General features: G+C 36.1%; 1 protein-coding gene across 3 annotated transcripts; it reads left to right on the top strand.

Moving 5' to 3' along the window:
* The first annotated feature begins 32,158 nt into the window (after nucleotides 1–32,158).
* On the top strand, nucleotides 32,159–60,127 carry LOC142351098 (uncharacterized). Of its 3 annotated transcripts, none has more exons than XM_075403185.1 (7): nucleotides 32,159–32,242; nucleotides 42,726–42,950; nucleotides 43,387–43,519; nucleotides 43,833–44,003; nucleotides 50,871–51,047; nucleotides 54,726–54,903; nucleotides 59,372–60,127. In XM_075403185.1, exons 2-7 carry the CDS (start codon nucleotides 42,837–42,839, stop codon nucleotides 59,925–59,927), a joined length of 1,329 nt encoding a protein of 442 aa, XP_075259300.1. In that variant the 5' UTR covers nucleotides 32,159–32,242; nucleotides 42,726–42,836; the 3' UTR covers nucleotides 59,928–60,127. The 3 variants fall into 3 exon arrangements, with proteins under 3 accessions (XP_075259300.1, XP_075259301.1, XP_075259298.1); XM_075403186.1 differs by lacking the exon at nucleotides 32,159–32,242 and adding an exon at nucleotides 32,250–32,319; XM_075403183.1 differs by lacking the exon at nucleotides 32,159–32,242 and adding an exon at nucleotides 33,763–34,049.
* The last annotated feature ends 11,962 nt before the right edge of the window (nucleotides 60,128–72,089 follow it).

Raw genomic sequence — 72,089 nt, 5'->3', positions numbered from 1 at the left:
AACTGTTTTTCAACCTAGTCAAGGACTTATTCAAATGAATTGAGGTTCTAGGTTGGATTGTCACTGTCCGAGTACGGTCTGAGAGGGAAAGAATTTTTGATCTAGGCTGTATACGAAAAAAGTACTCGATACGTTGTCAAATTTCGCTCTCAAAAACTCGCTATATAGTGTTTCAACATAAATTGCTTTTCAACCTAGTCAAGGACTTATTCAAATGAATTGAGGGTCTAGGTTGGATTGTCACTGTCCGAGTACGGTCTGGGAGAGAAAGAATTTTTGATCTAGGTTGTATACGAAAAAAGTACTCGATACGTTGTCAAATTTCGCTCTCAAAAACTCGCTATAGTGTTTCAACATCAATTGCTTTTCAACCTAGTCAAGGACTTATTCAAACGAATTGAGGGTCTAGGTTGGATTGTCACTGTCCGAGTACGGTCTGAGAGGGAACGAATTTTTGATCTAGGTTGTATACGAAAAAAGTACTCGATACGTTGTCAAATTTCGCTCTCAAAAACTCGCTATATAGTGTTTCAACATCAATTGCTTTTCAACCTAGTCAAGGACTTATTCAAATGAATTGAGGGTCTAGGGAGGGTGTCACTGTCCGAATACGGTCTGAGAGGGAAAGAATTTTTGATCTAGGTTGTATACGAAAAAAAAACTCGATATGTTGTCAAATTTCGCTCTCAAAAACTCGCTATATAGTGTTTCAACATCAATTGCTTTTCAACCTAGTCAAGGACTTATTCAAATGAATTGAGGGTCTAGGGAGGAGTGTCACCGTCCAAATACGGTCTGAGAGGGAAAGAATTTTTGATCTAGGTTGTATACGAAAAAAGTACTCGATACGTTGTCAAATTTCGCTCTCAAAAACTCGCTATATAGTGTTTCAACATCAATTGCTTTTCAACCTAGTCAAGGACTTATTCAAATGAATTGAGGGTCTAGGGAGGAGTGTCACTGTCCGAGTACGGTCTGAGAGGGAAAGAATTTTTGATCTAGGGTGTATACTAAAAAAGTACTCGATACGTTGTCAGATTTCGCGCTCAAAAACTCGCTATATAGTGTTTCAACATAAATTGCTTTTCAACCTAGTCAAGGGCTTATTCATATGAATTGAGGGTCTAGGTTGGATTGTCACTGTACAAGTAAAGTCTGATAGGGAAAGAATTTTTGATCTAGGGTGTATACGAAAAAAGTACTCGACACGTTGTCAAATTTCGCGCTCAAAAACTCGCTATAGTGTTTCAACATAAACTGCTTTTCAACCTAGTCAAGGACTTATTCAAATGAATTGAGGGTCTAGGGAGGAGTGTCACTGTCCGAGTACGGTCTGAGAGGGACAGAATTTTTGATCTAGGGTGTAACTAAAAAAGTACTCGATACGTTGTCAAATTTCGCGCTCAAAAACTCGCTATATAGTGTTTCAACATCAATTGCTTTTCAACCTAGTCCAGGACTTATTCAAATGAACTGAGGGTCTAGGTTGGATTGTCACTGTCCGAGTACAGTCTGATAGGGAAAGAATTTTTGATCTAGGGTGTATACGAAAAAAGTACTCGATACGTTGTCAAATTTCGCGCTCAAAAACTCTCTATATAGTGTTTCAACATAAATTGCTTTTCAACCTAGTCAAGGACTTATTCAAATGAATTGAGAGCCAAGGGAGGAGTGTCACTGCCCGAGTCTCTCAATTCATTTGAATAAGTCCTTGACTAGGTTGAAAAGCAATTTATGTTGAAACACTATATAGCGAGTTTATGAGAGCGAAATTTGACAACGTATCGAGTACTTTTTTCGTATACAACCTAGATCAAAAATTCTTTCCCTATTAGACTGTACTCGGACAGTGACACTCCTACCTAGACCCTCAATTCATTTGAATAAGTCCTTGACTAGGTTGAAAAGCAATTTATGTTGAAACACGATATAGCGAGTTTTTGAGAGCGAAATTTGACAACGTATCGAGTACTTTTTTCGTATACAACCTAGATCGAAAATTCTTTCCCTATCAGACTGTACTCGGACAGTGACACTCCTACCTAGACCCTCAATTCATTTGAATAAGTCCTTGACTAGGTTGAAAAGCAATTTATGTTGAAACACTATATAGCGAGTTTTTGAGCGCGAAATCCGACAACGTATCGAGTACTTTTTTCGTATAAACCCTAGATCAAAAATTCTTTCCCTCTCAGACCGTACTCGGACAGTGACACTCCTCCCTAGACCCTCAATTCATTTGAATAAGTCCTTGACTAGGTTGAAAAGCAATTTATGTTGAAACACTATAGCGAGTTTTTGAGCGCAAAATTTGACAACGTATCGAGTACTTTTTTTCGTATACACCCTAGATTAAAAATTCTTTCCCTATCAGACTGTATTCGGGCAGTGACACTCCTACCTAGACCCTCAAATCATTTGAATAAGTCCTTGACTAGGTTGAAAAGCAATTTATGTTGAAACACTATATAGCGAGTTTTTGAGCGAGAAATTTGACAACGTATCGAGTACTTTTTTCGTATACAACCTAGATCGAAAATTCTTTCCCTATCAGACTGTACTCGGACAGTGACACTCCTACCTAGACCCTCAATTCATTTGAATAAGTCCTTGACTAGGTTGAAAAGCAATTTATGTTGAAACACTATATAGCGAATTTTTGAGCGCGAAATTTGACAACGTATCGAGTACTTTTTTCGTATACACCCTAGATCAAAAATTCTTTCCTTATCAGACTGTACTCGGACAGTGACACTCCTACCTATACCTTCAATTCATTTGAATAAGTCCTTGACTAGGTTGAAAACCAATTTTGTTGAAACACTATATAGCGAGTTTTTGAGCGCAAAATTTGACAACGTATCGAGTACTTTTTTCGTATACACCCTAGATCAAAAATTCTTTCCTTATCAGACTGTACTCGGACAGTGACACTCCTACCTATACCTTCAATTCATTTGAATAAGTCCTTGACTAGGTTGAAAACCAATTTTGTTGAAACACTATATAGCGAGTTTTTGAGCGCAAAATTTGACAACGTATCGAGTACTTTTTTCGTATACACCCTAGATCGAAAATTCTTTCCCTATCAGACTGTACTCTGACAGTGACACTCCTCCCTAGACCCTCAATTCATTTGAATAAGTCCTTGACTGGGTTGAAAAGCATTTTATGTTGAAACACTATAAAGCGAGTTTTTGAGCGCGAAATTTGACAACGTATCGAGTACTTTTTTCGTATACACCCTAGATCAAAAATTCTTTCCCTCTCAGACCGTACTTGGACAGTGACAGTCCTCCCTAGACCCTCAATTCATTTGAATAAGTCCTTGACTAGGTTGAAAAGCAATTTATGTTGAAACACTATAGCGAGTTTTTGAGCGCAAAATTTGACAACGTATCGAGTACTTTTTTCGTATACAACCTAGATCGAAAATTTTTTCCCTATCAGACTGTAATCGGACAGTGACACTCCTACCTAGACCCTCAATTCATTTGAATAAGTCCTTGACTAGGTTGAAAAGCAATTTATGTTGAAACACTATAGCGAGTTTTTGAGCGCAAAATTTGACAACGTATCGAGTACTTTTTTCGTATACACCCTAGATTAAAAATTCTTTCCCTATCAGACTGTATTCGGGCAGTGACACTCCTACCTAGACCCTCAAATCATTTGAATAAGTCCTTGACTAGGTTGAAAAGCAATTTATGTTGAAACACTATATAGCGAGTTTTTGAGCGAGAAATTTGACAACGTATCGAGTACTTTTTTCGTATACAACCTAGATCGAAAATTCTTTCCCTATCAGACTGTACTCGGACAGTGACACTCCTACCTAGACCCTCAATTCATTTGAATAAGTCCTTGACTAGGTTGAAAAGCAATTTATGTTGAACCACTATATAGCGAATTTTTGAGCGCGAAATTTGACAACGTATCGAGTACTTTTTTCGTATACACCCTAGATCAAAAACTCTTTCCCTATCAGACTGTACTCGGACAGTGACACTCCTACCTATACCTTCAATTCAATTGAATAAGTCCTTGACTAGGTTGAAAAGCAATTTATGTTGAACCACTATATAGCGAATTTTTGAGCGCGAAATTTGACAACGTATCGAGTACTTTTTTCGTATACACCCTAGATCAAAAACTCTTTCCCTTTCAGACTGTTCTCGGGCAATGGCACTCCTCCCTAGACCCTCAACTCATTCGAATAAGTCCTTGACTAGGTTGAAAAGCAATTTTTGTTGAAACACTATATAGCGAGTTTTTGAGCGCGAAATCTGACAACGTATCGAGTAATTTTTTCGTATACACCCTAGAACAAAAATTCTTTCCCTCTCAGACCGTACTTGGACAGTGACACTCCTCCCTAGACCCTCAATTCATTTGAATAAGTCATTGACTAGGTTGAAAAGCAATTTATGTTGAATTACTTTAGCGAGTTTTTGAGCGCAAAATCTGACAACGTATCGAGTAATTTTTTCGTATACACCCTAGATCAAAAACTCTTTCCCTATCAGACTGTACTTGGACAGTGACACTCCTACCTATACCTTCAATTCATTTGAATAAGTCCTTGACTAGGTTGAAAAGCATTTTATGTTGAAACACTATATAGCGAACTTTTGAGCGCAAAATTTGACAACGTATCGAGTACTTTTTTCGTATACACCCTAGATCAAAAACTCTTTCCCTTTCAGACTGTTCTCGGGCAATGGCACTCCTCCCTAGACCCTCAACTCATTCGAATAAGTCCTTGACTAGGTTGAAAAGCAATTTTTGTTGAAACACTATATAGCGAGTTTTTGAGCGCGAAATCTGACAACGTATCGAGTAATTTTTTCGTATACACCCTAGAACAAAAATTCTTTCCCTCTCAGACCGTACTTGGACAGTGACACTCCTCCCTAGACCCTCAATTCATTTAAATAAGTCCTTGACTAGGTTGAAAAGCATTTTATGTTGAAACACTATATAGCGAACTTTTGAGCGCAAAATTTGACAACGTATCGAGTACTTTTTTCGTATACACCCTAGATCAAAAACTCTTTCCCTTTCAGACTGTTCTCGGGCAATGGCACTCCTCCCTAGACCCTCAACTCATTCGAATAAGTCCTTGACTAGGTTGAAAAGCAATTTTTGTTGAAACACTATATAGCGAGTTTTTGAGCGCGAAATCTGACAACGTATCGAGTAATTTTTTCGTATACACCCTAGAACAAAAATTCTTTCCCTCTCAGACCGTACTTGGACAGTGACACTCCTCCCTAGACCCTCAATTCATTTGAAAAGGTCATTGACTAGGTTGAAAAGCAATTTATGTTGAATTACTTTAGCGAGTTTTTGAGCGCAAAATCTGACAACGTATCGAGTAATTTTTTCGTATACACCCTAGATCAAAAACTCTTTCCCTATCAGACTGTACTTGGACAGTGACACTCCTACCTATACCTTCAATTCATTTGAATAAGTCCTTGACTAGGTTGAAAAGCATTTTATGTTGAAACACTATATAGCGAACTTTTGAGCGCAAAATTTGACAACGTATCGAGTACTTTTTTCGTATACACCCTAGATCGAAAATTCTTTCCCTATCAGACTGTACTCGGACAGTGACACTCCTCCCTAGACCCTCAATTCATTTGAATAAGTCCTTGACTAGGTTGAAAAGCATTTTATGTTGAAACACTATATAGCGAGTTTTTGAGCGCGAAATTTGACAACGTATCGAGTACTTTTTTCGTATACACCCTAGATCAAAAATTTTTTCCCTCTCAGACCGTACTTGGACAGTGACACTCCTCCCTAGACCCTCAATTCATTTAAATAAGTCATTGACTAGGTTGAAAAGCAATTTATGTTGAAACACTATATAGCGAGTTTTTGAGCGAGAAATTTGACAACGTATCGAGTACTTTTTTCGTATACAACCTAGATCGAAAATTTTTTCCCTATCAGACTGTACTCGGACAGTGACACTCCTCCCTAGACCCTCAATTCATTTGAATAAGTCCTTGACTAGGTTGAAAAGCAATTTATGTTGAAACACTATATAGCGAGTTTTTGAGCGCGAAATTTGACAACGTATCGATTACTTTTTTCGTATACACCCTAGATCAAAAATTTTTTCCCTCTCAGACCGTACTTGGACAGTGACACTCCTCCCTAGACCCTCAATTCATTTGAATAAGTCATTGACTAGGTTGAAAAGCAATTTATGTTGAATTACTATAGCGAGGTTTTGAGCGCAAAATCTGACAACGTATCGAGTACTTTTTTCGTATAAACCCTAGATCAAAAATTCTTTCCCTCTCAGACCGTACTCGGACAGTGACACTCCTCCCTAGACCCTCAATTCATTTGAATAAGTCCTTGACTAGGTTGAAAAGCAATTTATGTTGAAACACTATAGCGAGTTTTTGAGCGCAAAATTTGACAACGTATCGAGTACTTTTTTCGTATACACCCTAGATTAAAAATTCTTTCCCTATCAGAATGTACTCGGACAGTGACACTCCTACATATACCTTCAATTCATTTGAATAAGTCCTTGACTAGGTTGAAAAGCAATTTATGTTGAAACACTATAGCGAGTTTTTGAGCAAAAAATTTGACAACGTATCGAGTACTTTTTTCGTATAAAACCTAGATCAAAAATTTTTTCCCTCTCAGGCCGTACTCGGACAGTGACACTCCTCCCTAGACCCTCAATTCATTTGAATAAGTCCTTGACTAGGTTGAAAAGCAATTTATGTTGAAACACTATAGCGAGTTTTTGAGCGCAAAATTTAACAACGTATCGAGTATTTTTTTTGTATACACCCTAGATCAAAAATTTTTTCCCTATCAGACTGTACTCGGACAGTGACACTCCTACCTAGACCGTCAAATCATTTGAATAAGTTCTTGACTAGGTTGAAAAGCAATTTATGTTGAAACACTATATAGCGAGTTTTTGAGCGAGAAGTTTGACAACGTATCGAGTACCTTTTTCGTATACAACCTAGATCGAAAATTCTTTCCCTATCAGACTGTACTCGGACAGTGACACTCCTCCCTAGACCCTCAATTCATTTGAATAAGTCCTTGACTAGGTTGAAAAGCAATTTATGTTGAAACAGTATATAGCGAGTTTTTGAGCGCGAAATTTGACAACGTATCGAGTACTTTTTTCGTATACACCCTAGATCAAAAATTTTTTCCCTATCAGACTGTACTCGGACAGTGACACTCCTACCTATACCTTCAATTCATTTGAATAAGTCCTTGACTAGGTTGAAAAGCAATTTTTGTTGAAACACTATAGCGAGTTTTTGAGCAAAAAATTTGACAACGTATCGAGTACTTTTTTTGTATAAACCCTAGATCAAAAATTCTTCACCTCTCAGACCGTACTCGGACAGTGACACTCCTCCCTAGATCCTCAATTCATTTGAATAAGTCCTTGACTAGGTTGAAAAGCAATTTATGTTGAAACACTATAGCGATTTTTTGAGCGCAAAAATTGACAACGTATCGAGTACTTTTTTCGTATACACCCTAGATTAAAAATTCTTTTCCTATCAGACTGTACTCGGACAGTGACACTCCTACCTAGACCGTCAAATCATTTGAATAGGTCCTTGACTAGGTTGAAAAGCAATTTATGTTGAAATACTATATTGAGTTTTTGAGCGAGAAATTTGACAACGTATCGAGTACTTTTTTCGTATACAACCTAGATCGAAAATTCTCTGCCTATCAGACTGTACTCGGACATTGACACTCCTACCTAGACCCTCAATTCATTTGAATAAGTCCTTGACTAGGTTGAAAAGCAATTTATGTTGAAACACTATATAGCGAGTTTTTGAGCGCGAAATTTGACAACGTATCGAGTACTTTTTTCGTATACACCCTAGATCAAAAATTCTTTCCCTCTCAGACCGTACTCGGACAGTGACACTCCTCCCTGACCCTCAATTCATTTGAATAAGTCCTTGACTAGGTTGAAAAGCAATTTTTGTTGAAACACTAAAGCGAGTTTTTGAGCGCAAAATTTAACAACGTATCGAGTAATTTTTTCGTATACACCCTAGATCAAAAATTCTTTCCCTCTCAGACCGTACTCGGACAGTGACACTCCTCCCTAGAGCCTCAATTCATTTGAATAAGTCCTTGACTAGGTTGAAAAGCAATTTATGTTGAAACACTATAGCGAGTTTTTGAGCGCAAAATTTAACAACGTATCGAGTACTTTTTTCGTATACACCCTAGATCAAAAATTCTTTCCCTATCAGACTGTACTCGGACAGTGACACTCCTCCCTAGACCCTCAATTCATTTGAATAAGTCCTTGACTAGGTTGAAAAGCAATTTATGTTGAAACACTATATAGCGAGTTTTTGAGCGCGAAATTTGACAACGTATCGAGTACTTTTTTCGTATACAGCCTAGATTAAAAATTCTTTCCTTATCAGACTGTACTCGGACAGTGACACTCCTCCCTAGACCCTCAATTCATTTGAATAGGTCATTGACTAGGTTGAAAAGCAATTTATGTTGAATTACTATAGCGAGTTTTTGAGCGCAAAATCTGACAACGTATCGAGTACTTTTTTCGTATAAACCCTAGATCAAAAATTCGTTCCCTCTCAGACCTTACTCAGACAGTGACAGTCCTCCCTAGACTCTCAATTCATTTGAATAAGTCCTTGACTAGGTTGAAAAGCAATTTATGTTGAAACACTATATAGCGAGTTTTTGAGCGAGAAATTTGACAACGTATCGAGTACTTTTTTTCGTATACAGCCTAGATTAAAAATTCTTTCCTTATCAGACTGTACTCGGACAGTGACACTCCTACCTAGACCGTCAAATCATTTGAATAAGTCCTTGACTAGGTTGAAAAGCAATTTATGTTGAAACACTATAGCGAGTTTTTGAGCGCAAAAATTGACAACGTATCAAGTACTTTTTTCGTATACACCCTAGATTAAAAATTTTTTCCCTATCAGACTGTACTCGGACAGTGACACTCCTACCTAGAACCTCAATTCATTTGAATAAGTCCTTGACTAGGTTGAAAAGCAATTTATGTTGAAACACTATAGCAAGTTTTTGAGCGCAAAATTTAACAACGTATCGAGTACTTTTTTCGTATACACCCTAGATCAAAAATTCTTTCCCTATCAGACTGTACTCGGACAGTGACACTCCTCCCTAGACCCTTAATTCATTTGAATAAGTCCTTGACTAGGTTGAAAAGCAATTTATGTTGAAACACTATATAGCGAGTTTTTGAGCGCGAAATTTGACAACGTATCGAGTACTTTTTTCGTATACACCCTAGATCAAAAATTCTCTCCCTCTCAGACCGTACTCGGACAGTGACACTCCTCCCTAGACCCTCAATTCATTTGAATAAGTCCTTGACTAGGTTGAAAAGCAAATTATGTTGAAACACTATATAGCGAGTTTTTGAGCGAGAAATTTGACAACGTATCGAGTACTTTTTTCGTATACAGCCTAGATTAAAAATTCTTTCCCTATCAGACTGTACTCGGACAGTGACACTCTTACCTAGACCGTCAAATCATTTGAATAAGTCCTTGACTAGGTTGAAAAGCAATTTATGTTGAAACACTATATAGCGAGTTTTTGAGCGAGAAGTTTGATAACGTATCGAGTACCTTTTTCGTATACAACCTAGATCGAAAATTCTTTCCCTATCAGACTGTACTCGGACAGTGACACTCCTCCCTAGACCCTCAATTCATTTGAATAAGTCCTTGACTAGGTTGAAAAGCAATTTATGTTGAAACACTATATAGCGAGTTTTTGAGCGCGAAATTTGACAACGTATCGAGTACTTTTTTCGTATACACCCTAGAGCAAAAATTCTTTCCCTATCAGACTGTACTCGGACAGTGACACTCCTACCTATACCTTCAATTCATTTGAATAAGTCCTTGACTAGGTTGAAAAGCAATTTATGTTGAAACACTATAGCGAGCTTTGAGCGAAAAATTTGACAACGTATCGAGTACTTTTTTCGTATAAACCCTAGATCAAAAATTTTTTCCCTCTCAGACCGTACTCGGACAGTGACACTCCTCCCTAGACCCTCAATTCATTTGAATAAGTCCTTGACTAGGTTGAAAAGCAATTTATGTTGAAACACTATAGCGAGTTTTTGAGCGCAAAATTTGACAACGCATCGAGTACTTTTTTCGTATACACCCTAGATTAAAAATTCTTTCCCTATCAGACTGTACTCGGACAGTGACACTCCTACCTAGACCGTCAAATCATTTGAATAAGTCCTTGACTAGGTTGAAAAGCAATTTATGTTGAAACACTATATATAGCGAGTTTTTGAGCGAGAAATTTGACAACGTATCGAGTACTTTTTTCGTATACAACCTAGATCGAAAATTTTTTCCCTATCAGACTGTACTCGGACAGTGACACTCCTACCTAGACCCTCAATTCATTTGAATAAGTCCTTGACTAGGTTGAAAAGCAATTTATGTTGAAACACTATATAGCGAGTTTTTGAGCGCGAAATCTGACAACGTATCGAGTACTTTTTTCGTATACACCCTAGATCAAAAATTCTTTCCCTCTCAGACCGTACTTGGACAGTGACACTCCTCCCTAGACCCTCAATTCATTTGAATAAGTCCTTGACTAGGTTGAAAAGCAATTTATGTTGAAACACTATATATAGCGAGTTTTTGAGCGCGAAATTTGACAACGTATCGAGTACTTTTTTCGTATACACCCTAGAGCAAAAATTCTTTCCCTATCAGACTGTACTCGGACAGTGACACTCCTACCTATACCTTCAATTCATTTGAATAAGTCCTTGACTAGGTTGAAAAGCAATTTATGTTGAAACACTATAGCGAGCTTTGAGCGAAAAATTTGACAACGTATCGAGTACTTTTTTCGTATAAACCCTAGATCAAAAATTTTTTCCCTCTCAGACCGTACTCGGACAGTGACACTCCTCCCTAGACCCTCAATTCATTTGAATAAGTCCTTGACTAGGTTGAAAAGCAATTTATGTTGAAACACTATAGCGAGTTTTTGAGCGCAAAATTTGACAACGCATCGAGTACTTTTTTCGTATACACCCTAGATTAAAAATTCTTTCCCTATCAGACTGTACTCGGACAGTGACACTCCTACCTAGACCGTCAAATCATTTGAATAAGTCCTTGACTAGGTTGAAAAGCAATTTATGTTGAAACACTATATATAGCGAGTTTTTGAGCGAGAAATTTGACAACGTATCGAGTACTTTTTTCGTATACAACCTAGATCGAAAATTTTTTCCCTATCAGACTGTACTCGGACAGTGACACTCCTACCTAGACCCTCAATTCATTTGAATAAGTCCTTGACTAGGTTGAAAAGCAATTTATGTTGAAACACTATATAGCGAGTTTTTGAGCGCGAAATCTGACAACGTATCGAGTACTTTTTTCGTATACACCCTAGATCAAAAATTCTTTCCCTCTCAGACCGTACTTGGACAGTGACACTCCTCCCTAGACCCTCAATTCATTTGAATAAGTCCTTGACTAGGTTGAAAAGCAATTTATGTTGAAACACTATATAGCGAATTTTTGAGCGCGAAATTTGACAACGTATCGAGTACTTTTTTCGTATACACCCTAGATCAAAAATTCTTTCCCTATCAGACTGTACTTGGACAGTGACACTCCTACCTATACCTTCAATTCATTTGAATAAGTCCTTGACTAGGTTGAAAAGCAATTTATGTTGAAACACTATAGCGAGTTTTTGAGCAAAAAATTTGACAACGTATCGAGTACTTTTTTCGTATAAACCCTGGATCAAAAATTCTTTCCCTCTCGGACCGTACTTGGACAGTGACACTCCTCCCTAGACCCTCAATTCATTTGAATAAGTCCTTGACTAGGTTGAAAAGCAATTTATGTTGAAACACTATAGCGAGTTTTTGAGCGCAAAATTTGACAACGTATCGAGTACTTTTTTCGTATACGCCCTAGATTAAAAACTCTTTCCCTATCAGACTCTACTCGGACAGTGACACTCCTACCTAGACCCTCAATTCATTTGAATAAGTCCTTGACTAGGTTGAAAAGCAATTTATGTTGAAACACTATAGCGAGTTTTTGAGCGCAAAATTTGACAACGTATCGAGTACTTTTTTCGTATACACCCTAGATCAAAAACTCTTTCCCTATCAGACTGTACTCGGACAGTGACACTCCTACCTAGACCCTCAAATCATTTGAATAAGTCCTTGACTAGGTTGAAAAGCAATTTATGTTGAAACACTATAGCGAGTTTTTGAGGAAAAAATTTGACAACGTATCGAGTACTTTTTTCGTATACACCCTAGATCAAAACCTCTTTCCCTCTCAGACCGTACTCGGACAGTGACACTCCTCCCTAGACCCTCAATTCGTTTGAATAGGTCCTTGATTAGGTTGAAAAGCAATTTATGTTGAAACACTATAGCGAGTTTTTGAGGAAAAAATTTGACAACGTATCGAGTACTTTTTTCGTATACACCCTAGATCAAAATTCTTTCCCTATCAGACTGTACTCGGACAGTGACACTCCTACCTAGACCCTCAATTCATTCGAATAAGTCCTTGACTAGGTTGAAAAGCAATTTCTGTTGAAACACTATATAGCGAATTTTTGAGCGCGAAATTTGACAACGTATCGAGCGCTTTTTTCGTATACAACCTAGATCAAAAATTTTTTCCCTATCAGACTGTACTAGGACAGTGACACTCCTACCTAGACCCTCAATTCTTTTGAATAAGTCCTTGACTAGGTTGAAAAGCAATTTATGTTGAAACACTATATAGCGAGTTTTTGAGAGCGAAATTTGACAACGTATCGAGTACTTTTTTCGTATACAACTTAGATCGAAAATTCTTTCCCTATCAGACTGTACTCAGACAGTGAAACTCCTACCTAGACCCTCAATTCATTTGAATAAGTCCTTGACTAGGTTGAAAAGCAATTTATGTTGAAACACTATATAGCGAATTTTTGAGCGCGAAATTTGACAACGTATCGAGTACTTTTTTCGTATACACCCTTGATCAGAAATTCTTTCCCTATCAGACTTTACTCGGACATTGACACTCCTACCTAGACCCTCAATTCATTTGAATAAGTCCTTGACTAGGTTGAAAAGCAATTTATGTTGAAACACTATATAGCGAGTTTTTGAGCGCGAAATTTGACAACGTATCGAGTACTTTTTTCGTATACACCCTAGATCAAAAACTCTTTCCCTCTCAGACTGTTCTTGTTCAATGACACTCCTCCCTAGACCCTCAATTCATTCGAATAAGTCCTTGACTAGGTTGAAAAGCAATTTATGTTGAAACACTATATAGCGAGTTTTTGAGAGCGAAATTTGACAATGTATCGAGTACTTTTTTCGTATACAACCTAGATCAAAAACTCTTTCCCTATCCGACTGTACTCGGACAGTGACACTCCTCCCTAGACCCTCAGTTCATTTGAATAAGTCCTTGACTAGGTTGAAAAGCAATTTATGTTGAAACACTATATAGCGAGTTTTTGAGAGCGAAATTTGACAACGTATCGAGTACTTTTTTCGTATACAACCTAGATCGAAAATTCCTTCCCTATCAGACTGTACTCAGACAGTGACACTCCTACCTAGACCCTCAATTCATTTGGATAAGTCCTTGACTATGTTGAAAAGCAATTTATGTTGAAACACTATATAGCGAGTTTTTGAGCGCGAAATTTGACAACGTATCGAGTACTTTTTTCGTATATACCCTAGATCAAAAACTCTTTCCCTTTCAGACTGTTCTCGGGCAATGGCACTCCTCCCTAGACCCTCAACTCAATCGAATAAGTCCTTGACTAGGTTGAAAAGCAATTTATGTTGAAACACTATATAGCGAGTTTTTGAGAGCGAAATTTGACAATTTATCGAGTACTTTTTTCGTATACAACCTAGATCAAAAACTCTTTACCTATCAGACTGTACTCGGACAGAGACACTCCTCCCTAGACCCTCAATTCATTTGAATAAGTCCTTGACTAGGTTGAAAAGCAATTTATGTTGAAACACTATATAGCGAGTTTTTGAGAGCGAAATTTGACAACGTATCGAGTACTTTTTTCGTATACAACCTAGATCGAAAATTCTTTCCCTATCAGACTGTATTCAGACAGTGACACTCCTACCTAGACCCTTAATTCATTTGAATAAGTCCTTGACTAGGTTGAAAAGCAATTTATGTTGAAGCACTATATAGCGAATTTTTGAGCGCGAAAATTGACAACGTATCGAGTACTTTTTTCGTATACACCCTAGATCAAAAATTCTTTCCCTCTCAGACCGTACTCGGACAGTGACACTCCTCCCTAGACCCTCATTTCATTCGAATAAGTCCTTGACTAGGTTGAAAAGCAATTTATGTTGAAACAATATATAGCGAGTTTTTGAGAGCGAAATTTGACAATGTATCGAGTACTTTTTTCGTATACAACCTAGATCAAAAACTCTTCCCCTATCAGACTGTACTCGGACAGAGACACTCCTCCCTAGACCCTCAATTCATTTGAATAAGTCCTTGACTAGGTTGAAAAGCAATTTATGTTGAAACACTATATAGCGAGTTTTTGAGAGCGAAATTTGACAGCGTATGGAGTACTTTTTTCGTATACAACCTAGATCGAAAATTCCTTCCCTATCAGACTGTACTCGGAAAGTGACACTCCTACCTAGACCCTCAATTCATTTGAATAAGTCCTTGACTAGGTTGAAAAGCAATTTATGTTGAAACACTAAATAGCGAGTTTTTGAGAGCGAAATTTGACAATGCATCGAGTACTTTTTTCGTATACAACCTAGATCAAAAATTCTTTCCCTATCAGACTGTACTCGGAAAGTGACACTCCTACCTAGACCCTCAATTCATTTGAATAAGTCCTTGACTAGGTTGAAAAGCAATTTATGTTGAAACACTATATAGCGAGTTTTTGAGAGCGAAATTTGACAATGCATCGAGTACTTTTTTCGTATACAACCTAGATCAAAAATTCTTTCCCTATCAGACTGTACTCGGAAAGTGACACTCCTACCTAGACCCTCAATTCATTTGAATAAGTCCTTGACTAGGTTGAAAAGCAATTTATGTTGAAACACTAAATAGCGAGTTTTTGAGAGCGAAATTTGACAACGTATCGAGTACTTTTTTCGTATACAACCTAGATCGAAAATTCTTTCCCTATCAGACTGTACTCAGACAGTGACACTCCTACCTAGACCCTCAATTCATTTGAATAAGTCCTCCACTAGGTTGAAAAGCAATTTATGTTGAAACACTATATAGCGAATTTTTGAGCGTGAAATTTGACAACGTATCGAGTACTTTTTTCGTATACACCCTAGATAAAAAATTCTTTCCCTCTCAGACCGTACTCGGACAGTGACACTCCTCCCTAGACCCTCAATTCATTTGAATAAGTCCTTGACTAGGTTGAAAAGCAATTTATGTTGAAACACTATAGAGTGAGTTTTTGAGAGCGAAATTTGACAACGTATCGAGTACTTTTTTCGTATACAACCTAGATCAAAAATTCTTTCCCTATCAGACTGTACTCGGACATTGACACTCCTACCTAGACCCTCAATTCATTTGAATAAGTCCTTGACTAGGTTGAAAAGCAATTTATGTTGAAACACTATATAGCGAGTTTTTGAGCGCGAAATTTGACGTATCGAGTACTTTTTTCGTATACACCCTAGATCAAAAACTGTTTCCCTCTCAGACTGTTCTCGGGCAATGACACTCCTCCCTAGACTCTCAATTCATTTGAATAAATCCTTGACTAGGTTGAAAAGCAATTTATGTTGAAACACTATATAGCGAGTTTTTGAGAGCGAAATTTGACAATGTATCGAGTACTTTTTTCGTATACAACCTAGATCAAAAACTCTTTCCCTATCAGACTGTACTCGAACAGTGACACTCCTGCCTAGACCCTCAATTCATTTGAATAAGTCCTTGACTAGGTTGAAAAACAATTTATGTTGAAACACTATATAGCGAGTTTTTGAACTCGAAACTTGACAACGTATCAAGTACTTTTTTCGTATACACCCTAGATCGAAAATTCTTTCCCTCTAAGACCGTACTCGGACAGTGACACTCCTCCCTAGACCCTGAATTCATTTAAATAAGTCCTTGACTAGGTTGAAAAGCAATTTATATTGAAACACTATATAGCGAGTTTTTGAGCGCGAAATTTGACAACGTATCGAGTACTTTTTTTCGTATATACCCTAGATCGAAAATTCTTTCCCTCTCAGACTGTACGCGGACAGTGACATTCCTACCTAGACCCTCACTTCATTTGAATAAGTCCTTGACTAGGTTGAAAAGCAATTTATGTTGAAACACTATATAGCGAGTTTTGAGCGCGAAATCTGACAACGTATCGAGTACTTATTTCGTATAAACCCTAGATCAAAAATTGTTTCCCTCTCAGACCGTACTCGGACAGTGACACTCCTCTCTAGACCCTCAATTCACTTGAATAAGTCCTTGACTAGGTTGAAAAGCAATTTATGTTGAAACACTATAGCGAGTTTTTGAGCGCAAAATCTGACAACGTATCGAGTACTTTTTTCGTATAAACCCTAGATCAAAAATTCTTTCCCTCTCAGACCGTACTTGGACAGTGACACTCCTCCCTAGACCCTCAATTCATTTGAATAAGTCCTTGAATAGGTTGAAAAACAATTTATGTTGAAACACTATATAGCGAGTTTTTGAACTCGAAATTTGACAACGTATCAAGTACTTTTTTCGTATACACCCTAGATCGAAAATTCTTTCCCTCTAAGACCGTACTCGGACAGTGACACTCCTCCCTAGACCCTGAATTCATTTGAATAAGTCCTTGACTAGGTTGAAAAGCAATTTATATTGAAACACTATATAGCGAGTTTTTGAGCGCGAAATTTGACAACGTATCGAGTACTTTTTTCGTATATACCCTAGAGCAAAAATTCTTTCCCTCTCAGACTGTACTCGGACAGTGACACTCCTACCTAGAGCCTCAATTCATTTGAATAAGTCCTTGACTAAGTTGAAAAGCAATTTATGTTGGAACACTTTATAGCGAGTTTTTGAGCGCGAAATTTGACAACGTATCGAGTACTTTTTTCGTATAAACCCTAGATCAAAAATTCTTTCCCTCTCAGACCGTACTCGGACAGTGACACTCCTCCCTAGACCCTCAATTCATTTGAATAAGTCCTTGACTAGGTTGAAAAGCAATTTATGTTGAAACACTATAGCGAATTTTTGAGCGCAAAATCTGACAACGTATCGAGTACTTTTTTCGTATAAACCCTAGATCAAAAATTCTTTGCCTCTCAGACCGTACTCGGACAGTGACACTCCTCCCTAGACCCTCAATTCATTTGAATAAGTCCTTGACTAGGTTGAAAAACAATTTATGTTGAAACACTATATAGCGAGTTTTTGAACTCGAAATTTGACAACGTATCAAGTACTTTTTTCGTATACACCCTAGATCGAAAATTCTTTCCCTCTAAGACCGTACTCGGACAGTGACACTCCTCCCTAGACCCTGAATTCATTTGAATAAGTCCTTGACTAGGTTGAAAAGCAATTTATATTGAAACACTATATATCGAGTTTTTGAGCGCGAAATTTGACAACGTATCGAGTACTTTTTTCGTATATACCCTAGATCAAAAATTCTTTCCCTCTCAGACTGTACTTGGACAGTGACACTCCTACCTAGACCCTCAATTCATTTGAATAAGTCCTTGACTAGGTTGAAAAGCAATTTATGTTGGAACACTATATAGCGAGTTTTTGAGCGCGAAATTTGACAACGTATCGAGTACTTTTTTCGTATACACCCTAGATCGAAAATTCTTTCCCTCTCAGACCGTACTCAGACATTGACATTCCTCCCTAGACCCTCAATCCATTTGAATAAGTCCTTGACTAGGTTGAAAAGCAATTTATGTTGAAACACTATATAGCGAGTTTTTGAGCGCGAAATTTGACAACGTATCGAGCACTTTTTTCGCATACACCCTAGATCAAAAATTCTTTCCCTCTCAGACCGTACTCGGACATTGACACTCCTCCCTAGACCCTGAATTCATTTGAATAAGTCCTTGACTAGGTTGAAAAGCAATTTATGTTGAAACACTATATAGCGAGTTTTTGAGCGCGAAATTTGACAACGTATCGAGTACTTTTTTGTATGCACCCTAGATCAAAAATTCTTTCCATCTCAGGCCGTACTCGGTCAGTGACATTCCTCCCTATACCCTCAATTCATTTGAATAAGTTCTTGACTAGGTTGAAAAACAATTTATGTTGAAACACTATATAGCGAGTTTTTGAACTCGAAATTTGACAACGTATCAAGTACTTTTTTCGTATACACCCTAGATCGAAAATTTTTTCCCTCTCAGACCGTACTCGGACAGTGACACTCCTCCCTAGACCCTCAATTCATTTGAATAAGTCCTTGACTAGGTTGAAAAGCAGTTTATGTTGAAACACTATATAGCGAGTTTTTGAGCGCGAAATTTGACAACGTATCGAGTACTTTTTTCGCATACACCCTAGATCAAAAATTCTTCCCTCTAAGACCGTACTTGGACAGTGACACTCCTCCCTAGACCATGAGTTCAGTTGAATAAGTTCTTGACTAGGTTGAAAAACAATTTATGTTGAAACACTATATAGCGAGTTTTTGAACTCGAAATTTGACAACGTATCAAGTACTTTTTTCGTATACACCCTAGATCGAAAATTTTTTCCCTCTCAGACCGTACTCGGACAGTGACACTCCTCCCTAGACCCTCAATTCATTTGAATAAGTCCTTGACTAGGTTGAAAAGCAGTTTATGTTGAAACACTATATAGCGAGTTTTTGAGCGCGAAATTTGACAACGTATCGAGTACTTTTTTCGCATACACCCTAGATCAAATATTCTTCCCTCTAAGACCGTACTCGGACAGTGACACTCCTCCCTAGACCCTGAATTCAGTTGAATAAGTCCTTGACTAGGTTGAAAATCAATTTATATTGAAACACTATATAGCGAGTTTTTGAGCGCGAAATTTGACAACGTATCGAGTACTTTTTTCGTATACACCCTAGATCAAAAATTCTTTCCCTCTCAGTCTGTACTCGGACAGTGACACTCCTACCTAGACCCTCAATTCATTTGAATAAGTCCTTGACTAGGTTGAAAAGCAATTTATGTTGGAACACTATATAGCGAGTTTTTGAGCGCGAAATTTGACAACGTATCGAGTACTTTTTTCGTATATATCCTAGATCGAAAATTCTTTCCCTATCAGACTGTACTCGGACAGTGACACTCCTACCTAGACCCTCAATTCAATTGAATAAGTCCTTGACTAGGTTGAAAAGCAATTTATGTTGAAACACTATATAGCGAATTTTTGAGCGCGAAATTTGACAACGTATCGAGTACTTTTTTCGTATACACCCTAGATCAAAAATTCTTTCCCTCTCAGTCTTTAATCGGACAGTGACACTCCTACCTAGACCCTCAATTCAATTGAATAAGTCCTTGACTAGGTTGAAAAGCAATTTATGTTGGAACACTATATAGCGAGTTTTTGAGCGCGAAATTTGACAACGTATCGAGTACTTTTTTCGTATACACCCTAGATCGAAAGTTCTTTCCCTATCAGGCTGTACTCGGACAGTGACACTCCTACCTAGACCCTCAATTCATTTGAATAAGTCCTTGACTAGGTTGAAAAGCAATTTATGTTGAAACACTATATAGCGAGTTTTTGAGAGCGAAATTTGACAACGTATCGAGTACTTTTTTTGTATACAACCTAGATCAAAAATTCTTTCCCTATCAGACTGTGCTCGGACAGTGACACTCCTACCTAGACCTTCAATTCATTTGAATAATCCTTGACTAGGTTGAAAAGCAATTTATGTTGAAACACTATAGCGAGTTTTTGAGCGCGAAATTTGACAACGTATCGAGTACTTTTTTCGTATACACCCTAGATCAAAAATTCTTTCCCTCTCAGACCGTACTCGGACAGTGACACTCCTCCCTAGACCCTCAATCCATTTGAATAAGTCCTTGACTAGGTTGAAAAGCAATTTATGTTGAAACACTATATAGCGAGTTTTTGAGCGCGAAATTTGACAACGTATCGAGTACTTTTTTTCGTATACACCCTAGATCAAAAAAATCTTTCCCTATTAGACTGTACTCGGACAGTGACACTCCTCCCGAAACCCTCAATTCAATTGCATAACTCCTTGACTGTACTGAAAATCACTTTTTATGAAAACGCACAAGAATATTTATTGAGCTCGAAAATTGACAAATTATTTTGTACTTTCATCTCAGACCAGCTAGATCACTTATTAGCTTTGCGAAATAACTCCCACGAAGTGGGAGTTCGGACCGAAAGGCCGCTCAGAAAACCGATGCTGTGCGGTGCACACCAAACCAGACCAAAAAAAAGCGCATGCAAACAAAAAAGCGCTAGCGAACAAAAAAAGCGCAAAATTGAAAATCCAAGAAGAGCGCAAAGCTTCAACGAACCTTCTTGCTTTGCAAGAACACATTCCCACGATGTGGGAACACGGACCAAAAACCGGTCCGGAAACCGCAGCTCTGCGGTGCAGAGCAAACCAGACCGAAAGAAAGCGAGAGCTAGCCAGGCTAGCGAGCAAAGAAGCGGGAAGAACTCACCTGGCAGGAGACGACAGCAGAGAAGAGAAGAGAAAGCAAAGCAAACAAGCTCTGAAAAAACACTTTGTTAGTATACATAAAAGAACATCAAAACATCAAAGACAACACACGAGACGCACGGCCACCCCCACCCAGCGACCCCCCCCCCCCCCGGCGCCAAACCGCCACCCCCCCCCCACCGACCCCCCCCCCACCAAAAAAACACCAACCGACCAGCGCCAAATTTTGGCTTGAGTTCTGAAACAATGCTATGGAACTCAGAGAGCATGGACATGGGATGGGACCAGTCTGGGAGCCCGAATTATAAATGAATTACCTCATTATAAGCATGAAATCAGGGGGTTGGGGGTGTCACCTGCAGAGTCAAAATTGACCCCCTAGATCTCGGAAAACCCTATACAAAATATATATGGGGAGATTCCCCATTACAAATGGAGTTCAACGAGCCTATTCCTTAAGTCAAAGTCATTAATTTCACCATTTCACATGTAGAAACGTGAAACGTACCAGTCAGTAAAAGGGCAAAATGACCGTATGTGTCGAGGCCAATTTCTCAAAAACAGCTGAAAGAAACAAAACGCCATTTACAGAGATTCAAGTACTGCTCAAGCTGAGTTCAAATCGAAAATCAGATCAAAAATCGGTTCACTCTACGAGGAGATATTCCAACATTAAGGTACCGTACCAAATGACCAAAATGACCCATTTCGGGTCCTGTTTCTCTACTATAACCAATAACCACTCATTACCACTCATCATAACCACCTCTAAAATATATATGGGAACAATCCCCATCATCAGGCCAATCTAATACACCAACAACAAAATTTATATCGCATTATAGATGATGTACTGGTACCCTGCTCTGGTGTACTGGTACCCTGCTCCAGCAGGTCAAAATAGGGGTACCTGACCTGGCCAATTTCTCAAAAACGGCTGAACAAAAACAAACGCCTTTAATACTGTTTGTAGCACTGCTTGAGATACGCATCATATTAAAAAATGAGCCCAATCGGTGCATTATTCGACGAGTTATAGCAAAAATAATGTACCGTACCAACTGACCCCAGAAGAGAGATACGTCACTTTCAGAGCTAAAATTGACCTTCTGAACTACGGAAAACGCCCTATAAAACATATATGAGGAGAATGCTAACCATCAGTCTAAAGAACCAATTCGCGGGGCTAAATTCGTCTTTTTTGTTGGTCTAACATGTACATACCCGAAATGTACCCGGAGACGAATAGGTAAAAATGAAGGTATGTGTCCTGGCCAATTTCTCGAAAACGGCTGAAAGAAACAAAACGCCATTTACAGGGATTCAAGTACGGCTCACGCTGAGTTCAAATCAACAAACAGATCAAAAATCGGTTCACTCTACGATGAGATATTCCAACATAAATGTACCGTACCAAATGACTAAATAGGAGAAGTACGGAGCAGGTTTCGCTAAAATTGACCACCTGGACTACGTAAAACACCATAAAAAATATATATAGGGATACTCAGCAAAAATTGAGGATTCTGAAACACTAACATTTGTCCGTTAAATCGGGTGTTTTGTAGTACCGAAATTTGGGTCACCCAGAATAGTCCGAAAATTCGAACTATTTCAAGTTTGAACATTAATAACTTTTTGACTAGGCCGATTTAGGAAACCAACCAAATACTGCAAGCCAGAGGGGTTCAGTGCTAACAAAATGCGACCACTTCCGTTTAATTTGGTTTAGTTGTTTAGGAGTTATTAACAATATACTGTTCTGTACCCCATTTTTTGGGCTAAAATCGAAGCCCAAGATTTCCGTAACCGACGCAAAACAACGTGAAACAGCGTTCCCGGCGTATTTGTGGGCGTAATTCTGGTCCACTTGCACGTTCTAGGTCACGGCAAACCTTCATGGTGAGGTGGGAAAAAAATTTCCCACCTCACCATGAAGGTTATGGTGTTTTGTGTGTTTTGACATAAAACAACATCCACAGAAATTTGATGAAATCGTGAAAAAAGAAAAATTGTTGAATTAACCCCTTTATTTGATTTCATTAGCATCGACAACTTAAATGGTGTCTAGAAAACAAAAAACGAACGCCCAAAAACTTGTTCAATTGCTCAAAACACCACTCAGCCAAAAAATTTGAGAAAAGATTATTATTGACTCATTATTGATTAACTGTTCTAAAGACTATTTCCAGTGACTGTGACTAGACATTCCAGAGAATCACATCTTAACAGCAACAGATTAAGCTAATAATCACTCATTTTGGTCCACAATTGAATGAGAAATTTTAGAAAGTAGAAAACACTATGTTCCTTTCACAATGTGATAGTTTCACAAGTTCTTTCCTCCAACTTTTTTGATTAGGGCTACTTGAGAAACCAAAAAACACTGTCAGCAAGGGGGGTTTAAGAACCACAAAATTCGACAGTACCCGTCGAATTTGGTTCAGTGGTTTTGGAGGAATCTCTAAACACATGAAGCGTATCCCCGACTTTTGGTCTAATGGGAGACACCAACTTCACAAACAATTAGGCAGAACGGCTAAAAACAGTGTTACGTGGACAATTCTGAACGCAACCCAAGTTCAATTCCACTCAGTAGTTAAGAACACCCAAGACCTCTACTGCGAAGTGGGACAAAAGGCCAGGGTGTTTTGTGTGATTTGACAAAAAACAACTCAATCAAGAATTTCATGATTTCGCAAAAAATGAAAAAATGATGAATTCCCAAAAACTAGTTCATGAAAAGTTCAATGGTTGAATTCCCGAACAAAGCCCCAACGACCCGACACTGGAATTAATACCATAATTTGCAAGTAACAACAACCATCACAACAATAAAAACCACATAAATTCATATTAACGCTTGAAAAGATAATTTTTTTTTCAAGTATACAACTTAGTTGTTGTTTGCTCAGTCCGATATTTAAAAAAAGACCGAAAAGAACTAGCAGGCACATATCAAATGGAACAAAATGCCACCTGGTTTCTCAATTCGACTCAGTACTTTAGGAGATATCAATAAAACAGTAAACTGAAAACTGACTTTGGGGCCATAAGGTGCAATTATCTGCAGAACCTGCTTACGGACGCTTCTGGCTACAACCTAATTACTTTATAATAGTCTTCATTCAATGAAAAGCTGACAACAAGATTCAGTTTGCATTGTACTGCTCAAAAAAACATTGAATGGAAAAATGTCAAGCTGCAACACGTTGATCCAACTTACCCCTTCTTTATATTAGTTAAAGGTTTTTTCGCAAAAAACTAAATTTTGGTGTGAAAAAACAATGCAAACCTATATATTTTGTGTTCTCCTTTCACTTGGTAGTCCTAAACTAAGATTGTAAAGCGCGGTGTTTTTCTTTTCTAACAAAGAAAAGCTAAGATCGCCTATATTGAGCTTCATATTGGAACTTGTTATTTGTCCATGAGACAGGAGATGTTAGTTTGTTCAGAAAGAGAAAAACGTGTATGCGCAAAAAAACTGCTTCTATTCTGCAACGCTAATTTGTAGCCGGAAAATATTTCTGCAGGGACAAATTGGTCATTTTCTGGCAATAAATGGTTTTCTTTTTACTTAAAAAATGTTTTCGCGATTTATCTCCAATTTTAGAGGAACATTTTTGTGAGCTTTATGCAAGTTTCATATCTCATTGTAAGAATCACATTCTGAGACTAAAAACTAAAATGGAAAACAATTGCCACATAAAACCTTACTCTACATACTTTGAAAATGCGTTTGGTTTGGCAAAAAAAACTCCCATAATCAGATAAATGGGGCAAAAAATGTATCTACCTCTTTTTGGTATAAAAAGGAAGCCTGGACTTCAGTTAAAGCTGCTAATGACAGTAGCTTGAATTTGTTTTTTGATTCGTCTCTGGTATACAGGTTTCCGCATATTGGAATTTCACATTTTGTTCTCTTTTAGATTAAGAAATGTGGCCATAAACCGCAATTATCTACAGAACTTGCTTACGTTCCCCACTGGCTACAACCTATTGTTTTTATAATAGCTTTGACTGAATCAAATGTTGAAATTGGAGTTCAGTTCGCATTGTAGAGCTCAAAAACGAACCTTGAATGGAAAATTGTCAAGCTGCAACATGTTGATCCACTTTACCCCATTTTTGTATTAGTTTAAGCTTTTTTCGCGAAAAACTAATTTTTGGTCCAAAAAAACCTTGCCTACCAATAATTTTTGCGTTTTATTTTCAGTTGGTATTCGTAAACTAAGGTTGAAAAGCACGGGGTTTTTCTTTTCTAACATAGAAAAGCTAAGATTGCCTATATCGGGCTTCTAATTGGAACTTGTTATTTGTCCATGAGACAGGATATGTTAGTTTGTTAAAAAAAATTCTATATGCACAACAAAAAATTGTTTCTATTCTGCAACGTTAATTTGTAGCCGGAAAATGTTTCTGCAGGGACAAATTGGTCATTTTCTGGCAATAATTGGTTCTCTTTTTACTTAAAAAATGTTTTCGCGATTTATCTCCAATTTTAGAGGAAAATTTTTGTGAGCTTTATGTAAGTTTCATATCTCATTGTAAGAATCACATTCTGAGACCAAAAACTATAATGGAAAACAATTGCCACATAAAACCTTACTCTACACACTTTGAAAATGCGTTTGGTTTGGCAAAAAACTCCCATAATCAGATAAATGGGGCAAAAAATGTATCTACCTCATTTTGGTATAAAAAGGAACCCCGGACTTGAGCTAAAGCTGCTAATGACAGTAGGTGGAATTTTTTCTTCGACTCGTCTCTGGTATACAAGTTTCTGCATATTGGAATTTCACATTTTGTTCTCTTTTAGATTAAGAAATGTGGCCTTAAACCGCAATTATCTACAGAACTTACTTACGTTCCCTACTGGCTACAACCTATTGTTTTTATAATAGCTTTGACTGAATCAAATGTTGGAATTGGAGTTCAGTTCGCATTGTAGAGCTCAAAAACGAACCTTGAATGGAAAATTGTCAAGCTGCAACATGTTGATCCACTTTACCCCATTTTTGTATTAGTTTAAGCTTTTTTCGCGAAAAACTAAATTTTGGTGTAAAAAAACTCAGCAAACCTATATATTTTGTTTTCTGCTTTCACCTGGTATTCCTAAAAAAAAGTTTTAAAGCGTGGTATCTTTCTTTTCTAACAAAGAAAAGCTAAGATTGCCTATATTGAGCTTCATATTGGAACTTGTTATTTGTACATGAGACAGGAGATGTTAGTTTTTTCAAAAAAAGAAAAACCTATATGCGCAACAAAAAAACTGTTTCTATTCTGCAACGTTAATTTGTAGCCGGAAAATGTTTCTGCAGGGACAATTTGGTCATTTTCTGGCAATAATTGGTTTTCTTTTTACTTGTTTTCGCGATTTATCTCCAATTTTAGAGGAAAATTTTTGTGAGCGTTATGTAAGTTTCATATCTCATAGTAAGAATCACATTCTGAGACCAAAAACTATAATGGAAAACAATTGCAACATAAACCCTTACTCTCCATACTTTGAAAATGCAGTTGGTTTGGCAAAAAACTCCCATAATCAGATAAATGGGGCAAAAAAAGTGTCTACCTCATTTTGATATAAAAAGGAGCCCTGGACTTGAGCTAGAGCTGCTAATGACAGTATGTGGAATTTTTTTTGAATCGTCTCTGGTATACAGGTTTCCGCATATTGGAATTTCACATTTTGTTCTCTTTTATATTAAGAAATGGGGCTATAAACTGCATTTATCTACAGAACTTGCTTACGTTCCCTACTGGCTACAACCTATTGACTTTATAATAGTTTTGGTTCAATCAAATGTTGCAATTGGTGTTCAGTTTGCATTGTAGAGCTCAAAAAAGAACATCGAAAGGAAAATTGTCAAGCTGCAACACGTTGATCCACCTTACCCCATTTTTATATTAGTTAAAGGTTTTTTCGCGAAAAACTAAATTTTGGTGTGAAAAAACTCAGCAAACCTATATATTTTGTTTTCTGCTTTCACTTGGTATTCTTAAAAGAGGTTGTAAAGCGTGGTGTTTTTCTTTTCTAACAAAGAAAAGCTAAGATCGCCTATATTGAGCTTCACATTGGAACTTATCATTTGTACATGAGACAGGATATGTTAGTTTGTTCAAAAAAAGAAAAACCTATATGCGCAACAAAAAAACTGTTTCTATTCTGCAACGTTAATTTGTAGCCGGAAAATGTTTCTGCAGGGACAAATTGGTCATTTTCTGGCAATAATTGGTTTTCTTTTTACTTAAAAAATGTTTTCGCGATTTATCTCCAATTTTAGAGGAAAATTTTTGTGAGCGTTATGTAAGTTTCATATCTCATAGTAAGAATCACATTCTGAGACCAAAAACTATAATGGAAAACAATTGCAACATAAACCCTTACTCTCCATACTTTGAAAATGCAGTTGGTTTGGCAAAAAACTCCCATAATCAGATAAATGGGGCAAAAAAAGTGTCTACCTCATTTTGATATAAAAAGGAGCCCTGGACTTGAGCTAGAGCTGCTAATGACAGTATGTGGAATTTGTTTTTGAATCGTCTCTGGTATACAGGTTTCCGCATATTGGAATTTCACATTTTGTTCTCTTTTATATTAAGAAATGGGGCTATAAACTGCATTTATCTACAGAACTTGCTTACGTTCCCTACTGGCTACAACCTATTGACTTTATAATAGTTTTGGTTCAATCAAATGTTGCAATTGGTGTTCAGTTTGCATTGTAGAGCTCAAAAAAGAACATCGAAAGGAAAATTGTCAAGCTGCAACACGTTGATCCACCTTACCCCATTTTTATATTAGTTAAAGGTTTTTTCGCGAAAAACTAAATTTTGGTGTGGAAAAACTCAGCAAACCTATATATTTTGTTTTCTGCTTTCACTTGGTATTCTTAAAAAAGGTTGTAAAGCGTGGTGTTTTTCTTTTCTAACAAAGAAAAGCTAAGATCGCCTATATTGAGCTTCACATTGGAACTTATCATTTGTACATGAGACAGGAGATGTTAGTTTGTTCAAAAAAAGAAAAACCTATATGCGCAACAAAAAAACTGTTTCTATTCTGCAACGTTAATATGTAGCCGGAAAATGTTTCTGCAGGGACAAATTGGTCATTTTCTGGCAATAATTGGTTTTCTTTTTACTTAAAAAATGTTTTCGCGATTTATCTCCAATTTTAGAGGAAAATTTTTGTGAGCGTTATGTAAGTTTCATATCTCATAGTAAGAATCACATTCTGAGACCAAAAACTATAATGGAAAACAATTGCAACATAAACCCTTACTCTCCATACTTTGAAAATGCAGTTGGTTTGGCAAAAAACTCCCATAATCAGATAAATGGGGCAAAAAAAGTGTCTACCTCATTTTGATATAAAAAGGAGCCCTGGACTTGAGCTAGAGCTGCTAATGACAGTATGTGGAATTTTTTTTTGAATCGTCTCTGGTATACAGGTTTCCGCATATTGGAATTTCACATTTTGTTCTCTTTTATATTAAGAAATTGGGCTATAAACTGCATTTATCTACAGAACTTGCTTACGTTCCCTACTGGCTACAACCTATTGACTTTATAATAGTTTTGGTTCAATCAAATGTTGCAATTGGTGTTCAGTTAGCATTGTAGAGCTAAAAAACGAACATTGAATGGATAATTGTCAAGCTGCAACATGCTGATCCACTTTACCCCATTTTTATTTTAGTTTAAGCTTTTTTCGCGAAAAACTAATTTTTGGTCCAAATAAACCTTACATACCAATAATTTTTGCGATTTGATTTCAGTTGGAATTCAGAAAATAAGGTTGTAAAGCGTGGGGTTTTTCTTTTCTAACACAGAAAAGCTAAGATTGCCTATTTCGAGCTTCTAATTGGAACTTGTTATTTGTCCATGAGACAGGATATGTTAGTTTGTTCAAAGAAAGAAAAACCTATATGCGCAACAAAAAACTCTTTCTATTCTGCAACGTTTATTTGTAGCCGGAAAATGTTTCCGCAGGGACAAACTGGTCTTTTTCTGGGCAACAATTGGTTTTCTTTTCACTTAAAAAATGTTTTCGCGATTTATCTCCAATTTTAGAGGAAAATTTTTGTGAGCTTTATGTAAGTTTCATATCTCATAGTAAGAATCACATTCTGAGACCAAAAACTATAATGGAAAACAATTGCAACATAAACCCTTACTCTCCATACTTTGAAAATGCAGTTGGTTTGGCAAAAAACTCCCATAATCAGATAAATGGGGCAAAAAAAGTGTCTACCTCATTTTGATATAAAAAGGAGCCCTGGGCTTGAGCTAGAGCTGCTAATGACAGTATGTGGAATTTTTTTTTGAATCGTCTCTGGTATACAGGTTTCCGCATATTGGAATTTCACATTTTGTTCTCTTTTATATTAAGAAATTGGGCTATAAACTGCATTTATCTACAGAACTTGCTTACGTTCCCTACTGGCTACAACCTATTGACTTTATAATAGTTTTGGTTCAATCAAATGTTGCAATTGGTGTTCAGTTAGCATTGTAGAGCTAAAAAACGAACATTGAATGGATAATTGTCAAGCTGCAACATGCTGATCCACTTTACCCCATTTTTATTTTAGTTTAAGCTTTTTTCGCGAAAAACTAATTTTTGGTCCAAATAAACCTTACATACCAATAATTTTTGCGATTTGATTTCAGTTGGAATTCAGAAAATAAGGTTGTAAAGCGTGGGGTTTTTCTTTTCTAACACAGAAAAGCTAAGATTGCCTATTTCGACCTTCTAATTGGAACTTGTTATTTGTCCATGAGACAGGATATGTTAGTTTGTTCAAAGAAAGAAAAACCTATATGCGCAACAAAAAACTCTTTCTATTCTGCAACGTTTATTTGTAGCCGGAAAATGTTTCCGCAGGGACAAACTGGTCTTTTTCTGGGCAACAATTGGTTTTCTTTTCACTTAAAAAATGTTTTCGCGATTTATCTCCAATTTTGGAGGAAAATTTTTGTGATTATTATGTAAGTTTCATATCTCATTGTAAGAATCACATTCTGAGACCAAAAACTATAATGGAAAAAAATTGCCACATAAACCCTTGCTCTTCGTACTTTGAAAATGCAGTTGGTTTGGCAAAAAACTCCCATAATCAGATAAATGGGGCAAAAAAAGTGTCTACCTCATTTTGATATAAAAAGGAAACCTGGACTTGAGCTAGAGCTGCTAATGACAGTATTTGGAAATTTTTTTTTGAATAGTGTCTGGTATACAGGTTTCCGCATATTGGAATTTCACATTTTGTTCTCTTTTATATTAAAAAATGGGGCCATAAACTGCGTTCATCTACAGAACTTGCTTACGTTCCCTACTGGCTACAAGCTATTGACTTTATAATAGTTTTGGTTCAATCAAATGTTGCAATTGGTGTTCAGTTTGCATTGTAGAGCTAAAAAACGAACTTTGAATGGATAATTGTCAAACTGCAACATGCTGATCCACTTTACCCCATTTTTATTTTAGTTTAAGCTTTTTTCGCGAAAAACTAATTTTTGGTCCAAATAAACCTTACATACCAATAATTTTTGCGATTTGTTTTCAGTTGGAATTCATAAACTAAGGTTGTAAAGCGTGGGGTTTTTCTTTTCTAACACAGAAAAGCTAAGATTGCCTATATCGAGCTTCTAATTGGAACTTGTTATTTGTACATGAGACAGGAGATGTTAGTTTTTTCAAAAAAAGAAAAACCTATATGCGCAACAAAAAAACTGTTTCTATTCTGCAACGTTAATTTGTAGCCGGAAAATGTTTCTGCAGGGACAATTTGGTCATTTTCTGGCAATAATTGGTTTTCTTTTTACTTGTTTTCGCGATTTATCTCCAATTTTAGAGGAAAATTTTTGTGAGCGTTATGTAAGTTTCATATCTCATAGTAAGAATCACATTCTGAGACCAAAAACTATAATGGAAAACAATTGCAACATAAACCCTTACTCTCCATACTTTGAAAATGCAGTTGGTTTGGCAAAAAACTCCCATAATCAGATAAATGGGGCAAAAAAAGTGTCTACCTCATTTTGATATAAAAAGGAGCCCTGGACTTGAGCTAGAGCTGCTAATGACAGTATGTGGAATTTTTTCTTCGACTCGTCTCTGGTATACAGGTTTCTGCATATTGGAATTTCGCGTTTTGTTCTCTTTTAAATTAAAAAAAGGGTCATTAAGTGCAATTATCTGCAGAACTTGCTAGCGGTACATTCTGGCTACAACCTATTGACCTTTTAATTAATTGCATTCAATCCGATATTAAAAATAGTATCCAATTTATGTTATAGAGCATTGCTTTTCTCGCATTTTGTTCGCATACAGACTAGAATTCTGATTTTTGTACGATTTTGTATGATTACAAGGTATTCATATATCCATATATGACCTTGTATGATAAGCAGGAAAAAAAACGCAACCTTCTTTATTATAGCGTAAATTAGCTGAAAACATTAGAATATGATTGGCGTGTGCTTTTGAATGATTTCAAGAAAAAGTTGCTGTCCAGTTTATGATTCTTTTATGACTACCAGGAAATCATACTTTCATATATGATCTTGTACGACAACCAGGAAAATTGAATATAATAACTGGGATAAAATGAGCTGTTATGATTATCGATCTTACTTCAAGCGAAGTAAGCGTCACAATTGGAGCCGTTTAAGCGTCCTTTAAAAAATTGTATGACACTTGTATGATTACCAGGATATCATACAAATCATATATGACCTTGTATGATTACCGGGGATCATATATGACCTTGTATGATTACCGGGATTTTTGTATGACCGGCAACCCGGGCAGTATATTTGATTCTTAAGTTCGATTTTTAAATATTTATAATAGCACAGTTCTATTTTCGATAAAATATGAAACATTGAAAAGTTTGAACGCTCAAACCCGTTGACGTTATAAGTACTAGCCAATTTTCAGCGCAAATGTATGTTTTTTTTGGGTCCAGCGCAAACATTTCAGATCGAGCTAAAGTCGGGCGTCATATTTGGTTCGAGCTAAAGTGCAGCATCAACTTTTGGTCTGAACCTGGGAAATCTTACTATATTATGCTATCTAAATTGTAGGCCAAAGGGCGCCAGCGGAAAGGATCCTTCAACTCTTAATTGCAAACATTCAATTGCCGAATAGTCCGGTTCGAATTCTACGCCGACGCGTCTTTACATCTATATTATACTTTTTCTTAAAGCTATACATCACCATGATTTGATTTATTCGCCTGGATCAGCTGTGCACATAGCATTTGCAAATCACCTTTCTCAATCAGTATAACATTTTTGTTACGTTTATTCATTAAACATAGTAATTGAATTGTGGAATGTTCATTTTGCGCGCGTTACAAACTACGTGAACAGACTTGTGCATATCTGCATTTAAGAAATCACCTTTTGAAGCTTACGTTAATTGGTTAGTTCTGTTTCTTGTTATCGTTGTTCAGAGAACGTTTTGAATTTTTCTATGTGCTGACCCCTTTTTTGAAGAAGGTAAGTCGAAATGACGTAAGTTTTTTCAAAATGGATAAAATTTTAGATAAAACGATTCAATTACAATCAATTTGGACCGTCAAACTACATTATGCGCAACTTAGCATTTCGCATCTTCCGTGTGTAACACGAACAAAACGCAGACTTGCGTTCTTTAAGTACGTTTATTTTTCCGTTTTATTGGGTTATTTTTCAGATAAGAGGAAGAAGCCAAAAGTTAGCCGACGTAAACGCAAGCCTAAATAAGCACTTGTTCTCCAGAAATAATATTTTAATGATTAAAATTACTATGGTAGTTACGATTTCTAACATTTGTTTAAATAAATCGATAAATCGAAAAAAAGCTACATCATAGCTACAGTTGAACTTACTTAACTATCGGCTTGTTTCACCCGTAATCCCGATAAGAAATTAATTGTCTACAGTTCAGCATTTATCGTCGATTTTTTCAAAAAGGGAGCTTAAAATACTGGCCGACAAGGAAAAACAGAAATGTAGCTGATAACCCTATTGTGATTGGTGACTAAATCTGATTGCTCAAATTATTGTTAGTTCGTCGAAACATTGGAATTGGTGTGCAGTCGGGTTGTCAGCTTAATTTCTCATTTTTGGTTGTCGGCTAAAACCCATATCGGCCAATTCGACGATCGCCTAAATAATTGATTTGAATAATTAACCAGACAGTTTATAAAAATGTGTTTTGAAAATTATCCTTCCTTCTAGGCCTGATATTTTCACTTTTTGATGTTAGATGTTTTAGTCGGTGGCCGCCGTATTGGCCGACAGGGCGTTTAGCCGACAACCAAAAAATGAGAAATTTAACCGACAATTTGAGTAAAATGAGCAATAAAACTTATTCTGAAGCTGTGATTGGCCAATTTAAAAAACTATTTCGTAAGCGGATACATATACCGCAGTTTTTTCAACTAGTGTAACGAAGGTCAATCCGTGGACCGTATTTTACCGCATCTGGCCATGCCACGCGGGCCATGGCCATGCCTCAGCGGCCCGTGGGACTTGATATGAATATATCACAACCGAACTACTGAGACTTTTATGACCAATTATGATAAAATTGTCGGCTAAATTTCTCATTTTTTCCTTGTCGGCTAAACGCCCTGTCGGCCAATTTTCCTAGCACCGTTTTAGTCAATTAATAATTGCGCCCTCCAATTTCCCATTTTTTGGTAGATTGAATATGAAACCAATGCTTACTGCAAAGTTATTGGAGTCAAATTTTTCAGCAAAATAGGTCATATAACTTGAGACCAAAATAAAGCATGGAAAATTTTATACACAATATATATGGTGAAAATTCATACAGCTAGCGTTTATTCCTTCACTTATAGTAGGAAATATGGAATGAAACAGCAGCGTATATTAATACATGCATAGCCTACTGCATACTATTTAAGGGCGGAAAATACCACACGTACACACATTCAACACACGCTTATATGTGCGTACGCTTTAACTCTTTTCACTTTCAGCACTCACTTGTACGCGTTCGTTCTACTTTTACGTTTACTTCACGCATTGTTGTTACTTCGTATCAAAAGCGTTTGTTTGTTCAACGCACTGTTAAAGACACAAGCTGAAAACATTATCATATTCATTCCTTAGCAATTTGAATGCGTGTAGTTATTGATAGTTTGGAAAATTTATTCACACTTCAAAATTAAACGAGATTTAAAAGCAGCTTTAAATTAAAGAATTTTGGGTCACAAACAGTAAGTTTTTTTTTCAATATGGTTTTTTAACGGTTTTTTAACGGTTTTTTAACGGTTTTTTAACGGATCTTTTCTGTTTTTGCCCCCCCCCCCCCCCCCCCCCCCCCCACGTCCATTTGCACCCCCCACTTACACATGTTACAGCATATTGTTTGAATTTTATACAATTACATATACAATTATGCACAAACGGCATTTACAATTTAATTGGGCAGCGAAGTTTTGAAATTAAGACGTATACGGTAATTGAACTTTGCTTATAATGTGAGCAGACAAAGAATAATGCGTCATTTTACTATTTTTGCACTTATATTCCATAGGATTGGCTTTAAGACACTAATTTTTTTGACAACCGGTAACAAAAATCCATCCAATCTTGTACCGGTGCCGGCACGTTATTGTACCTAAATTGAAGGAGCTCTAAGGACAAAAAAGGACATATTTGGGGGTGCAAACAGACTGGTTATATAGGACTGGGGGGGGGGGGGGGGCAAAAACAGAAAAGATCCGTAAGTTAGCACCGCCTAATTTTATTTAAAAAAATTAGTTTTTGACGCAATATTGCTGAATCTCGCAATTAAAGTTCAAAAAAATTTTTACACCATTAATCCCCTACACCTAGTGGTCTTGCACATCAGTGATCTTGCCTACTTATGGAATTCAGAATAAGCAACGGTGACCCCAATGTAAAGTTGACGAACTCCACCCAACCCAGGTTTAGACCTCGACTTATGAAGAGACTTTATAATTCTAGTAGGGGTGTCCAATATTAACTACAGATACACGGTCTAGCTCCTAGTTAAATTCGAGATGGTCTTTTTATGGGTCCAGGATTGCATTTTTGTGGGATTAATAATAGTTAACTTTTCTTGACTTCTTTTTGTAGATGTGTAACATTTACCAGCAACACTAAACTAGCGTTGCAACAGGCAGTCTACCTTCCAAAATCAGGTGGAATTTTACCAAAAAATCTTAGAAATTTTGAATTCTTAAGATAAATTAGTTTTCCCTAGGACCTTGTATTGCTTATTGATTCGACTGAATTTAACTAGTTAACAAAGCTGTAACAATCGACTTTTCATCGACGATGGGTTTAATGTGTTAGAGTTTAGTTTATTTGATTCTAAAATTCGGTTTTTAAATATATTTATAATAGCACAGTTCGTTTTTCGATAAATTATGTACTAGCCGATTTTCAGCGCAAATGTATGTTTTTTGGGTCCAGCGCAAATACTTCAAATCGAGCTAAAGTCGGGCGTCATATTTGGTTCGAGCTGAAGTTTAGCATCAAATTTGGGTCGAGCTAAGGTCGAGGAGCAAAAAGTTAGGTCTAGCTAAAGTCGAGATCAGATCTAAAGTCGAGCTAAAGTCTTTTATGGACTATTTGAGTCGAGCATGGTCTTTTCATACCACGTTTTGGTCGATCATGGTCTTTTCAGAAACCGAGGTCTGAACCTGGGAAGTCTTACGAGACCAGGAACGTTGCCTCAAAATGTGATTTTTTCAGGCTTGTTCAAACGTGATTGAGTTTTGCATTTGCGTTAAACAATAAAGACAGAAAAGTGAACAAAATGTGATTTCGTGATAACTTCTTTTTTTCTTGTGACTTGGTTGGAGTTTGTTAACTTTACAGTGACGAGGTATTTGATAATTTACCGTTGCGTATTATCTGAATTTGATAAGCAGGCAAGACAGTCTAGGGGATCAATGGTGTAAACAGATTTCGAAAATCAATTGCAATATTGAGCAATGTTTCGTCAAAGATTGAATTTTTTACTTAAGGGTGCTGACTTATTTTTGGCATTTAGTATAGTTGCTAAAATTTTCATAGGCAAAAGTTTTTGTGCAATATCTTGCAAAATCTTGACAACATATTTTCAGGAACTGGCAAAAGATTATACTGAACGGCAGAAGTATGTTAGCACCCCCTATTTTCACGAAGTAAAAATTCAATTTTTGAGGCAATATTACTCCAAATTGAAATCACATTTCAATAACACTTTTTACACCATCAATCCCCTACACTAGTCGTCTCGTCTACGTATTAAATTCAGATGAAACACAGCGTTCACTCACCAGAAAGCCCAATGTAAATTTGATGAACACCATCCAAGGCTCATTAGAAACAAGTTGATACGATAGCACATTTTAATCACATTTTTTCTGCCTCTAATATTTAACGCAAATGCAAACTCAATCATAGTTGAACAAACGTGAAAACACCACATTTTGTGACAACTTTCTTTTTCTGTTGAGACTTGGACGGAGTTCATCAACTTACATTGTGGTTTCTGGTAAGTGAAGGCTGTGTTTAATCTGAATTTATTAGGTAGGCGAGAGCAAGGGGAACAAGTTTTTATTTATGTTTATACATCTTTTTACCTCCAACAATTTTGCAGCTTAGTTTTCTTATTTTGGAGTGGAGCTTTTGTAGACGACCTCACCCAGGACCAGGTGCGCGACCCAAGCCAGCTCTGCTCAGGCCATTGAGACCAAAATCGATTCTGATCAGTCAGACTTGAGTCGCGCACTAGGGTTGCCAGACTGACTTCAGTCACGCACTGGGGTTAACCTGATTAACACTTTTAGCTGTTAGAAGAAGCAGTAATCTTTTAGAAGATTGACACGTTTAGAAGAAGCAGTAATCATTGGTATAATGTTTTGTTTGCAGAAAAATAGAAATCATTTTATATATATGGTTTTTGAGTTCCAAACAGAGTTCATAAAAATTTATTCCAAACAGTAAAGTTTCAGCTCGACAGCTATTACGAAAATTAATATTTAAGGTGGAATTTGGTGTTCATCAAGTTAAATTGGGAAGTGCTCCTCAAAAATCAAGGGACATGGGGGGTTAATACATTATTTTTGTTTACTTCTCTCAATCATTGTGATTAAGCCTCATAGGTTGAATGTCAAAGGTATTTCAACGCCCTTTTTTTACGAAAATTGTGATCGAAAATGGATTGGCATCTGATTAATTTTCGAATAAGTCTATAGTTTTGTGTATAATTTGGTAATTGAAATTTAGTGTGCTAAAGATTTTAAAAATGCACAATTTCAAAGTGGAAAAGATTATTTTCTGGAAATTTTGAGCCCAAAATGATAAATTTCTCAGATTTGATTCGATCCCATTTTGATTGCTCTCAAAAAAATTGAAACAAATATGAAGGAACATTGGTATTTCCTTGGTCGACGACAGTTCTGATAGTTTTCAGTAATTTTTAAAAAATTTATAATATTTTGAAGGGTGTATTGGCGATGCAAATTTGTAACACCCGCCAACTTTTTAAAAACTTTTTTCTTTACTTTGCAGAGGGTATTTTGTGTGCATTTCAGTTTTAAAATAATGGTTTTGAAAGCATCAAGAGCAACACGGGGACTTCTTAACCTTTTTTTAGTTCCTTTTTCACAATTTATATCTGTTCAAATTTTCAACACTTTGTTTCTCTGGCCATTGTTTTCCTCATTGTTGTCCAACAAAATTTACACGAGCCTAAAGATCTGCATCGATAAAGTGTCTCACAAGAAGGTGATGGTCTTGAAGTCATTTACATCAACAAGTGGGAAGTTATTCGTGATTTTTAAATTGCAGCTGGCTTTTACCTGGATTTTTTGTCTAAGGATGTTGAGAGAGAGCATTTCAAAATTTTTTCATGATTAATATACACAATTTCCCTGAAAATTTGCAATTATTGACAGCTGCGAATTTATACGTTCAGCGTTGATATCTTGCGCTTATTGTGTTTTTTTTTCTATTTTTTTACTGCTTGTCTATGGGCATTGTCATTTGTTGCACTATTTCGATGGCTTTGAAAATGAATGGTCAGTTTTTTAAAACATAATCACTGTTTTTCTCGTGGAAGTTTTGCTTTGTCGTTTTCTGGGCTTTTAATGGTAAGAGGTATTCGAGGCTCTTAAGGTTTTTTCCACTTATAGCTATATTTAAATTAGTTCGCCTTGAAGATGTTACGTCTGATTTTTTAAGTTGATTGTTGATTTGCATTCGTTTCTCATTTTCCTATTTTGTTTTCAAGAAACAGAGTTTTTTTCTGAGCAAAATTTATACTTAATAGCCACCGATGTTTTTTGCGTCAAAGAAGAATGTTATTGGTATCTTGAAACTAGTTTTTGTTTGTTTTTGGCGCTGGGAGGTCTGCGTTCAGTTTAGGTTCAGGTTATTGTGTTTTCATTTGTTTTTCCGTGGATCATGCTTCAATACTTCCCTTGACACACTCTTGTTGACAAGAGTAAACATTCAAATATCAAAATTACATTATATACGCATGTTTGATGAACATTTGGTTACATTACGATTTTCAATTTATTCAAATTTTGAATCGACTGGAAATCGACTGATTTTTAATTGCTCTAAATTCTATAAAAATGACTAAAGAACCTACGGAGAAATTCAAGTTTGCCTGATATCTGGAAAAAGCTGAGTTTCTCGTGAAATCTGTTAACCATGCTTTGCAAAATTATGTGTCTTATTATCACGATGAACAGATGTCACGTGGGACTCAGCTTATCGCCTTTTACGTATGCTGTCAATCTTGCAATCAGATTTCGAAGAAAATTTTTACACCATTGATCCCCTACACTGGCTGTCTTGCGTTATTATGAAATTCAGACAATGAGCAGCGGTAACTTATATAATGGAAGTCTTAAAAAGAAAATTTTCTTATGAGATTTTTTTTCCACGTTTGTTCATGAACAAACGTGAAAAAAATCTCATTATTGAGTTTCTATTTGCATTAAACATTAAAGAGAAAAGTTTTGAATAAAATTGATTCGTTGACTTTCTTTGTCAGAATTGATTGGAGTTCGTCAACTTTACATTGGGTTATCTGGTAAATTAACAGTGCGTTTTATGTGAATTTCATTGTAGGGGATCATTGGCCTGTTGTTTAAAAATTTTTTTGGACTAACCTTACTCAAAAAATGACTTTTGAGCGCACTTCATTGAATTCAGACACCAAAGCATAGACTAATTGGAAGTTAATTGCGTTTACCTAAACTCAGCGCTCTAATTCTTGAGGGTTCTATACTGAAGGTCAAAATTAAGTTAGCAACCCCTAGTTTTGCACCATTGATCCCACCCCCTGCACTAATGCTCTGGCCTTCCTGAGAAGTTCAATCAATACGCAATGTTAACACGCCAGACACATCAGTGTTAAGTTGATGAACCAACCAGATACATTGATATTTAGTTGGTTGTTAAATTGAATCCAAAACTTCAATTGGATGAAGTCTATTAACTTTACATCGGTGTTTCTGGTTAATTGCTCTCAAACGAAGTTTAGCAATTATATTAGTCCTGTTCGTCCTCAAACGTTAGACTTTTCGTCCTCAAAAACGGGATAAACAGGTAGCGCCCCGCACTCCCCATCAGACCCCCAGTGCACCCCCTACCCGTGGCTACTGACGAACAACCGATCGCTAAAAACACGCAATTTTATACTAATTTTCACAATTTTTTTCAAGGGTTTTAAAAATTTTTAAAATTTTTAAAGTTATTTCAGCCCTGGGTGTCAAGGAACCTCCTCCTGGGTTTTATAATAGGTTACTGCATAGTTTATAGTGGTAGAGCAATGGTTTCAACATTTTAACATCACGAATTTTAACATCACGAACGCAAGGGCCAGAACACTTCCTTAAGGGTTTGATAATAAGTTACTGAAAAATATTTTTTTTGCCATGTAATAGCTTTCAATGTTTTAATATGACAAATTTAAGCAATTTTTTTTTTGATAAAACCTGCTTTTTTAAGTTATTTTGTTTTTTTTTTGTTTTTTTTTAGGTTTGTCCAGTCTCAAGAGCCACCGAACCTCCGCCAGGGTTTGATAATAAGTTACTGCATAGTTTCTAGTGGTAATGGAATGGTTTTTCAACATTTTAACATCGCGATTTTTGGTACTTTTTTATGAAAATTGCATTTTTCAAATTATAAAATTTATTGTCATTATCTAAGTTTTCCGAGCCCCAGGAGTCAGGAAGTCTATTCTAGCGTTTGATAATACGGTACCTAATTTTTTAATGGCCATGGAATGCTTTTCGTCATTTTATCGCAAATTTTAGCAAATTTTTTTAAAACTTGCAATTTTTTCATCAAGTTATTTGTCATTTTTTAGTTGTCAATTTTTTCATCACGTTATTTGCCATTTTTTAGGTTTCTCAAACCTCAAGGGCAAACGAACCTCCTGCAGGGTTTGATAATAGGTTACTGCATAGATTCTAACGGTAATGGAAGGGGTTTTCAACATTTTAACATCACGAATTTTAGCATTTTTTCACAAAACCTGCAATTCAAGTTTTTCGAAAATTTGTCACTTTCCAGGTTTCTCCAACCTCAAGTGCCAGCCGACCTCATTAAAGGTTTGATTATAAAATACTGTATAGGTTCTAGATTGTTTTTGATGATTGTTTTTCAAGTTATTAATATCAACAGTATTTTTGCAATTTTTTGTTTTTTGAATCTTTTTGAATTTTTTATCGTTTTTTTTTTCGACACCAGGGTCCTAGCTCTCTTCCAAGGTTCGATGATAGGCTGTCGCATAGTTTCTAGAGTTAATAGAATGATTATCAATATTTTAACGACTCCAGCTTTAGCAATTTTTTGATAATTGTTTTTTGTCAAATTTTCGGAAAATTATTATCATGTTCCAAATTTATGGATCTTTTTGAGCCAGTGAAACTATTCAAAGCTTGAAATAGGGATACGAGATAGTCTCTTGAGACAATGAAATGGTTGTGGAGATTTTAATTTTGAATTTCAGCAAGATTTTGATATGACAAATATGACAAATTTAAGCAATTTTTTTTTGATAAAACCTGCTTTTTTAAGTTATTTTGTTTTTTTTTTTGGTTTTTTTTAGGTTTGTCCAGTCTCAAGAGCCACCGAACCTCCGCCAGGGTTTGATAATAAGTTACTGCATAGTTTCTAGTGGTAATGGAATGGTTTTTCAACATTTTAACATCGCGATTTTTGGTACTTTTTTATGAAAATTGCATTTTTCAAATTATAAAATTTATTGTCATTATCTAAGTTTTCCGAGCCCCAGGAGTCAGGAAGTCTATTCTAGCGTTTGATAATACGGTACCTAATTTTTTAATGGGCCATGGAATGCTTTTCGTCATTTTATCGCAAATTTTAGCAAATTTTTTTAAAACTTGCAATTTTTTCATCAAGTTATTTGTCATTTTTAGTTGTCAATTTTTTCATCACGTTATTTGCCATTTTTTGCGTTTCTCAAACCTCAAGGGCATACGAACCTCCTGCAGGGTTTGATAATAGGTTACTGCATAGATTCTAACGGTAATGGAAGGGGTTTTCAACATTTTAACATCACGAATTTTAGCATTTTTTCACAAAACCTGCAATTCAAGTTTTTCGAAAATTTGTCACTTTCCAGGTTTCTCCAACCTCAAGTGCCAGCCGACCTCATTGAAGGTTTGATTATAAAATACTGTATAGCTTCTAGATTGTTTTTGATGATTGTTTTTCAAGTTATTAATATCAACAGTATTTTTGCAATTTTTTGTTTTTTGAATCTTTTTGAATTTTTTATCGTTTTTTTTCGACACCAGGGTCCTAGCTCTCTTCCAAGGTTCGATGATAGGCTGTCGCATAGTTTCTAGAGTTAATAGAATGATTATCAATATTTTAACGACTCCAGCTTTAGCAATTTTTTGATAATTGTTTTTTGTCAAATTTTCGGAAAATTATTATCATGTTCCAAATTTATGGATCTTTTTGAGCCAGTGAAACTATTCAAAGCTTGAAATAGGGATACGAGATAGTCTCTTGAGACAATGAAATGGTTGTGGAGATTTTAATATTGAATTTCAGCAAGATTTTGATAAAATTTGCGATTGTTTTCAAAATTTTTGAATAATTTTGTCCTTTTGCAGTCATTACTGGCCAACGAAGCTTTTCAAGTCTTGCAGATGAGTTACTTGACATAAATCCAGAGACAAAAAATAGTTTTGAACATTTTCACTGCGAAATCTGGAAGCTTTTTTAAAATTCTGCATTATCAGTTTTTTATTTGATTTATTTACTAAAAAGTCTAGAAAACTAAAAGTTGCAGAGTCGAATCAAGATAAAGCTAGCCTCACTAAACTGTGGCTAGCTACTGAAAGAGCCAACCGCTCGCCGGTCGTTTGAGAGCAATTCGCCCGACGTTAGTCGGTTATGTTAAGGTACTATTGAGTATGATATTATTTTCATATGTAGTCCTGAGCACTGTTGTAGGGGATAAATTGTGAAAAAATTGTTTTCGAAGTTTGATCACAAGTTGGAGTTATATTGCTTCAAAAGTTTTTTTTCTTTCATTATTTTTGACGTTCAGTATGTCGGGTTTAGAGTTAGAAATGCTATTACAAACATCATTTTTTCGGAACTAAAAGTTTTTTCTGTTGTCAATTCTTTTTTTTCATTAGCAGACCTGTTGCGCGGCTATTATCTGTCGGTTATATTATTTTTGTTAATGAAATGTAACGTAATCTTATATCTTTTGAAATTGGCAAAGATAAATGTAGAGCCAGTATATACGCCTTTGAAATAGGATAAACCACGCCACCTTTTGGTCTGTGTTCTGATCAAACAAATGGATTGTGCACACATCTTCAACATCATTTATTACTATAAACCCATCATAGAGGGCTACTTATGTTTAGATGAAACTTGGATATATCACGATGACTGTCCTACGTTCTGCAAATTGACGCAACCAACTCTCATATAGAGTGATTTACCTGAGTCCTTTTCTGGGCGTGTTGTTATAAAGAATGCCCCCTCATAATTCTGACAGTCATGGTGCATATGGCGTTTCATCATCAAAAGAGCAACCGGGTAGCCTTCATATTCAGTCAGATTTCGGTGGTAACTGGAGCGAAAGTGAGGTTAGTCTCGAAGTTGCTGAAATTTTTGAAACATTTTTTTGAAAACAGGAAATTTGGTTATGAATCAAATTTCGAAGTCAAAGTTAAGGTGCATTTCAAATTGACATGCAACTCTTTGTTAGATCTGCAATATTTGTGACATTTTTAAGAAAAGCAGTCGTTTTGAAGTAAAATTAGTTGGACATTCAGAATAGAAAATAAAAATAGTGAATCGGTTAATAATCAGAAAATGAGTTGAAATTAGGTTTTGTCTATAAAAGATTAATAAAAGTTTTTGTCCATAACTGTTTAAGTTGATGACGGAAAATTCCTCGTGCTGCAAGGAATGAATATTTTATAAGGAATATTTTACAAGGAACCATTCTTACATATATTTCCTTCCTTCCAGCTCCTTGCTTTTTTATGTGGATTTTAACTATGAACAAATTTTGAGTAGGTTAACTCAGATGGGAACACATGGAGCCCTTTATCTACGCCCGCGGCAGAGAAACCGCCCGGATGTTCAGAGAGGTATCTGGGCAGAATGGGCTCTGCTGCTCCAGATGAGTTGGACATGGGCATCGGCGAAGGTACAAGATCTCTCATATCAGTAAAGACCCAAAATGTAGAAGTGAAATATTTAGTGTAGCTCTGAGGACTCATTTTCATGAAGTAGTTGATCAGTTTTTCAAAAATAAGCTTTAAAAAGGAATCATCTTTTTATAGCTCTTATTCAATGTAAACATGTTTTCTAAATTTAAATTTCTGACTCATGAAGATTACCTAGTTTATGTCGGGTCTGCTATAACCTTTATTCTTTTGAAGCTTTAAAACTGGACTATTGATCCATGTTGCAGTCAAAATGTTAAGAAGAAACCACTGAGATCATGCTTTTGTGTTCAGATGTAGAAACCGCTATTACACTGCGATCGCCCAACGAACCCCCGCCTTCAGTGTGGTCTCAGCTGCTGGGGTCTCTCTTTGCATTCATGAGTGTAGCTGCAGTCAGTGCCAACACCCTTGTCATCAAACTCAACCCAGAAATTACTGTCGCATGGTTCCTATTATGGCAGGGTAAGAACTATGACAATCTGATATTCTGCTAGTGAAATTCGCAACTAAGGACTTCAGAGCTCAGTTGAGTTGAACCAACGACTTCACTGTTAAAATAAAAAGTGCTATCGTTCCACGAAAGCTACGCTGAAAGATGTAACTCTGTTATATGGGCCAACGTTCTACTATAGCTCGCCAAATTTTTTGTTTCCGCTGGAAATAAGGTGTTTTCTGTTGAGTATTGTTAGAAGATTTTGCATACGCAACTTGCACGGTTAAAAATAAATGTCAATGAATGTCAATAATTTCTGGCTCTGTGTATGGCAACTTCTGGTTTTGCCGACTTTTGGCCTTATATAACGTGCACGTGCGTGTTTAAAGTTAGAAATGCTGTTCCAAATCCAGTACTGGTTCAAATTAGGTAATATTGCGTTTCCCAGTTTGAAATGCAAAACTTAGTTCCAAAAAAAATCACGTACAACTGAAGATTTTGTAAAAAAAATAAAAAAAACAGTTAAGTCTGAAATCAGTTCTCTAGTAACGAATCATTATGCATTTGATTCCTTAACATTTAGTAGATGATTTGTTCAGCCTTTATACAATTTTATCACAAAATTTGCATCAAATATTTTCCAAAGTTTTAGCAACTTCTAAATTTTCAGAAAAAAGAAAACGCTTTATTCTGTGCCTCAAAATCGCCCGTAAATTGTCAGTTGAATACAAATCGGGAACTTATGCTGACCAGGCTTTTAATTCGACTCCTTTTCTTGCAAGAAATTGTCCACAATCATTAAAATATGCCCAAGAGCATGATCATCCTATATATTAAACGCGTGAGCTCTAAAATTGGACACAGTTTTTTGCATGTTTAAGGGGCCTCTCGAAGCGCATTTTTAAGAGCGACATTGAGCAGCATGGTTAAGCGAACATATCGAGAGAGGTCAATGACCTAAAAGGCTTAAAGTAAATGGGCGAGAACCGAACCTGGTACTAAAGAGTTAGTCAGGTGCATTTACCACTAGGCTAAGAGGGCTTGAAAGTGAGCTCGCCCAGAGGGAGGAATTACTGTCCTGGGTACTAAGCGTTTATTAATTCATCCCGAACGAAGTGTGAAGTAATAGTTGTACACGCTTTACTTTTTGATTTTCGCGTGAGGTCAGTTGCTCTCAACCTGAAATATGGTTAATGATACGATAAAAGCGATTCTGAGAAGCGGTGGTGTGTAGTTGTTATAGCGCAGTTGGTAAGATGGAGGACTGCTATTCTGGGGGTCGAGAGTTCAAACTCGTGTTGGGTACCTGCCCTTCTGTAAACATGAAGATTTCTAATCAACACTACGCGGCCTGTTGCTCGAAAGCAATTCCTGCGAGGTGAGTCGGTTTATGTTCCTGTGTGTGTATGGGGGATGAAAAGTGCTAATCCCCCTATATAATAAACGCGTGAGCTCTGAAGTGGGACAAAATTTTGCTTGTTTGAGTGGCCCCTCGAAGCACATGTTTAAGAGCCATATTGAGCAGCTTATTTAAGCGAACATATCAAGAGTGCTCAATGACCTAAAAAGCTCGAAGTTGAAGTTTGAGAACCGAACCTGGGACAAAAGACTGTTAGTCAGGTGCAGTCGCTACAAGGCTATTATGGCTTGAAAGTATGCTCGCCCAGAGGGAGGATTTACAGACTTGGGTACTAAGTGTTTTGTAATTGCTTCCGAACGAAGTTTGAAGTATTTATTGTAAATGTGTGGTTTTTTGCAAAGTTTTAACTTTACAGATTCTGCGCTAATCTAGAACACTCATAGCTTTCGACTAAGTTTGTCACGCTTTACTTTTCGATGTTTCAGTAATCTCAGATGCTCTCAATCTGAAATATGTTTATTGATAAGATAAAAGTGCTTGTGAGAAGCGGTAGTTTGTTGTGGTTATAGCGCAGTTCGTAAGATGGAGGACTGCTAATTTGAAGCTTGAAGTTTTTTTCTATTACCACTATCCATAAAATTGCTATGAAACTTAGTTTTGAGCAGTTTTAGTCGTTTTGTCTAATATTCCTCTTTTATAGTAAATATCAGTCGCAATTGAGCACAATGGTCAACAGCGCTCCTATCGTAACATGTTTTAGGAGTCCTTAATCATGCAACTTGGGGTAATAAATGCGTTTGAGACGCGCTTTACCATCATTTTTAAGTTCCTTATATGCACATTTTTTTGTGCTCATTAAGCATGCGCTATGGCAAAAACAAGCAAGTCAAACGCCATTTTCCAGTATTTTGCTGCAGAAAGGGTAAAAGACAAGTGCAATACGCATAGATACCTTAAGTGGTGAGACCTATGGCTGTTGAACGAAAGGCATGGGTTCGAGAGCCCGGTTGTGTGCGAGACAGAAACTTTTACTTCTTTCAAACCTGCTATTCGTGTAAGTTATTTATTTGTTATGGTTTTGCGGGCCTGCTAGTTTCCCTAAAACTGGTTGTCACCGTTTTGGATGTGATGAACGCAATTAGTAAGAAATGAAGGGGCTGGCGCCCAGAAATCACATCGTTTGTAGTTGCCTAAATTATAAGGCTATAAGCGTTTTGTGTACCATATAGTTTGCTTTAATTCAAAATGATGCGAAACTGGGCCACAGACCCCCTAAGTTCCTACTACTAACCCACATGCAGCTTTTGAAAAGTTATCTGAAATCTTATTACTTATTAATTGCTCTCAAAGATAAGCAATTTTTTAAACGTGTGTCTTTTTATGACTCGAAGAGGAGTATTGAGATTCTACGTGTTTTTTAAGCTGAAGCAAGTTTGTGCATGACTTCCGACTTTTGTGTTCGAACTTTGACTTCTGTTTTGGAACAATGGACTTTAAAAGTAGCTTAGTTTTTTCATAGCCGCACAGCGATAGCTGGGGCTATTATTGGCCTTCTCTTGGTTTTTTTATTTCGTCGTCATGATTTTTGTTACGACCATATGACGTCACAGCCACTTTTTGTTCATTTTTTCATGCAATTTCAACTGAATTGCATGTGTGACGTCATTTTTCGCTCTTAGTGGAGCGAGTTTTTTGTTCATGCGCGTGATTAAATTATTGGTCACACTTGACTTATCTCACTCTCAAAAATGACTTCCTCACTTTGAAATTGACTTTTATTTACTTTAATTCAAAGAGATAAGGTCAAATGGGTGTGTATCACTCTAAATGAGGTTTATTTGAGATTAGCTAATAGAGGCAGCAATAACTTATACAGATTAATCAAAATATAACAGATCAGCCTTCAATGAAAAGACGAGTTTTTTTGTCTGTCTTTACTGTTTTTTTAGACTGCCGATCTACGAATCTTTTGCGGCTATTTTCTGGCAATCTGCCAGCTATGTTACTATATAGTATTAAGGAACTGCTAGCAATATTTAAATTGAAAAGGTCATTCCGAGAGTTTCTGATCCCATAAAAGTCCCACCTAACTTTCTGATCAAGGTGGCCCTCAATCTAATCCCCAAGCACCCGCCCCCACCTATGCGCCATTCCTACCCCCTAACGCCACCTAACTCACTGCGCGCCCTCCCCCCTCCAACTACCGACCTCAGCCAAACCCCTACACCTACCTAATCCCCAACATTCAACTCTTATCTACCTACCTACCTACCCACCCCTTGGAACCTATTTACCCCCACTTCCTACCTACCCCCGACAACCTAACTACCTACTTACCCCTCCCCCAACTGGCCCACATTTCTAATTAAAAATTTGTCTTACTATATATTGCGTTTTTTGTATTACTTTTTGACATTTCTGATATGTAGGCAAAATTGAAAGAGTTTTCAATGAACACCTGTTGCGACAACAGCAGTTAAATAAACTGCCAGCGTAATAAATGTTAATGCCCAATCGACACTAGAAAAACACTTCAGCATTAGACTACGAGTTTATCACACTCTTTTATCGCCACTCTTACTAAGTAGACAGTGGCGATAAAAGAGTGGTGATAAACTCGTAGTCTAATGATGGAAACAGTTTGTTAAACTTGTAACCTAAAAAAAACTTGTGTCGTGTGTGTGGTCTGTCTTGTGTGTGTGTGGTGTGTGTTGTGTGTGGTGTGTGCGTGTGTGCAGTGTGGTGTGTGTGTTTGCGCGTGTGTGTGGTGTATTGAGTGTGGTGTGGTGTGGTGTGTTTGTGTATGTGTGTGTGTTTAAGTGTGTGTGTGCGTCTGTTTGTGTGTGTGTTTTTTGTGTGGTGTGTGTGTGCTGTGTCTGGTGTGTGTTGTGTGTCCGTTGTGTGTGGCATGTTTGCGTGTGTGGTGAGTTTGTGGTGTGTTGTGTGTGGTGTGTGTGATTAGTTTGTGTGTGTGTTTGTGTAAGTGTTTGTGTGCGCGCGTTTGTGTGTGTGTGGAGTTTGTGGTGTGTTTGAGTGTGTAAGTGTGTGTATGTGTGGAGTGTGTGTGTGTGTGGTTATGTGGTGTGTGCGTGTGTGTGGTGAGTGTGTGTTGTGTGTTGTGTGTGTGGTGTATGTGTGCGTGGGTGCGTGTGTGTGCGTTTGTGTGTGTGCGTGCGTTCATGCGTGCTTGTGTGTGTTTGTGTGTGTGTAAGTTTGTGTAAGTGTGTGTGTGTGTCTGTTTGTGTTTGTGTGTGTGTGCGTGGGTGTGTGTGCGTGCGTGTGTGTGTCTGTGCGTGTATGTGTGAGTGTGTAAGTGTGTGTCTGTGCGTGTATGTGTGAGTGTGTAAGTGTGTGTGTGCTTGTGTTTTTGTGTCTATGTGTGTGTGTGTGGGAGGGGGGGGGGGGCGGATGAGGTCGAAACGAAGAACAGATCCGAAGAAATATCACTTACCTTTGAAAATGTAATTGTTCACAAAAAATAAAAATGAAAAACCAATGAAACTGTTTTCAATTTTGAAATGATCGCAACAGGTGTTGATTAAAAAAATTACCACACGGTTGTTATCGCCCTCGAAGATATCATAACACCTCGGCTTCGCCTCGGAGTTTGATAACTTCTCTGTGGCGATAACAACCGTGTGGTAATATTCATTATTGCACGACTCTTCAAAACATTTCCGGCATTCATCCGGCTATGATTTTAATGCTTGACTGTTTTTAAAATTTTCAGGTGACCTTTTCGCCCTTGAGTTTCTGCGTTTTGCGTGATCTGCGTTTTGCATAATCTTAAGTTTTCTCTCTTTCACAATTTCAAGCAGCTGAACTTAATTCGTGGCAATTTAAAAGTCAAATGGTAATTGCGCGATTTTCAATTTAAATCTTTATAGTGTTATGTGTTAACCTCTGAGGTTATTTGAGCCCCCTAGTGAATTTTTTAGTCCCATTCAGTTTACACCCCCACCCCCGACTGAAGCAGGCTGCAATTGATTAGATCCCCCACTAGTCGTTTGAGAGCAAATCTTCCGACGTTAGTGGCTATCCGAGATAGCTGATAGCTGAAAATTTTCCAATTAATTAACTTTTAGGTCATGCTTATGACTCAAATGTTTAAAAATGAAACCTCAGAAGGCGAATTGCTTCTTTTTGAATTTTGGGTTAATTACTAAAAAATTATGAGTATTAATGACCAAGAACTATGAATTAGCAGCTAGGAGACTGAGTTAAGTAGGAGGCTTCGACATTTTCGGAAGTTTAAATGGCAGAATTTTTAATAGCCGCAAAGCGATATTTGAGACTATTCTCTTGGTTTTTTTTAGTCGTCAAGATTTTGGTTACGACCATATGACGTCATAATCACTTCAAATCTGCTTTTTGTTCAGTCATTCTTGCAATTTCAACTGAATTGCGTGCGTGACGCACGCCATTTTTCACTCTTAGTGCAACGAGAATTTTCGTGCATTCGCGCGATTAAATTTTTGGTCACACATGACTTTCTCAAAAATACTTCCTCATTCTGAAAATGAGTTCTCTTCACTTTAGTTCAAAGAGGTCAAGTGAGTGCGTATCACTCTAATTAAAGGTTATTTGAGAGCTGCCAATAAAAATAGGAGCAATAAGTTATTCAGATTCTTGATCGAAATCTAACATCTGAGCATTTAATAAAGAGAATTTTTTTGGACCTCTTTGACTTTCTTTTTGAGTTTTTGAGACTGCAGATCTACAAAGCCATTGCGGCTTTTTTCTGACAATCTGCCAGCTTTGTTTTGAATTGTTAGAATTAGATGTTAAAATTATTGAAGAGCAAAAATATCAAAGTCATGTTTGATGCCAGTTTGGACCGCTCTCTTATTTCAACTGTACTAATCGAAATGAGAGTTGTACATTATGATTGTAGTCTGACGCTTATTGTGGATAAAAAGGTTAAGCTGCTCTATCTGAAATTAGCTTACGCTGACACTAGTGACACGGGTATTTCGAAATTTTAGGCTCAAAATTTAACAAACTTTCACTGACGATTTTCGTTCACGATTACAAGCCTACTTTTAAAATATGAGATCAAAAACCATTTACAAGTGCGACTATCTATGCTTTCCAAAAGCACCTATTTTCGGCGTAAGGAGTATTTTTTGATATACTTTAGTGGATCGTTCTGCTTTCATCCAGCTATTTTTTTACTCTGATTTTTTTGAATGTCAATTCTCTTTTCACAATCTCTGTTGCGCAAACTGCTAACTGTTGTTGATGGCAATAACTTACGAAATTTTTAATCTGTTTTGTGTTTGGAAAACGTCGCTGGTATGCACAGCCAGTACCAGGCAAAATCTTTAGTCGATTAAAACTTTGTGATTGAACTTTAAAGGATGTGTAACAATTTGAAGTTTCAACTAGAGACCTCTACTTACGGTTCCTGGCAACGTGCTTGGTAGTAGGAATCCTGGTAGGGATTTCTCCTGATCATAGAAAAGTAGGAGGAAAATTCTAGGCAAACATTTTGGGGTAAATACACAGGTCATTTATCATCCTTTTTCTGTTTTAGGTATCGCAATGTTCTTCATTCAATTTTCTCTTACAATACTTACAAACTCAGATCAGAGAGCTGCCAAGGTTATTCGGAACAACTGGACGGGAATTGCAGTTAAACTGGTGGTGATGTTCATTATTCTGCCAATTTTGTTTCGGATAATTCCAGAAATGCCTTTTGGGGATATTTCAGGCATCTTTTCAATTTTTTCAATTCAAAAGCATAAACCTAATTGTAGTAATCTTTACACTAGCTTATGATGAAAATATTGAGAACAACGGGTGATATTCTTCCTTGACCATTTTGACTTCGTTTATAACTTTTTGGTTTTGGACATCTTGCGTTCTGCGTGATTGAAACTTTTTGGTTCCGGACATCCTGCGTTCTGCGTGATTGACTTTTTTCCTTAACATTTTGTTTGATTAAGTGCTCCCGAATAAAGTTCAAATCAATTACCGTAGTAATGTGAGTCTTTTAATGCAAAATTCCTTGAACATTTTTTTGCTTATAACTTTTTGATTCCGGACATCCTGCGTTCTGCGTGATCTGATTTTAGTTATTCACACTGATTTTAGTTATTTGTAAATGGTTTTTGATCTCATATTTTAAAAGTAGGCTTGTAATCGTGAACGAAAATCAGATCACGCAGAAAAAAGTTATTCACACTAGAGTATAAAAGACAGCGAAAAAGTGGGTAGTTTTAAAGCGTCAATCTAGTTTAAGGTGAAGTGAGAGATTGGTGTTTAAACAAACTATCGGTTTTTAAGAGAATTTTTTTTACGTTAGGCAATTTCTCATATGTTCTCACTGTTTTTGCTCTTAGTTTTTTTGTGAATCCTATTAAAGGCGATACACGTTTTCTAATGGTGCTTAGTTGAATTTTTGATTGCCTCTATGGGCATCTAATGGTTTTCTAATGGAAATTTTTTTTGTCTGACGCATTTTACTTTTTGTCCTCAAAACGGGATAAACATGTAACGCCCCCTCCCCTTCCGCCTCCCGCTCACTCCTCCCCCCCCCCAACACACCCCTCCCCCGTTCACCCTCATCCACCTGCTTGCGTTTGGACTCCCTCTCGTACATTAATCCCAACCCTACACCACCAATCGCTTAACCCCCCCCCCCAACAAAGCTAGCATCTTGGAACCACAGCTGTGTACTACCGAAGCCGATCACTCGCCGGTCATTTGAGAGAAGTTCGCCCGACGATTGTCGATTGTTTTTGTGTGCTGCCCATTTTTGGTTTTGTTCTCTTCTCACATAGTCGCTTCAACGACAGGTCCCATCGCGTGTCTAATGAGACATAATGGAGCCTGTTTGATATTCACAGTTGATAGCTAAATGTTTTCATGACATCAACACTAGTGCTTTAATAGAATTTTCCGTTGTTGCTTTTGTTTTTTTTGTACCCTTATCACTTAGTCTCTGTAATGGCAGTTCCCATTAGATTTCTTATAAAGCCTTAATGAACCTATGTATTTTTTTCAGTTGTAGCTAATGGTTTTTGTAATTTTGATAATGTGTAATTTTTCATAAAATGTTATTGAATGTTTCAATTTTCCCGCACAAGTGAATCTATTTTGCGTATTCAGTGTCTTTAACAGTTTATACAACTTTACTCTGTGATTCAGTACTTTTTCGTTTTGCCCCTTTCGTTGTTTTTTTAAATTAATATGAAAAACATTCGATTTCACTGGCCTTCTATTGCACCAAATTTTTATCCATTCAATGTTTCTTGGTAGCTGAAAGTTTTTATGCTTAAGCACAATTTTATCCCAAACAATTGGAGTGAAATTTCAGTATATCCCCACGTGTAATGACAAAAAATCTGAAATAATTCTTTTTTTTCAATTTTGTCTTCATGCTCTGATATTTTTACTTGTTGGAAGGTCATATGCTGTTGACACTCAAAGAATAGTTTTTGTAATAATGATGATAGTTAGGGGTTTCATTTCATGTTAGTAGTTCGATCTTCCATTTCTTTGGATTGTAATTCACGAATTGTCTTGCGATGCTTAATTGCCCTTAAACGAATTTTCTAGCAATTATATTAGTGCTGCGGTTTTCTGTCAATTTTTTTACTGGCTCTCAACTTTCTTCAAAAATGGGCATACACCTGTAAAAATCTGGAAGGCATTAAGTGGCTGAGCAGCTCTCTTAGAATTTAACGCCTTACTAGCCTCTAAGTATGCGATTCATCGAAACTTTTGATGAGACGTAAATTCATCTTGTGAAGGGTGATTCCTAATTATAAGAGGTTATCCCCCATTCCCCATCTCAGTCCCACCAGTTACTCCCAGTATCGAAAACGAAATCAGAAATCCAAGCGGGATGAACCCATTAAGACCCGTTTTAGATGCCCATTATTTGAACATTGATACCAGGTCTATTGTTCATTGGTATTGATGTTAATATCTGTATCATCTCTTTAAGGAACAGGAGTATGTCTAACTACGAAATCCGAATCAAAATCTTGCACTTTAAAAGTTTTAACAATAGTTTTTATGGTTTTTTCAATCCCAAACTCGGTTATGGGAATCAATGGCGGCTATTTGCCGGCAATCTGCCGGCAATCTGTCTGAGCTTATTGCCCATTTTTAAGGGAGGCTAAAATCTACCCTGAAGCAGAGGGGGGTACAATGGAAGTGAACCCCTGCCCGTTGTTTTATAGTCATTAGTCCAATGTTTGTGGGTTATAATTTTTATGGCTCTCAAAATGGTTCTTTTTGATTTTGTAATTTAGGTCCTAGGTACCCATAGTTAATATAGCTCTAGGCTGGTTGAAAAGATTTTAAATCTATTTTTTGAGTTATTATCCGCCATCATGGACTCAAGCTACAAATATTTAGGAGCTATACTTCTATTTAGTTTTAAGCTTTTCCCAAGATGTTTTTTAACACCAGTCTAAATCTTCGCATTCGACTTCTGACTTAGCTTATTGCCTGTTTAAACTGAAAAAAATTTAACACTTGTCTAATAAAGTGAGTACGCTTAAAGTCAAAACAGCAGAACGAAAAGCAGATAAAATCATGTTCAAGTCGTTAAGTGTTTTTATATGAAACCTCCTATCAACGTTTCTACTAGTGTGTTTACTATGTAGGTACTGTTTTGTTGTTCTTCTTACGTTTTAGTTTTCAAGATGAAGAGTTTGTTTTGGAAGACTAACTTAAAAAACTCACTGAAAATCGTAAAAGAATGATTTTTGCAGTAGTTTAGATATTTTGTCAAATTTGTTCTTTTCTGTCTCATAATGGAATCTAAAGTTAGACAAATTTTCCTGTTAACTGGGATTATCGCCTTTTGTAGATTTTGGTTTATTGTTTACATGTGTTAAAACGAATATTTTTTTAATGTTTTATAAAATTTGATTTTTTTATTGTTTTAAAAATTGTCAAAATGATTTGGTGGCACGTAAGGTTGGAGTATAAAGTTTTTGTTAGTAGTTTTTGTTCTTTACTCTATAGTAGACCTATTTTTTAGAATTTTGATTGGGGTGCCTTATAGTGAGTTTTGTGTTCCCACCCCGCGCTCCATCCCCCCCCCCCATACACACTTGAATTTTGATTCAAATGTATATGATGTTTATATACTTTTGAATCAAAATTTCGAAAATTTGTCTGATAATTTTGCCCAATAGCATCTGATATGTACGCTAGTGCTTCATTTTTTGAAGATTTTCAGAAATTTAGGTTATAATTTCTTAATAATTCTACTCTACTGTGCGGAAATTCTGATCAAGCACTGGCATCTTTCAGAGAATCGGTCGGCATAAATGAATTTTTATGACTTCAGTACTGAGAAGCTACAATTTTGATTTGTGTTTGCGAAACATCTGTCCCTACTTGGAAAAGATGCCCGTTATCTATCCAGTGATATTGACGTGTGGACCTTCATTACTTGTGGCGGTATTTGCCTTTGTGCTATTTGGGGAGAAATTGACGAGGTTCCAGGTCTTCCTGGTTTCTGTCAGTTCCATTGGAGTCGTTTTTATTATCAGGCCACCATTCTTATTCGGATCATCTGTGAACGACGACGCGTACCCTTACAGGTAATTCATTCTCCAATCTTCTATTTTGTAAAAAAGAGACTTTATCACTTCATTTACTATTTTGCAGAAAAAGTCTTTATCACTTCTACACTGAAGTGAATTTTCTTACTTTATTTTTTGACAATTTTGGCTCATCTTTTTATTTCACACGCAGTTGTTTTTTTTTCGCGTGGCTATTTTTGCGACAGAATTTCATTCAACTTATTTTCGCTCTCTCAGCTCAGTTTCTTCATTATTTTTTCAGCACAATAAATGATTGATGTATACAGATAATCAAATGAGACAAAATGGAGAAGTCTTGGGGCATTATAAAGAAAACTGGATCTTTTCCGTTTATGCCCCCTTGTACGTTATGCACCCCCCAGATACACAACACGTGCCAATACATAGCAAATCGTTATGTAAAAATATGGTACGTGCGTCGGAGGGGGCGCAAATAATTTTTCCTCTGACCCCTTTGACATTTTGTCCTTTAAACGGGTAACGCTCGGAGGCCTCGGCTGTGATTGTTTAATGATAAATGGCCAAGAACTAGTCGTTTGTGCTCTTTCAGGCAGTGATTACCATCTAATCGCATGATATCTACCTTTTCTAGTAGCTCTCAGACGAAGTTTGTAACAATTATAATAGTCCGGTCGGTCTTTTTTAATGCGATTTTTTGCTTGACCGATTTTTTGTCTGACCCATTTGACTTTCAGTTCTCAAAAACGGGATAAACAGGTTGCGCCCAGCGGGCATTAAGTGCACTTAGAACTTTTCAGCTCACTAGTCTCCAAGTATGCGATTCACAGAAACTGTTTTGGAGACATACTGTTTTGAAGGGCGGTTCTTAGAGGTTGAAGACCCCCCCCCCCCTGTTGCACTGTTGCCCCACTACCCCCAGCAGCCCCCCGTGGCTAGCTACTGACAAAGCCAACCGCTCGCCGGTCGTTTGAGAACAATTTGCCCGACGTTAGTCGGTTATGTTTAATTGCTCTTGAACGCAGTTCATAGCAATTATTGTAAACGTGTGTCTTTTTTATGCAAATTTTTCGCTTGAAAATTTTGCGCTTTTCTTCTAGAAACTTCTTTGACTTCTCAAGTGACTTTTTCACGTTTTCGTTCATCATTTTTGAGTGATCTCTAGTGATCCGAAGTAAAGCTTGTTGCTAATATAAAATCGGTTGCAGCATAGGAAAACTAATGTTAGCGCCGATATTAGTGCTGGTGGCCATGTATCGGGAGGTCAGTGGTTCGAATCCCGGTGGGGACTTGCACCCATAAAGTAAAATTGATCTATACTAAAGATCATGAATTAAATTGCCTCGCCTGTCGTTCAAGAGCAATTCTTCCGACATTTGTCGGTTTATGTTTAAATTAGTCATGTGGTATTTTTTGTGCGATTTTACGCCTGACCGATTTTTCGTCCGACACATTCTGATTTTTCGTCCTCAAAAAACGGGATAGACACGTAACGCTTGGATAGAATTAAGTTTTTTTAGAGCTTTACGCCTAACAAGTCTCATATTTCATATTGTTACAATTTTTCAAGATGGCTGTGAATGCAAAATTGAACAACAAAAATAGCAGATGGTTCATTGAACAACAAAAATAGCAGAGAACAAAATCGATTATGTGGAGAATAATGAGTTGTTCAATTTCATTTTTAATTATATTAACAAGTAAGCAAAGTAATAGTTTATCTAATAAATTGTTCTGCTATAGATATATAATTGAGCTGTTTTTGATTTGTCAAATTTGCTAGAAATATGTTTGAAAGCCACTCTATAGTAATGTATATGATTCGTGATTTTTCCAATCTGCTCAAGCTTTAGGGTCAAAATTTGCTGAGCGTCTTTCGTCGTGTTTTGTATCAGTTTGCTTTAGTTCTGAGTGCGTGATATCGACAATTTAACACAGTTATTTCTACAGATTTGTACATTACAGTAACACATGTTCTTTCTCTTGTTGCTGCTACTCAAAAAGCTTTGAAACTTAGGCTGTGTTTGACCGTGTTTAAACTTAAAACTTAAAGCCATTTTTCAAATTGAACCTAATTGTTTCCGTCATCTCAAAAAAAATTGACCAAATCTTTTGAGAGCCGGTTGCAATTATTGGATTGTAAATGCAAGACTTGTGTTTTAAAGACTGCTTGTCAATTAAAGAACGTTTATTCAGCACGACGTTGAGATCAACCAAAATGTAGCTAGCTTGTCAATTGGAAAAGCATTTTAGAATTGTAAAAATTGGGCTACGTCTGTATTTCTAACACATTAGAAAACGTTTGGCCGCAATTAACAATTTAAAAAACTTTTTTGATGGGAAACTGTGAGTTTGAATATTTCGAAGAACTGTTTTAAGAGTTAACCGAATTATCAAGATCCGAGTTATCAAGTTCGTGGAAAATTATGCTGAAAAACTACTCCATGATAAGGTAACTGTTTTGTTTTTTAAAAAAAATGCAATCTGCACACGCTTTCTTTCAAATTTGTTTAGCGTCCTTCGTCGTTTTTTGTATCAGCGTGTTTTTGTTCTGAGAGCATCAAATTGGCAGATTACACGATTCTTTCGGCTGTTGTTGATCATCAAAAAAGCTAACAAAGTTAGAATGCATTTGACATTGTTTAAACTTAGAAGTTGAAAAACCATGTTTGTATTTGACCTAATTGTTTTCGATGTCTCAAAATATAAATTGGCCAGTTCTTTCACGATCCGATTGTGCAATTGTTTGATTTCAAATATAAGAACTGTTTTTTGACAAATTGCTTTATAATAAAGTCTCTGCTTTTAAACCTCGGAATAACACATTTAATTTCTAAGTCATTCATGTGAAGTTTATTTGCAATACTTAGAATCATTAGGATGTATTTGGTGGTTTTGAGAAGCCAGTTTGTTTCGTAGGAGTTTTAGTTTAATATGATCTTTTGCTATATAAATCAAATGACTAACGGAATTAATTTAACAATGTTGATTAGGGTTTTAATGACTATCTGCTCGTATTTTAACATAAAACTGAACACAAACGTTTCTATTTGTCTTTTTACTTGCGACATTCTAGGAAACTTCTTAGAAACTTCTTTCTTAATTATTAGTTTTATATACCAATCATTTTCACTTATATACCAATTCGTTGTCCATTTTTTTCCATTATACATTAACAATTCATTCTGCATTCTGGCATGCGCTTTTTTGCCGTTGTTTAGACTATTTTTTGAGAAATACACTTGACCCAATATTGAATTCAAGTCACCACTCATCGAAGTTGACTTCATATAAATTTGGCAAATTTTGCTTTCAGACAACAACTAATGTTTCGGTTACCTGAATGAATAAATCAACTGCAGAAGCGGGTGATTTTGCAGCGTTACATTTCTCTTTCTGGCCTCCCAATTTTCTTCACCTAGGTTTTTGTTTGTGGTTTATTTTGAATACTTTGATTAATAATAGCGATGTCAAGTTATTGGTCTCATTAATTGCTCTCAAACAAAGTTTGTAGCAATTTTATTATTCCTGTGATCTTTTTATGCAATTTTTCGCTTGACCAAGTTTTTGTCTGACCCCTTTGACTTTTTGTCCTTAAAACGGGATAAACAGGTAACGCTCAGAGAGCGTTGCCCCTGCCCCTCCCCGCCCTCCACACACACACACACACACACACACACACACACACACACTTCCCCTCGCCACCGCCAACAATAATTGTTGACCGATGCTGCATTAATTTTTGAATCTCTGAAATTGATACCATCGTGTTTTTGAGAGCTTAATAATGCGTTTCAAGCGCAAAATGGCCACTATTTTATAGTAAGTTGTGGCTTTTCGAAATCAATTTTTTCAATCTTAGGTCTTTTAGGGGACTTTATTTGTTAAAATTAATAGTAACTTCACTTCAATAATTCATGCAATGAAAGTCTCTTTTTAACGAGAGGTATACACTAATCAGATATGGCGGTTTTGCCCTGCTTTTCTATTTTCGTTTGATTTATTTTTTGATTGCTAGAAAATCATTCTGTGTACCGGCAGGGATTTTTATTTCGTGTTATTTTTGTTGGCTTCAAGGCTTTGAATTTCAATTAAAGTTTGTTTCATAAGTGCATTCTTAACGATATTTGACGTTTTTTGGAAAAGATTTCAAAATTTTAATCTTTAACTCTTTTCAATTTTTACTCTGACAGTCGGATGGCTATTTAAATTCTTTTAAGCCTTGAATGGTAAATAACGAAGTGCCTTTTTTCTACATCTGTTTCCAAGTAGTCTTTTAGTTTCTATCTGACCTACAATGTGTTTGTACTCTCCACAGTCTAGCATGTCAAACATGACGTAACTCACCTTCAAAAGGACTTTTCCTCTCATGATGAACCTTGCTTTAAATTGAGTCGGTGCGGTCAGCTGACTATTAACTACAAAGCTCTGGGAGCTATATCTCGGAATTCGACCAGCTATGTTTCGTCAATAGCAAACTAACGGGATGTTTTTTGTTTTTTTTAAGGTTATGGGCGACCATAATCTGCATTGGGCTTGCTTGTCTAGTCACAGCTCAGGTATTGGCTGTGCGCAAAATGGGGTTTAACGTCAACGCATATCTACTCAACACATTTGTGGGCGCCACACTTACCCTCAGCGGGGCAACTTATCAAATCTTATATTCCGATGAGCTTCTTTACAATAAATTCTTTTGTTCGAATACTTACTACACAGCATTAATAATTGTTGTATCATCAATAATGGCATCGTTCATATCGCCTCTAGAAGCGCTAGCTTTGCAAAGAACAAAAGCTGCAGTATATACCTCCATTGGAACGTCCAAAGTCGTGCTGGATTACGGAATTCAACTCGTGTTTTTCCCAGACGAGGGATTATCATGGACAACAATTTTGGGAGCTATAGTGGTCACAATTACAGCTCTGGATCTGTCTTTAAATTTGGACGTTTTGGTTATGAAGTGGTTCAAAGAAAGGAAATTGGAAATGATACAAAAAGAGGTGGATAAGAGCGTAGAAACGAATGACACAAACATGGGCATTGCCGCAGAATCAAATTGCTAATTTCCGTTTCAATTATTCTCACAAATTTGTGTTATGATCTTTTTTTCGTGTATGTCTATAAATGAATTGGCGAAAGTTCAATTATTGCATAGAAATTAAAAAGCTCAAATTATACTCTTTGAATCAAAAGATAGTTTGAATTTTTTAGTTTTTCGCCAAAGCCAGAACTATTTGTATGAATTAAGTGTTCAGATTGGTAATATTTGTTCTGAGCAAATGCCATGGCATAGCAGCAGGCTAGCGAATCGTGTTTTGAGGGACCTTTATGTCTTAATTAATTGCTCTCAAACGTCGTTGTGCACTACCGACATCTCGTCTGATCTTTTTTCTGACCAATTGATTTTGTCCTCAAAAAAGGGATAAACAGGTGAAACCCGAGGGCATTAAGTTAATGATTACTAAGATCCTTAAATTTTACGACGTCTCTACGTATGCGGTTCACCGAAACTGTCAAGGAGACTTTTAATAATAGTCTGAAGTGCGCGGTTTTTTGAGTTTACCCCCTTGATTACCACCTCTTTTTGTATCATTGGAAATGATACAAAAAGAGGTGGATAAGAGCGTAGAAACGAATGACACAAACATGGGCATTGCCGCAGAATCAAATTGCTAATTTCCGTTTCAATTATTCTCACAAATTTTTGTTATATGATCTTTTTTTTCGTGTAGGTCTATAAACGAATTGGCGAAAGTTCAATTATTGCAAAGAAATTAAAAAGCTCAAATTATACTCTTTGAATCAAAAGATAGTTTGAATTTTTTAGTTTTTCGCCAAAGCCAGAACTATTTGTATGAATTAAGTGTTCAGATTTGTAATATTTGTTCTGAGCAAATGCCATGGCATAGCAGCAGGCTAGCGAATCGTGTTTTGAGGGACCATTATGTCGTAATTAATTGCTCTCAAACGTCGTTGTGCACTACCGACATCTCGTCTGATCTTTTTTTCTGACCAATTGACTTTTTGTCCTCAAAAAAGGGATCAACAGGTGAAACCCGAGGGCATTAAGTTACTGATTACTTAGATCCTTAAATTTTACGACGTCTTTACGTATGCAGTTCACCGAAACTGTCAAGGAGACTTCTAATAATAGTCTGAAGCGTGCGGTTTTTTGAGTTTACCCCCTTAATTCCGCCCTCCCTTCAACCAACCCCCCCCCCCCCCCCCCCCCCAAATTAAGCCCCCTAAACTTCATTCCACCGTAACCTTGGAAGATCTACAGCCACCTTACGCCGCTCACCGTCAACCCTGCCACCTCTGAAAAGAATTTTAAATTTTTGTAGACGACCCAGTGTGGTAAATCCATAAATCAAAAATCCACACTCAGACAATAGTACTTCTATAAAACAAAATTAGGGTTTTACGGTTACATGACTTGTTTAATCGTGCCAAAATAACAAAATTTTGACGTTTTCTGCAAACTCCGTGATCTTCAAATGTTAAGTGAGAGTCAACAATACATCCTAAGTGTCTGAAACAATGAAAAAGTTCTCTAGAAGGAATTCTCCATATTGTCGCCTGCTATCTTCTTAAAAATTAATTTAATTAGTTAATTTTAAAAATAAACATGAATACACTACTTTTTTAGGCATTTTGCACAATTTTGAAAACCAAATCAGTGTAAAGTTGAACTGATGCGGGACTAAAAAGTTATCTCAGTGTTCGACAGAATTTTAAGTAAAAGCGTAAGTTTTCAGAAAAGACACAGTTGCGTACTTTGTTGGCCGGACGGACATTCGTGCGTTCTAAAAAATGCACTGGGGATATAGGGCTTTTTTCACCAAACATACAATGTTAGTTTTTAATTTCAAATCAAGTCCATTGACAAAATTGGAGAGTCAGAATTGAGTATACAATGAACCATACTAAAAACCCAACGTCTGAAGTAATTTTCGCTTGTTTCAAAAAGTAATACTTAAACCTTTCATTCTAAATAACGACCAAACTAAATCGTACAATAAGAAGAGACATAACATTGAAATTCAAGTTTACGCGTAAAAACATCGAAGGTTTTTGACAATGGAGAATTATTATCAAAAATGTCAGAAAAAAATTTTTATATGGAGATCATTTTAAACAATAAAAAAACTGGTTTCCTGATTTCAAGTGTTTTTCGAATATTAAAATTTCTATTCGACAAACTGGTTCATTGAAATGAGTCGGTATTATGTTCGTTTTACATGGATTGTTAGACCGGCCCGTTTGAGTGTTTTTTTTTTCTATAGTTGCAGTTTTTGCTGTCTAAAATGAAGCAATAGGAAGGTAGGGCTGCAAATAATTTAGTAGTTTATCTTTAGTTTTTTTTAGTTTGTGATGTAGGTCAATAGGGACAACTACAAGGTCCCCTTGTATTGGTCTACAGTTTTCCTGAACTTTTAATTTTTTTAAAAAGCTTTTACAATCTTAATTGTGTTTAAAAATATGTTGCGGTCTTTTAAAAAAATCGTTGAGATCCTCTATTTCGGTGTTATTTATTTTTTTTCTTTTTGTCTAGGCCTAGTCTGGGACAGGCTTTGTGTAACCTTATTCGTGCTTTCGTTGGCCGATATATACTTAACGGTTAACGTTGTTGTTTTTAGAGAATTTTTCGGTTCAAAATGAAATTCTCATTCTGTTGATATGTCCGAAAATGGCTTCTGCGTTAGTGATGTCTAATGGCAAAATGGAAATTTATAAACCTTTGGATATAGTTGTACCAATTTTACATGGTAATCTATAACTCAATCTCAATGATCATACCGTTGTCTTCGTTACTCTCGTGTTTGCCTTTATTCCGTCGTTTTGCGTATCCGTATTTGTTTTTTCTTTGATTCTGAAAATAGTTTCATTCCTGGCCTTTTCTACAATTTTGTATATAGTCTGTATTCCGTCGTTTTGCGTATCCGTGTTTGTTTTTTTCTTTGATTCTGAAAATAGTTTCATTCCTGGCCTTTTCTACAATTTTGTTTATAGTCTGTATTCCGTCGTTTTGCGTATCCGTATTTGTTTTTTTCTTTGATTCTGAAAATAGTTTCATTCCTGGCCTTTTTACAATTTTGTTTATAGTCTGTTGATGTCCATGGCCCTTTTGTTATTGGTCCGATGACTATTCAGACTCAGCCGTTATTTCTTCGATTTCGTCTCCGAAGTTGACTTTTTATTGGTAATTGCGCTTCCTTGGGTGGTTACTTGCTTGTTTGTGCTTCTGCATTTTTTGTGGGAATGTCCCAATTTCTAACTTTGTGCATTTTTATCTTTGCTTAGTACAATCTCTTGTGTCCGATTAAATATTTTTTTCACAGCTGTAGCAGTTTTGTGTTGCCGAATAATCTCGGTCCATAATTTTTTTATCATAATAAAAAAAATTATGGACCGAGATTATGGCCGAATAATTTTTATAATATTTACATAACATTAAGATTTTTCTAACATCGTTAACATAAGTGAACGCGTCCTTGGGTTTGACACAGTTTAAAGTCTGTTTCAAATTAAGTGATGTTTCTTTTTTGCATTTCTTTGAATTGACCGTTGTCCAGACCAGACTGTGGCCTATTAATAGACTTTGGTGCGACTTATGATCCGGACGTTCACCAATTTTGCCAGATCATCGGAACACTTTCTGAATTTATCATCAGGCCATATTTGTTCCACTGACCACCAGACTTTGCTTTAATGCCATCAGACGGCACCCGAGATTTAGACTTTTTATACCTCTCCAGACTATTGTCAGATGATTTTGCAAACACTGTCTTTCTTGTTGCGGCTGCTCAAGATTCTCAGCGGAACCGATATATCACAGCCTGGTTCTCGAGTTTTACGCCGGCCTGGTTCTCGAGTTTTCACTGGGTTTGATTAACTAACAATCTCGCAGAAATAATTAGTCGCTCGGACGTATTTAAAGCACTGTAACTTTAATTTTGTTGATTGAAGTTAAGAAAATCCTTAGTGATAATCTATGTTCAATCTCGTGCTGAAGTTTGTCAACCAGTGGTGTTAGTAATGTTGCTAACTTCTCGTCATGTAAGCTCAACTAACTTAGAACTCGCAAGATCTTAAGATCTATCAAAACTTAACAAAAAGACTAAAGTTGTTAAAGAATCAAATTTTAGTCAATCTGAGAGCCAACTGCTCTTGGTAACAGTTTCTAATGGTTCTAAATACAATACGGTTTGACTAATCAAACAATTGGGTTAAAGTAAATAATCAGATATTTATCATTTATAACATCATTGGCACTTGTCTCTGATTGGTTAATCAAGAAAATGATTTAGGTCATTGTTTACATAGTAAATGTCAAATTACTGCAATATTTACTTTTGTTGACATAAGCACAGATGGTTATTACGCGGCTGTGAGAATGCCTTGAATATACGGTATTTCACCTTTAATGGTCATCTAAAGTATCATAAAATAAACAACTTAAGAAAATTAATAATAAATAACAAAATATTGAAAAATGCCAATTTTGCACCATATAAGTGCTAATAGCCATACTTGTGGGTCTGACGCAATAACGTTCGTTGGGTCCATGGATAGTTTAGAGGTAACCCTAACCGTATGCCATAACCTCGGGTTGCTCGGGTGTTGCCTTCCCAAAATCGGGGGGGGGGGACAAATTTTCGGTCCCAACTTCTAAAATTTTTCAGTTTTGACCATTTTTGAGTTTTGACAAATTTCAAGTTTTTTCAGTTTCAAAAGTTATTTCTTGCTGTCTGATGGCTTTTGTAGCTCATTTGAAGTGGCGCCAACATTTCTAATTCATCAATTGAGTCACGTTTTCTGAGAAATTCAAAGTCTGGGAAACGTCATATTATGAGAAACCCCTTTTCATCATTTTCAGATTTGCAAATGTGATTGGGCATGATTGATTTACCGGGATTAATCGGATACAAAAAATTTAGAAGTAAACTAAAAAAATATTTTAACTCGTGCTATTTATTTTTCATGAAGTTTGCTTCATTTTAGTTTTTTGTTGATAAATTTAAAGCAGTCTCAGAGATGATTTAAATATTTCTAACTTTTTTTCCTAACATACGATTAGTGGGCTGATACAAGAAAAACAGATGCGAATCACACAGCCACGCCTCAGAAGGGCGTTACATTCGTCTATGCTTTTTCGGTTATGAAAGCGGTATTTGACATAATTTAGGGGCAAACGTGTTCGTGTGCCAAATTTGAGTTATTAATCTAACCTAAGAGATTTTTAAAAGAAACAATTCACAATAACAAAAAATGCTAACATCGTTTACATTCTTCGTAGTCCATTTTGCTGTATTACATCACTGTTTCAACAACGAGCCCCAAGGTTAGTGTCAGCGAAAATCAAAATTTGGAATTAGATCGGTCTGTTTTGTTCATTTTGAAACAAATTTGATCATTTTTTCCCTCCAGTTTACTCCCGTCATTCAGGCATGTGTTCTTTTTTTTCTGTCAGTGGTAAAAAGTTTTCAAAAAAGGCTATCGTGCTTTCATATGAAACCCTCAATTAATGTCTACTGCCAAGTTTTTGAATACCTGATTTTTGAAAGCATCATTAACCTTTTAGGAATCAAAAACAGAAGTTTTGCCCAATCAAATTCAGGATAGATTTAGCCATTTTACTGGATAATGTCTAGTTAGCGTGGTTGGTTTCTTTTGTTTTTAAAATTTACTGTGGCAAGAGAAACCCCCAAATTTTCGCCTGCACTAATTTTCATGAGCTTGAATTATACGTTTTAGTTATGAAATTCTTTTATTTTCGTTCTTTTAGTTTGAAATCAGATGCTGAATGTTGTCCGTATACAATTTTTCATACCTAGTCTTATTTAACTATCATTTTATCATCACCCAAAATCTTTTGCAGAGTTCGGCTGCCGCATAGTCCAAAAAAGCGTACAAGTAGATTTTTCGAGCTTTGGTTGCACTTAACTTTTCACGCATCTTAACCTTTACAAATTTACCTCTGCATTGAGTAAGTTATAACCCTCACAAGAGGTAAGAACAAAAGCGTTATACTGGGTATGGTAAATATACAAATAAAACGAAAGTGATCCAAAGCGAATCATTATAAAATTGCGAATTATGATTTGTTCTAATGTTTGTTACACCAAGACAGGCAACCTGCTAGCAGCTGTATTATATGTGCTAACCGTGGTCAAAAATTAAAAAGAAGATTAGTTACAGAACTAAAATCAAATTTGTGAAATCAAATCACTAACAATAATAAATTTGATTGTTTGTGCAGTATGTTGTCAGCAACCCTGCATGTCAACACCGTTTGCACTACTTCTATCTGAAAACTAATAGCGTGCAGTTTTTCAATGCTAGCAGAATGGATCTTATTATGTCTTCGGTGATAAATCTTTATTTGTTAAAGTTGAAAAAGACAGCCCTATACTTTTCATGGATTTCTATCCTAGTTTTGGCGGGAACGAAACATCGAAGTGAATCGAATTAGCTGACTACTGTCAAAAAATGAAATACTGAAGCTAAATTTACTGTAATTGCCAGCTTAGTGAAAGTTTTAAAAATCATTATAGGATGTTTCTTCTTCATAAGGGGCAAATAACACCGAGTTGTCTAGAAAAGGCTCACTCAATCATGAGTTTTCATAATTGTTCCGACAACTTTATGGGCGGAGGAACCATATACTAAAACGGGTTTTTTGTTCCGACCCACTTTAGTGGGGGAGGAACTATATACTCAAATGGGTTTTTTTTGTTCAGTCAAAAATGGCCGATAGATATAATCATCGTAGAGAGTTGTGAGTGGTATCATTAAAAAGCCCGTCCAGCCTTGAATATGGAGTTAAAAAGATTTTTTCGATTTTTGCTTTTTATAGTGAGTTATCGAGGTTTACAGTTTTGTGAATATGTGACGTAATTCAGCTGTATTTATTCACATTTTCGGTAATTTTCACCTAATTTTCGTCAATTTTTCTAAATTTTTTTACAAATTTTTTTTACTGCAGTGTTATTGATTTGATCTTTAAAGATAGAGAAGGGGTGGCTGAATTTTTAGATCCGAGTTCTTTGGCTAGAATTTTTGCTAATTTTTTTCAAATTTCGACTTTTTTCGTGAGCAAATTTGCATTTTTAGCCCAACCATTTAAAATTTGCTGTAAGTAGATACCTTAAAACTGCTGCCCTGTTCTTTTTAAGCTGAAAAACGAGCTAGTTCTATACCCGCTGGCTTCCAGAGTCTTCTGGAATTATTATTTTGCCAGTTTTTTTGCAAATTAAAACTCGATAATTACACAAAACATCTTTTTATTTTTGACAACCTGTAAAATTTTGTTGATAAAATGATGTGTTTTGTAACCTGTTGATAAAATGATGTGTTTTCAAATTTCGACTTTTTTCGTGAACAAATTTGCATGCCATTATCCAATGTTCAATTGCGAGGAATTACAAAGCCAATGGAACCTACAATTAATGTTATAAATTAAAAAGAAAACAAAAATCCTATAAATTATACAAATATAATAAAATCTCAAATATTTTATGAAATCTCGTAGTAACAAAAGTAACAAAGACGAGAAACAAGCGTTTGAAGCCAAAGCCTTCATAGATATCAAAATACTATTTACTGGAAACGTGTTGTGACCTGTATTTACAGAGACTGAGCTACAAATCAACCTAAAAAAAATTTCAAAAAATGACGAAGCTCAAAAACCCAAAATTTTTTTGAAAACAATTATTTTCAAAATTTATAACTGACTTAAAGTTTCAACAGACAGCGTTGAATTAGATTGTGATACTCCGGACGCCAAATCGGCCTGTAAATAATGAGACTAAGTCACGACCCTACAAAATAACAAATATATATAGAGAAGCCAAAAGTTTAAACAATTTTACGCGATCACACTATTTAAGGCACTATAAAAATAAGATCACACCTGCAAGAACCGTAGGTTGTCTCGTTGTTTCGTTTTAACATCAATGAGCTTTACTCATAAAAGGGCTACGAGAAGATGAGAACAAAGAAAGAAACCCAAAAATTTAACAGTTTAGAAATCTCGAAAAATTTTTTGTGAAATCAATAGTCGAAGCCATATTTCACAACGTATAACCCAGCGCAAAAAGTGTATGAATATACAAAAACAATTGAGATTTTTAATTAGTGAGATTGAATTACATGGTTACGAAAAAGAAAGCAAAAACTATACAGTTGAAAAAATGTTTTTCTTTCATATTTAATGACATTAAAACAAACAGCTATAAACTGAAATCTTTAACTAGGTTGAAATATACATCCTGGGGAAGCAATTGAGACCTACCGCAATCAGGTATAAGGCTTACAACAACAAAATAAACAAACAATGGTAAAAACCAAAAAAGTCCTTTTAAATTTTGCGAGATAACTGTGTCTCAGTCCAAAACGCATGAACTATATAACTAAAACAATTACCATATCCATATACACTTTTTGCCCAACGATGTGCGTTTCCCATAGTTTTCTTCAGATGGACTTGCCTCTATTATGATAATTTGACAAGGCAACAAAATGAATTCAAAAAATGTGCATTTATGCTCAAAAATGAAAAACTTGAAAGCGCGTTGTATAAAAAGAAAAAGACCATTAATTGAACATAAAACTATTACGAACATTAATTTATGACCAACAAGAAATCGGTTTCTGCGTGTTTTTACTGAGTCTGCAACCGAAGATGAGAGAAATAAGATATAAAATAGTGGCAAAGTTCAAAAGTTAACCGATATTTTCTTAAAACAATTATATTCAAGTTAGAACAGAAAATAGATAACAACTGAAGGATTTGTATATATTCATTTGTAACTCCTAAAAAATAAGTTGATCTTTGAATCGGGACAAAAAGCTATTGCACCGCAAAAATATAACTAATGAAAGCAAAATTCAAGAAAAAATTTTTTTCGAAAACAATAGGTCAGAACCACAAAAACCATGGGCTTATTCTGAAACCGTAATATAATCTCTATGCTCCTTGTGTTTTTAAAAATAGTATCTGTCATTCATTAAGCCCTGATCTGAAATTCTTGCAAGTAAAAAAAAGTTTACATAAAAACTTTTTCATAGCGGAAATATTTTGAAAAAAAGTCGCGCCCCATTAAAATCTAGAAGAACTTTTTTTGGTAGGATCCATGACGAGATAAAGATCAGCCCAGATTTTACTGCGCAAAGAAACAAAATGCTCATTTGTTCAAATGGTTGCAAAACACATCATTTTATCAACAAAATTTTACAGGTTGTCAAAAATAAAAAGATTTTTTGTGTAATTATCGAGTTTTAATTTGCAAAAAACTGGCGAAATAATAATTCCAGAAGACTCTGGAAGTCCTGTATTGGCAAGTATGACATGCTCTCTAATTCGGCATGGCATTATATAATTCATTTGGTAGTTTGGTCTTTTTGTGAAAATATCTAATTGTTTTTATCTCAAATCTGATCATTCGTAAGACAATTAAGTAAAAAATGGATGAGCCGGGCGTGGGTTTAGAACATTATGTTCGAACGCTCATTGCCGAGCCTTTTTTTTTCGAAGCGATTAATGGTGTCTCCAATAAATAGCAGGAAAGCTACTGATTTTGGTTTCAAGAGCTGCTTTGAACGTGTGTGTTGTACTAAGACTTCATTTTTTAAACTGCTTTGCAAAATTTATATAAAAGGTTTTCGAAACAACAGCAGAAGTAGTTGCAATATGAACTCATAATAATGCAATAAAGATTCTAAATTACTTATCCGGTAATTTTTCTTTTGTTTTGATGTTTGTTGATTTTCACTGGAACCAGGGCCGAAAATTTTTTGCAGAAGTTTGTAAGATAAGTGAACTGTCGTATAAGAGTTAGAACTATTGTTATCACTAATTTTACATATTTTTGCAAAATTTCACTGCCAACAAACAATGAACAGCAAAAACAAGAAAATATCACCAGATAAGGAATTTTATTTGTTATCTTTATTATGAGGTTTAGTTCATTAAACAATAAAATAAAAGATTTTATCGCAGCTACCTCTGCTGTTTTTTGCTAAATTGAGCGAAAAAATTAGCGGTGATTTTAAGTTTGATCAAAATTATCAGATCTAGCTTGCGCTGCTTTGAACGAAAATTGTTTTATGTAGTTTTTCTGATAATTATTAGTACTTTTTTCTCTGAGTAGACTCAACCAAATGCGAGAAGAGTGAACTCTTTTAGTCAAATAAAAAATTTATCCATTAATATATTTAATTTTTTTCAAGATCTGTGCAAAGAGCTTCAAAACTACTAAATACCAGTTAACAATTGATTAAATTCATTGCGCGATTAATATGCAAATAATTCATTTTTTAGAATGCCTGAACAGAGGGGCTTTTAATTCGGATAAGTTACGTATTGGGAAAGTCTGCTACCAATTTAGCAGAGGAGCTCAAGTCTACAGTTTCCATGAAGCAAGGAAGTTTTGTCACAAGTGAGTATTTAAATGATTTAATTAGTTTTTAGAGTGCTAACTTTAAGATGTTTTCTTCTAATGTGTATCTTAAGGGATGCCTGCCTTTAAGATGACCGATTGGTGTTTGGTACGAAAACAATGTCGTCAATGTTTAAGCTCTTCGGCTTGAGTCTTGCAGACCAAGTCAAATTTTCAACAATATTTTTTTTCCTGAGATTCGCACTCATGCTCTGATCGTAGAAAATCACGCTCTATGCATAAATTGCAATTCGCGCTATGGACACACAAGTTCTGGTCAAAAACGGGAAATCTCTTAATATGAATAATATTGGAAGTAAAGGTCAATCATTTCTGAATTTTCAACAAAACCAACGCCAATCAGGAAATAAAGTTCTGAGTTATCAAAATGAAAGGGTCTCGGGGACGGAAAAACATAAAGCAACTTGGTTCCTTTGCAGTCGCCAATGGTAATAGTTGTGGTCATCGTTGAGTTGCTGTTAAAACAAAAAAACTAATTGTGGCTATGATCGATAGATAAAAAATCTACCTTTTAGTATTAGAATAATTGCACTTTTTTTTATAAGAAGACGCATGAAAAGAGTAAAAGTCGACCCAGTAAGCAATAAAAAAGAACTTATTAAAACACTAGATGTCAACTTGGCGACGTTATGGAAAGCTTTTGGGTCAACATAATAAAAACCATAATAAAAAATGAATTATTTTGCCTTTAAAACATGCTTCCTACTACACGAAATGTTTTCGATCCACCAGTTCAAATTTTTCCCAACAAAACTATCACGAGTCGGAGCCTCCACCTTTAAACAATATTGAGCTAATTTGTGGAATTTGGCGACTAAAGACAAATAAATTGGGCATCTACCAATTCGTATAAACGTTCCTTTGTCGCCATATCCAATACTGTAAGGTCTTTTAAAAATAATAAAAATGGGACCTTGTTATAGCTGAGAGTAGCTAATTGAATTGTATTAGTATCGCAAATACACTGTCTTAAGTTTACCGTGGAATCGCGGAGCGAATCCGTAATTATGTGCGTTTTACTGAATTTACTAAATGGAATCGCAATGCGAATCCAGACTAGTTGTATCTTGTGTAATTGAAGAGCGATTGCAGAAACAACTTGAATTCAGAAGAATAATCGAGACTATGATTACTAACACAAAATAGTGTGAACAGACTATGAAATAATTTTGTAGACTACCGGGAATATAATTATATGTGAACAATAAAAGTCATCATAATCTTTGTTATAAAATGCATGATAGAAATATTAAAATAGAGGTAATTTATAATTTAGTGCACGTAAGAGTTTCGATATATATTTATGTATCCATAGGTATCACATTTCCCCCATGACAGGAAAAAAATAGAAATGTATGTACAATTTTAAGAAAGAGCAACACAAATAAATTAACGTATGCAAGAGAATGAACATTTTGAATGGCATAAACATTAGGTGGAATAGCACCATGAATGTTAAGTTATAGTAAACGAAAACGCATAATTTGATGAATTTGTAGAGCAAATTCAAATGGAGAAATTTAACTGCACAAACATCGGTTGTACTATTGGTTGCTGTGTCATTGAGATTGAGAGGCAAATGCAACAATTTAAATTTGAAAACACAACTAAAAAGGGATTCGCAGAGCGAATACATTAAAGAATTATGAATATGGAAATGAAGAAGAAACGTAACGAATAAATTAACACTTACACACAATAAATTAGATTCGCAGAGCGAAAACATGACCTACTTTAAATGAAGTAATTTTTGACAGTTTA

Source organism: Convolutriloba macropyga, chromosome 12 (genome assembly GCF_964194025.1).
Source record: "Convolutriloba macropyga chromosome 12, txConMacr16.3, whole genome shotgun sequence".
NCBI lineage: Eukaryota > Metazoa > Xenacoelomorpha > Acoela > Convolutidae > Convolutriloba > Convolutriloba macropyga.
Note: the sequence above shows the minus strand (reverse complement) of the source record. Positions and strands in the feature narration are given on the sequence as shown.

Bases quoted from the DNA above. Each gene is read 5' to 3' on its own strand.
- LOC142351098 (XM_075403185.1), top strand. From the start codon at position 42,837: ATGCCCCCTCATAATTCTGACAGTCATGGTGCATATGGCGTTTCATCA. The intron at 43,520-43,832 runs GTACAAGATCTC...TTTTGTGTTCAG, and splicing joins GGACATGGGCATCGGCGAAG to ATGTAGAAACCGCTATTACA. The intron at 44,004-50,870 runs GTAAGAACTATG...TTTCTGTTTTAG, and splicing joins ATGGTTCCTATTATGGCAGG to GTATCGCAATGTTCTTCATT.